The following is a 63,882-nucleotide window of genomic DNA, read 5'->3' on the forward strand; positions in this document are numbered from 1 at the left end:
AGCCCCGCATCGGGCTCTCTGCTCAGCGGGGAGCCTGCTTCCTCCTCTCTCTCTCTCTCTGCCTGCTTCTCTGCCTACTTGTGATCTCTGTCTGTCAAATAAATAAATAAAATCTTAAAAAACAAAACAAAACAAAACAAAAAAAACAACCCTGCCAGACTCTGTGCCCTTGGGTTCCTACAGGTTCTAGGATCTTGACAAGCAGAAAATGTCCGTCTCCCCACCCAACCCAAAAAGTCTGCCCAGACTCCAAGCAAACACAATTAATTAAATTGTGTAAAACTTTATAAACGTTTAAAAATCAGCCTCTTGGGCATCGTTGATGATCCCCTGTCTAGCAGGTCTTTAACCTGGTTCAGTCAGAATCAGCTGGGAAGCCCCTGCTGGGGTCACAATTAGAGAGAAGTGGCTCCTGCTGCGGCTAGAATTACTCAAAGTCACATATTAAAAGCACAACTCCCAGGATGATGGTGCTATACCCCAGCTCACCCCAGGGCATTGGGAGGATGGGGGGCCCGGCCTGGCTGCACCTGGCAACACAGGCAAAATGAAAAAGTGGCTTTCTCGGGGCCCCTGGATGGCTCAGTGGGTTAAGCCTCTGCCTTCGGCTCAGGGTCTGCCTTCTGCTCATGATCTCAGGGTCCTGGGATCGAGCCCCACATCAGGCGCTCTGCTCAGCGGGGAGTCTGCTTCCCCCTCTCTCTCTGCCTACTTGTGATCTCTCTCTCTCTGTCAAATAAATAAATAAAATCTTACCAAAAAAAGAAAAAGAAAGAAAGGAAGAAAGAAAAAGTGGCTTTCTCAACCAGGGGTACCCATGAACTTGGAAATATGGGAGTTGATTTGGAGCTCCTCGGCGTCTCTGGGTCATCCTCCTCGGGAGAGGGTCACACCAGTGCTGTGGAAGTGATATACTGCGGGGGGACAGTGGAGGGGGTCCACTGGTGGCGTCTGCCAGAGAACTTGCTGGCAGGGAGCTGGGGTCTCATGGCCTCAGCTATGTGGATCTGCCCCAGAGTGTTGTTACGGATCTGGCTGTGTTCCTTGGCTAGCACCTGGCCTCGGCCCCTTTGACCTTTACCTTACCCTTGTGTTTGAAGTCATCAGTGGAGCTCTAATTCTGCCTGGTCACACCATGGTTAACCAACCACTGGCCCCAGGCAAGGCAAAGCCAACCCTACTGTGTCTAGAGCGACAGTCCAAGCCATCCCTGTCTCCCTGTAGGACTCCATTTCTCTGGCTGCCGCATCCATGCACAACACCTTCCCTCGGTTTGCTCGTGTTCTGGCACATCCTGAGTCCAGCACACACCTCCAGCTTTGTGATCCAGCCCAAGGGGAGGGGGCCCCTGTGCAATCCCAGAGCTCCCATGTGACCTCTGCAGGTCCTGTAGCTTCCCGTTCCAGCAAGTGCTTTCACATCTGGGATTTCAAGAGTAAAGCTTCATCTAGTCCTCTGCGGAAATGACCAGAATGCTGGCTTCCAGAGAAGGCTTTCAGTAATGCAATTGTCAAACTCTCCCTGGGAAGGTTTTGTTAAGGCAGAAGAAGGATGACCCTGGAGAGGGTTGTTCTGCTCACCTTGAATCAGCCTCATTAACAACTAGACTGGATTTGAACGGCCAATTTACGGTCTCCGGGTGGTAGGGGGCTGGCCCAGCCTCTTTGGATGGGGGCCGTCCCCACACACGGTCTGCAACCTCAGGTCAGTGCTACACTCTTCATCCCTAACTCACCTTCCCATGCCACCCACCACTGGTTCTGCTGTTGTCTCCTTTCCTTTGTGACAAACCTAGTTACTAAAATATTCTCTGAGGTTAAAAAAGTGCAAGATAATAAAACCTTAGAAAAATAAGTACTTTCTTTATTTCTACTTCAAAATATACTATGTACATCTGGAACTCTAAGAGAAAGTAGACCGGGAGATGATACTATCATAAAAATAAAATAAGGTAAAAAAAAATAACAACTGCCCCCTTTCAGATCTGTCTTTAACCCAGCTGAAAGGGGCGTGAGCTGCCCGTTGTCGTGCTCTCCGATGCCATCCCTCTGTCGGTGACGTTGGTTGGGGCTGCCTCACAGGGATGCTGTGTCTAAGAGTCCCTGGAGCGTTTCGAGGACCGGCTGTGGCTGGCCAGCGGCCAGGTCCTGCAGCCGGGAGCCCATCTGCTCCTGGAGGCTCCGGGACAGCCGGTGCGCCACCGTGCGGACGTTCCCACCGTGCCCGGGGAGGACACTGTTCCTGGTCATGTTGCTCAGGAAACACCAGAGGACTGGAAGGACATGGCGCTCCACAGCCTGGGGCTTCAGGGGGTACACGGAGGCCACTAGCACTGTTGGACAGAAAACGGGTAGACTTATTTGAGGCAGGCACTCTCTCCCTCTCCTGCTGCCCTCTCTTGGGACAACAACTCTATCCCCAAAAAGGTCAGGCAGCCCCGAAGAGCCAACTGGTCCATTAGACACACCAGCAAGGGCTCGGGACACATTTTGGGGCCCATGAAAATGGTTGTATTTCTTTTAAAATCAAAAGAAAAAATTAGGAAGATATCCAACCTTGTTGATATTCATGTTTATACCAACCAGTTATAAAATACAATTTTTAACTTGTTTTTGTTTTTTAACAGAGGAACAAGTATGCAAAGGCCAAAGTGCTCAGGGCCCATGACAGCCGTCATTGGTCCCTGCAGCCCAAGGGAGAGGACAGAGGCGGACACACTTGGACTGGACTGCAATCTAGCATTCCCTTAACCCACGTTCCCACCTACATGAGTTCATACGAACAGAGAAAACCCGAACCAGGGAGAAAAGTCAACATTCTCTCATACGAAGCATTCTGAAAAATAAAGCAGCCAGCAGGAGACAAGAGCAGTGTGGCCTCCCCAGGGTCTGGATGCCAAGCCCCACAAGGAGACCAGCAGCAATGCGGGAAGCATGAGTGTGCTTCGTCAACTACCAAGCTCTGCACAGACCCTCGATTCAGTGATGAACCCCCCACCTCCGGTTCTCCCAGGCCCTCTACCTTCTTTAACCCCCAGAAAACCCACACGCAGGCTACCCCAGCAAGCAAGCCTTCCATTGCAGAGTAAATGCCGGGGTCAAAGTCAAAGAATGACCCCAAGTCATTTCCCAGGGCCACTCCAGCCTTCAGCCATGCCAACAATGCTCGCTCTGGACGCTGAGTGCCATCTGCCTATCCTCCTGCCAAAGAAGTGCTGGTGAGAGCAAACGACCTTTACTTGTTGATGAGGTAAAGAGACTGGAAGTTTCCCTGGGCTGAGAGACATACCCAGGAAGCTAACACTGCCAGAGTCCCAAGGCTGGGGCTCAGAGCTTTGCAGCGTGACTCCACTGTCCTCACAGCGCCTCGACAGGCAGGATACCAGTCCATCTTGCAGAGGGGCAGCCAGTGCTCAGGAGTCAAGGAGCTTGCCCCATACAACACAGCTAACGAGGGCTGAGGCTAAGCCTGCCTCGATTCGAAGACTCACGCTCTGGCCCCCTTGCTGCCCCCAGGGGTTCCACGTGTCAGACGGTGGTGTGGAGTTTTACTTTTAGCAATACCTCCAATGTGTCCTTCCTTCACCAGCATAACATCCTCCAACACCCCCAGGATGCTTCCCCAGGGCCCCTCGAACTCCCGGCCCAGGCTGGGACCACAGGGGGCCGGAGAAGATCCGCAGCCTTCAGCGAAGCCTGCACTGGAGCAGTGTCCTTGCCCGCCGAGCGCGCACACTGGCTTTCAAGCCACACCCTCAGGGTTCCTGCACCCCACACCGTGGGGCCTCTCGGGGGCTCCCCCATGTCACCAATCCCTCGGAAGTAAAGGTGGCCCTTGTTCCCGCGGAAGACAGGTTGGCACCCGGGAGTCAGCCCAGCCATGATGGCTGCTGAGCCCCTTCATAGCAAGGGGCAGAGCTGGGAGCTGCGGGAAACGGGAAAGCAGAAGCTGGAGGAGGGCTAGGGAGCGGGAAAGCCAGCAGGACGCCCCAAGGGCTGGGGTAGGAGGTGAGGAGGAGCCAGGGATGTGGGGGGCGGGGGGAGGCGGTGCCGGCCAGAGGGAACAAAAGAAAGCCAGCAATCCTGATAAGCCGCCTTCAGTGAACAGCTATCCCTCAAAGCCTTCCTAAACCTCCATGGGATCTCAGCTGCGAACCAAGGGGAGAACTATCCCTAGAACCAGGCCCAGGCGGGGCTCCCCTGTGCCCACCAAAGGGTGAGGGGTTCACCTGCCCCAACCCGCCCCACCTCACCGCCCCGTGCCCGGCATGCTGCCCTCCCACCTGAACGCCCCCCTCCCCCAGCCAGGCGACCGCACGCAGTAAGGCCTGAGGTTCCCCGGGTCCAGCAGCCGAGGTCACCTGGCTGACAGCGGTGGGCTTCTCAAATTAGCAGAGGCAGATGATGGCCCTTCTGGGAGTCCTCATGAGGAGGAAAACCCCATTAAATTGGCGCTTACAAGGCAGCTGAGGTAATTAGCAAAAGATTTACTCCCGTTAAGCTGCGCTATTATTAGTGCACACCTTGTGTCAATGGAAAGGCTCTTCTCAACTCCTGGCTGACACCGACTCACTGGGAGTGCTACAGAGAAACTCTGGCTTTTGAGGTCTCTTGGAAACAGGTGGAAAATTCTTACATTTACATGGATAATCTAAAGTGAGGTACCCATCCACCTTTGAGGCCCACACACAACCTGTACAAGGGCAGGTAAAGGTTTCACCCAGAGAATGCGGATTTTGAGCAACAGTAAAGGGTTCCTTGTCTGGTGCCCCGGGGTCTCAGTTACGCGGCCTCTGCCCCTCCCCGCTGCTCATGCTCTTCTCGCTCTTTCTCTCTCTCTCAATAAATAAAATCTTTTTTTAAGGGGATAATCAGAGAACCCACACCCTCCTTATGATGTTGTTGTGAGGATGAAATGACCCAGTGCCTACAATTGAGGCAGGGGGTAAAGGGGCAGAGCCTGGAAAGCCAGGCAGCCACAGGCCTCATGGGCCACTCCAAGGAGCCTGGACACGAGCCTGAAGATGACGCATGCAAGGATTTATGTGTGGGGGTGACACCACCTGTCTGCCTGTTGGGGGAGGGGCACTCAGAAGTCTAGAGAACAGAGTCCTTCTGCCTCCTTCCTGGATGGGACCTTCCTAAGCATGGGAGGCAGGAAAGACGAGAAAGCCAGGTTAAGTAACCTGCCCAAGACCAGAGTTCATGGGCGGCAAATGGGTCTGTCCGCCGCAAAGCCTGTGTCCATCGCATCCCACTCCCTCAAGGGCCACAGGAGGTTTCAGGCCTGGCATGAAATCACTCCAGACTGCAAACTCAGAGCAGACATCAGCTCAAGCTTTCCTCAGCCAAAGCCTGAACAAAGCAGAGAAGACTCGGGCCAGAGCCCCAGCCCTGCACCAGAGCCCCAGCCCTGCACCGCACGGTTCCGGGCACCTGGCGAAGGGCCGGGTAGGGCTGGCGTCCAGGCTGTGCCCTGCTTTGCGGGCTGTGCACGCCCAAGAAAGGGCAGCGCTCGTGCTCACCGTGGGGCTGCCGCTGACCAAGCCCCGCACCAGTAAGCCACGGTCCACCCAGAGGAGCTGAGGTTTTTTCTGATTCACACAAAGGTACTCTATGGGCTAGCCGAAGTCCTGTTTGCAAAGAAGTGCATCCTTGTTTCTTAAAAACTGTTTTGTATATGTACTAACCGGCCCCATTTTGGTCCAAACCAAAGATTATCTTCTGGTAATGTGGGAATTATTTTTTAAAAAGCAGCTCAGAGAAAATTTTTAAAAGGCCTGTGAGGATTATTGGATTATTTGGAGCATCTAAGAGACTGGGTGGTTCAGCTCCGTGCCAGGAGGCTGACTAGAAGGCTGGGGCGAGGGGCTTTGGGGACACTCACCGGACAGACGCTCTGTGACATCAAGAACCGCGCGGCCACTCAGGAAGCGCACCCGCCCAGCAAACGTTTGTAGGAGGCAGAGGTTGTCTGGAAGAGAAGGAGGGTGTCAGCGGCCATGAGGCTGTGGCCCCAAGCGACGGTCCCTACCCACACAGGGAAGGAGGCCCGTCATGGAGCTGCGTTAAATCCTCTGGGTCACAGTGGGGCGTCTGGGGACCCGTGAGTGGCCCGGGACAGTTGCACTGGCTCCCAAACAGGTTTCACTTACTCCCACAGGTCTGGTTCCTGCTTTCTGTCCTTCCTCAAAATTGCTGAGTTTGGGGGCAAAACAGGGCTTGCCCACAGTCTTGGGCAAACCAGGATGGCTGGTCACCCTTCCAGCAGCAGAAGCTTCTGGCAGGCTCCGTTTGGGTGGGAGGAGGACGTTCGCATTGGGCACGTGTTAGCTCTCAACAGCTTATACGTAACCTCCCTGCGTGAGACTTGGGTCCAGACCGCATCCTTGTAGGACAGGAAAGTTTACCCTCCACATGCCTCAACCTCACGCTTCAGGAGGGTTGGGGGAAAGATGAATTTTTACCCCCCCCTTTTTTTTTTAATTGTCACCACACCCCGACCCCCAGCAGGCACTCAGACACACCCAGTCCCAGGAGCCAGCTGCCCAGCCTAAGGCCTGGGGAGGTCCCCATTCGGATGTTGAAGAAGTGCTTACTAGAATGAACCACCAATGGTGAAACCACAGGCAACTAGGGTGGGGAAAGTTTGGGGGATGATGAAGCCCCTGACATTCTTGGATTGTATTTCTAAAGCCAACCCCAGCAGGATCCCACAGGTGCTGAACTTAGGAACGACCCCTTCTTCCCCGTTCTGGCTGACGTCTCCTGGTTTCTCAAACGATTGTACTTGAAATCCCACGTTCCTCACAGAGACATACAAGGTGAGGAAAGCAGCCCTCTACCCGGCGAAGGCAGGATCACCTAGAGGATACACACCCAGCTCCTGACGCTGCCACAGCCGTCCCCGCACAACTCCGTGGGAGCGAGTTCAAGTAATAAAACCACTTTTCAGGGATGTGGCCGTGGGGCCTGCCCACACCTGTCATGGAGGTCTGTGGGGGCGTTACCACAGGTGCCCCCCCGGAAAGTGTGTCCTAGGGCCCCAGGGGCTGACCCACTCAAGGCCAGGTGTCTCTCAGCAGGATACAGAGATTAGAGACCCACCTGAGGAAGCCTTTCCAGGCAAATTCCCCCTTCTCCAGATTCCTCGAATATCTCAGCACCCCCCTGGATATGCAATTAAGCTTCCCTTTTCCTGCCAGGCAACAATTCTAGCTAAGAGCTCATCCCTGCTTCCCGTGTTCTCCTCCTGAGAGCTGTAAGGGGCACAGAGGAGAAAAATGTCCCCGTGGGCACCAGATACATCCCTGCTGCTTGCAAAAGGGCCATCCACAGGGAGCCACGGGGTGGCTCAGTCAGTTAAGTGTCTGCCTTCAGCTCAGGTCATGATCTCAAGGTCCTGGGATTGAGCCCTGCATTGGGCTTTCTGCTCACCAATGAGTCTGTTTCTTCCTCTCCCTCTGCCCCTCTGCCTGCTTACTCTCTCTCTCTCTCAAAAAAAAAAAAAAAAAAAAAAAAAAAAAAAGAAAAGAAAAAAAAAAAAAAAGCATCATCCATAAGTTAGGCAGCAGACTTTAAAATAATTTGTTCTGGGAAAGAAAAGGGAGGCCAGACTCTAGAATATTGCAGTCAGCAGGAAGCAGTCTCAGGGTGTCTTGGAAAATCTGTAAATATGTAAGAATAGGTTTTTACATCAACATCACCTGCATTATTTTTTCTAGGTGCTTCTATTTGTCCCACGCCCATCATTAGCCACAAGCTCACCCCTAAGGACAAGGACTTCTGCCTCCTTGCTTTCCCCAACAACACTCAGTCCAGGACATTTTCTGGACACAGCTGGATCTCCCGCCTCCTGGTAGCTGATGTGGCCTCGCAGAGCCAGAGAGAAGTGGACAACCTGGGGACTACTTGAAAATGCACATCCAGCAGACATCTGTGTCAGACCGTGCTCCCATGTGCCTGGCACACAACAAGTGCTCAATAAATGCTTCAGGACTATAGGGAGTGTTAAAGCAGAGACATTAAGCGTGCCCAAGCTGGTTTATAAACCCCAGAGCTCCACGCCCCAAGTTACTGGCCTCTCTCCCTCTGCCTGCTTCTGCAGTGATGGCTTGCTTCCAGGTCACACCCAGGTTTAATGGGCTGCGGGAAAGCATACAGTGAGGGGTGTGGGCTCTGGGTCCAGGTCACCTGGACTGAATCCTTGGCTCTTCCATATTTCTCTGTGCTGACATTGGACAAAACCTCTACCTCCGTTTACCCATCTAAAAAAGATGCTAATACTCGTATCTTCCTCATAGAGCTGTTCTCATGTTATGATGCTTAGGATAGTGCCCTGAGTATAATTACTATGTAAGTATCAGTTACTGTTGCCGCTGTTTACTATTATTTCCCCCAAATTCTCCAAAGGCCCAGCAACCTGAATGGTGGAAAGACCATTAAGAGGCACATACTGCATGGAGCACTGGAAGTGGCACATAAACAATGAATCTTGGAACACCAAAAACATAAAATAAAATTTTTTTTAAAAGGGGGCTGGAATCTAACTTCAGAAACCTTAAAAATCCATGCTATGTTAGCCCAGCTTTTTCATGGGCTCCTCTTCTTTGCCCCAAGGAAACCAGAGCTGGCCTTGGTGCTGCCCACACACAAGGGCAAGCAAAGCCATGAGACTTAGGGAAAACAGCCATGGCTGGCAGGCCACACAACCTGTCTTCCCTGAGCCTTGCCTTCCCTCTCTGCAAGGGTGGAGCAGTCTACAGGGCCTCCCACCTGCCCCATGCAGCCAAGCCCTACAGCCACCAGGCCACATCATTCTCAGGCTTGTGGGAAGCCAGAGAAGAACTTTTTAAAAGTATAAAACTTATGATAGCGTGGATAGTGACAGCAAAGAAACTGGGGTCCAAGTGGACCCCTGGTAATAAGCACAGGACTCTGAATCTGTCACACAGCCTCCAAAAGTAGGTCCACTCACTGAAGGAGAAGTGGAAACGATCTATTTAAACAGAAAAATGCAAACTAAGGCCTAGGCATGGGCCAGAGCTGTTCAAAGTGACTCAAGTGTGTAATCATATGTAAATACTTGCGCTCTGCTTTTTTTTTAAGCAGGATGCAAATTTAAACGTGTGATATCATCACAACTTGACACAAATAGGCACAGAAAAAAATATCCGAAATGAAAAGTGCCAAACGTTAATAATGGTCTCTTCCAGAAGTTGAGACTGAAAATGAGGGCCTTTCAAATTTTTCCTTCCCAGTGCTTTGTATGTTCCATTTTCTCAATAATGAACAAGTATGACTTTTACGTGGTGGAAAGCAAACTTTATATTTTTAAGCTAAGTAGGAAGTCTGCATGGTAGCATGAAAAACTGGTTAGTTAAATGAAAGAAGCAACGTCTAAATTGTATTTACATTCCAATCTTTAACCAGGGAAATGTGTACACATGTAGACAAGAAAGAAAAGAGAGATTTTTAAGCAGCTGGTACACTAGAGGGGCATCATGGATGAATGTTGAAATTCCCCAAACAATACCATGCTGGTCATAAGATTTGTATAAGATAATGAATTCAGAGACAGCAGAGCAAATTAGCAAAAGCTGATCTGAAGCTGCTCATTTCCAAGCCTATCTGCTCTCTCCAGCACTGGTGCGGGGCTGCACTAAATTAAGAGAACTCCTTTTGATGCTCAGTCTGACCAGGAGGGTGTGGGCTGTCAGCAGCCTGATGTTTTAATTAGTGACGTTTCTTCTGTAGCTAACCTGGTAACAGGGCCCAAAGACAGAACCAGCCAGTCTGCTCAGGAAATACCTTGATCCCCAGAATAACTCCCCTGAAATCAGAAGATCTTGGTGCTGAGTAGAAAGGATACCCCTCCCGGTCCCTTTCTGGAGAGGGTCCCAGGCAGGCAGTAATGAAAGGCAGAGGTCAGGGAGCAAGGTATCCACATATCTCCTTCCTTACTTTGTCCCAAAAATGGGACGTGGGCAGAAATTCCCACCTGCTCTGTGGACCACGACACCACCTGCTCCATAAACCTCGGGAAGACCAAGGAACTGGAAGAGATGGGGTGGCTGATTAGTCATCTTATCCAGAATCAAGAGGGACCATAAGAGGTTGCCTAGAAAGCCAAATTCATGATTTGGCTGTGCCATCTGGACTTTGTGCCAGAAGTTGGACTACCCTGGCTGTGCTCGTGATCCCCATGGCCCGCGTTGAGTGGGGAACAAACCATAGCGTGCTGAGCCATTCCTTTGTGACTCTCCACATTGAAGATTTCACAGCTTTCCATGGTTCCTCTCCAGTCTGGAGCTGGAATCCCTTGAGGTGGATGACACTAGGCTTGAGAGAAACTCCCTCTGCTCAAAGGGCTCCAAGCCACTTCCAGGAGGGGCCTCAGGAGGCTGAGGGTAGACTGGAGCCACTAGGCTTCTTTTGGGTGAAATGGGAAGAAAGATTTACACCCCTTCTCTTCTGCCACTGCTGCCCCAGTCTCTGCTTCTACCACCTGATCCCCTGTGCCAATGTGAGACACCAGATTCTGCAGCCCAAAGCCCCAGAGCTTCAGCGTGCTCTAGGAGGGTGGCCCAGTGGCAGAAAGTGGGAACCCTCACACCGGAGAAGGAAGGGTTAAAAGTGCCTCGCCCCAACAAGGGTGCTTAGCCTCTTCAAACAGCTAAAGCCTGTTTTGCTTGGTGCAGGTTTTCCCAATAAATCCAGGGCCTGCAATGATTTACCAAGAGCCTTGGTTATTGGCAACAGCAATCTCACTTACCCAGAGCAGCACTGAGAACAAGCCGTAATTTAAAGCTGGATTTATATTGTTTGTTCTACAGCAACAAACTCAGCAAATCATAAATTCCCTTTGAGATGAAGAGAGGAAATTGACAGTATTTATGAACTCGAAAGGCAGAGAAGGGCCTGACCAGGCCTTTGATTTGTAACTGAAACTGCTTCTGGAAGCTTCAGCCAAGGACACAGCTGCCATCCAGCCTCCGGGAGCTGGGTTCCCGCAGGGCGTGGGCGCTGGGAGGGGAGGGGTGCCTGGCAAGGTTCACACCCCCACCACGGGGATGTTCTGTGGGTCCTACAGGCAGGACGTGGCTCTGTGCTCCTCGGGACATACGGCAACAAGGCCAACATGGGCGGTCCTCAGATCGCGAGAACATTACATCATGGCAAGGGGAGTTTGTGAAGACTCAGGGTCACTCTGGTCTGGACACGACTGCTCGTGTGCGATGTCCCACACGCACCTGCACTTCGGCCTGTGTCCTAGACATACCAAGTACCACCTTCTGAGCAGCTAAGAAAGAAATGAAGAGCAAAAGTAGATGCTCCCAAATCCCACCTAATAAGGTCAGAGAACCAAGATGTGTTAGTGTGAAGCACACAGGATCTGAGAAGCTCTCGCCGTTCCTCACGTGCCCCCTCCCCCAGCTCACTCCTTTTTCCCTTTCATTCCACCCCCAACCCTCACCCCCTATTCCTCACCCAGATTCCTCCCACCCTCAGCCCTGGCCCCAAACAGTCTTCCTCAAAGACAACTCTCATCTGTTCCACGCTCAAAAGCCAATGGGATCCCAGCCCGATCCCTACACCAGACATTCAAGGTGGCCCACCCGCCCGTCCACTCTGTCCTCTCCAGCAGGCTTGCTCTGCTGTCTCACCGCCATCCTGCCTCGTCCTCACAGAAGCTGCCCCCACGGCTATCATCCCTACGTCTAAAAACACCACTGGCGACACCTCCAGCTTTTTCCCCACAATCTGCACTTATTTTTCCTTCAGTGTTCGGTTGGCTCCATCACTGCGAGACTGGGTGACCCTGGGGAAGTCATTTCTGTCACATATACCATGAGGAGGGAAGACGAGATCATCTACGCGTCTCCTCTACACTGCCATCTAGGACACTTGGGTGGATGTGACATGGGAAAGCCTGCCAGCCAGGTCCTGGGCTGCCCACCCCTGTCCTACGAAGACTTCAGGGAAACATTTGGCCTGAGAGCCCCCGAGTGCCCATCTGCACTCTGCTGATTCCCAGTGGGGCTGAGGCGGGAGGCTCACCCAGATTCTCAATCATGGCGTCCAACGCGGTCACCGCGGCGGAATAAATCCCTGAGTTCTTGGAGTTGAGGTTGTCTGCAACAGCAACAATGATGGAGAGCAGCATGGGGTGTAAGCTTTCTTTGAGGAGGGGGATCATCTTGGCAAGGGACTCCAAGGCCCACTGGTTCACTTTCTTGTTGGAATCCTGAAGCCTTGGGGTGAAAGCATCAAAGACCTATTGAGGGAACAGAAACCAAGAGCCCGTGGGAACCCAGACTGGGCAGAAAGCCCACGACCCCACCAGCCACCCTCAGCAGGGATTCCTCCTGCCTCCCCGACAGGGTCATCCAGCCTGTGCCAGAATATTCTCAGCGATGAGGAGCTCACCTCCTCAAAAGGGGAGGAAGGCAAGAGGGGAAGAGCCACCACGTACTGAGCACTCATTGCGTCGAAGCCTCTAGAACATCTCGTTAGGGGTTCCCTGCACTCTCGTGGAATGATCTTAACCGGTGAGGCAGGTGTTCCCAACCCCAGTTTACCACTTAAAACAAAGCAAAAGCTGAGGCAGAAAGAGGGAAAGTGATTTGCTCCGCATTACAGAGCTTAGTAGGGAACGCGGAAGGACGCCCTGGTCTGCTGACTTCAGGCCCGTGTTGGCTTAACAATCTGCAGCCTAGATCCTAGAGGAAGCAAGCATCTGGCCAGGCTCCCAGCCCACCTGCCCAACCATGCTGGCCCCATCGCCTGGCAACCACATACTCCACCACCCAGCACGTCACGCGCCTGGCTGGATCAGGAGCAGCCGTCAGCCGTGGCATCCTCTACCTCTACCCTCCTTGCCACAGCTGTGCTGAAGGGATGAGAAAGGCCCAAGACATCTCTGGGTGATCCCAGGTGCCTGGCAGGAGTCAGGGCCTTTGCCCCCTCGGCTGCTTCCAGACAATCTCAAAGGGTTACCAAGGCGACTGGATAGCAGGTGCACCTGGAGGCATCTGCCACCATGTCCTGCTGTGTCCTGAGTATTCCATATTGAAGCTGCACCCCCAGGAGAGAGACGGGCCAGCGCTCACCTGGACCAGGTTGGCGGTGATGAGCTCCGGCGTGGCCTTGCAGATCTCAAGAAGCCGTCCCACGCCTTCCATCCGAGACTGGTACTCTTTGGCCTCCAGCAGCCGCGTCAGCTCCCGAAGCTTCTCCGCCACCTGGAGGCCACCACGCACGGAGGAGCGTAGCCCCGCCAGCCGCGGGCCGTTGGAGCTGAGCCTGTGGGGAAGAGACTTCTGACCCAGGCAGACCCAGAGGATGTCTGTCTGTGCCTCTTGTCCCATGCTCCTCCCACAGACAGGTGAGACCGAGACGAGAGTGTCACCTGCAGCTTGGCCCACCCCCAGCTTCTCCACCTGCCGCTTGAGGACTCCAGCCCTGGAACTCTGGATATCCCCTTTCCTCCGGGGACAACAACAAGGTTGTCCCGAGCCCTGTCCTTTTGCCAGGGGACAGGGTTCTCTCTTCTTGCCTTTTTACTCTTTTCAGGAAACACATAAGGGGGGGGGGGCGGCTGGTGTGGGAGAGGTGGGAGTCCACCCAAGGGTGACCAAACATTCAAGCTAAGAGTGAGGGAGGATCTCACCACATGCCTTTATCCTGATCCCCAGTTACCTCAGCCTGTTCATACTTCTCCAGGGACCAGGGAAAGGTTACGCCCTGTTCTCTCCCGCTGAGAGCACACGTCTACCGCAGCCTCTGGCCCAGTCCAGCCAGCAAGAGAGCAGTTCCATAAAGGACGCCTACCCCCCACACCCAGCTCAGAACCTGGTTCTTCGAGCACGTGGCCTACATGGCAAGTCCCCTCTGACAGAGCCCAGCATCAACCATGCTGTCATGCATGCCTCCAGTCCACGTGGTGTGCCCACTGAGTGCCAAGGGCTGTGGTGGGCACTGAGGACAGTGAGATGAGAGACATGTTCTTTGCCTTAAGGTGCTCTCAGACCAACAGAGGCAGGTAAGCCCAGGGGGCTGATGGAGGACTGGAGAACAGAGCACAGAGTGTCAGAGATGGCCTCTGGGGGAAGGTGACAGTGATGTGAGTCTTGGGGAATCCTGTAGAATAAATAGGCATGTTCTGGGTGCAGGCAGTGTAGCATAAGCAAAGGGAGACCGTGTGTGGGGGTGAGAGCAGGAAGCTAACCTCGAGCAGGTGGTGGGGGCTTCCCTGGGCGCCTGCTAAGGTGTTCAGAGGGGTCCTCCCCAAGCACCAGAGAAGAATTTTGAGTTTCAGGCACATCAGTGACCAGGGAGGTTCTGCTTGGTTTCTGCTCCTCCCAGCACCCACCCTCCAGCCTCTCTGCCCGTTCCCTGCATCCGCCTTGTCCCAACTCTGCCTCTAAATTCACACCAGGCCACACTGATGGCCACAGGATGTGTGTGCAGCTCCAAGTGGGCGGAGAAGCGCTGAGCTCAAGTAGAGAGTCTGGCCAGCAGCGCGCCCACACCGACTAATGGCATGGCTCCCACTCTGCGGGACTGCAGAAACCAGCCTCTGCTGGCAAGTGCTTCCCAATCCAGGATTTGGTCTCCCTGAGACCAAATTCACTGATGAGTGCTGCAGACCCAACTAGATCTCCGCCATAGCCCAGATCCACAGAGACTCCCAGAGCCACCCCTGGCCTAGGGCCAGCGGGCCATCTCTGTCAGCAGCCTTGGATGTGGAGCCCCAGAGAGACGAGAGCAGCCATACCCGTCCTCGCCGGGCAGCCCGTTCTCACTCAGCACCAGACTCCTCGATACCTTGCGGCCCTTGGCAGATGGAAGCCCGTCACTATCTTCCAGTCCCTGGAGAAAGGCACACGGAACATGAGCCACAGGGGTGGCCCTCTAGGGAACTGCAGGCCACCCCGGGCTAGACCACAGCAAGAGCTTCTGAGGGCACAACTGAACATTCCAGACCACTGGTAGTCATGGCAGGGGTCAAGATCCCCATTCAATGGGAGACAGTGTGGATACCCAGGATGGCTCAAGGCACAATGGCAGAGAGGGGCAGAGCCAGGTCCAAGCACAGGGGAAGGAAATCACCCTTATCCCACCAGGCAGGGGTCGAGGGTGAAATGAAATCTCTGAAATGCACAACCCACTCCCCTGACCGGCTCAGCTCTGACCTCCCCGGCACCCTCCACCCCCACCCCTACCTGCTTAAGCCACCAACTCACCCGCTGCTTAATAGCCGCCATGACCTTCCGTAGGTCGTGAGACGGGAGGCTCTGCTTCAGAAAGGCATCAAACTTGGTATTTGACATCAAGATATTCACCATCTTGCGGCCATAAAACCTGCCACAGAAGAAAGAGAGGGATGAAGAAACAGCCATAGAAATGCATCATAAATCCGCTTTCCAGATTTACAGAGGTTTTGTAATTGTAGTAAAAGAGTTTTTCAATACTTTTTCTAATTAAGACAATAATTGCTAATTAAGACAGTTAAAAACTAGATTCATAAAGGAATAAACATCATCCATAACCCCATTACCAAGAGAAAACCACTATTAATTTTTACACATTTTCTTGTAGCCTTTTTGATGCATAAATATTTTTGTTGATACCAGATATACATATAACTTGCCTCTGGCTTTTTTTCACTTCATCATTCATCATCTTCCCGTGTCATCCTTTTTAGTGGATTTATTCCATTGGATGACTATACCAAGATGTACTTAACTTCTTCTAGTATGGGGCATCTAGAAGTCTGAGGAAAGGGGCAAGGGGGCAGTATGGGAGAGAGTGGTCAGCTCCACATAGCAAACAGCAGTGGTTGGGGGAGGAAATCAAAGAGGGCTTCATAGAAGAGGTGACCCTGACATTAGTTCCCAAGTGGGATGGAATCAGGGAGTAAGGGGGTGGAGGTGGGGGGTCATTCCAGAGTCGGCAAGACAATCCGTCACGTTGGCAGGTGTGTAGTTGGAAAACAGCAGGCAGGGCCTGGATACGACAGAGGAAAGGGAGAAGGTATGACCCAGCTTCTGGAAATGTGAAGGAGCTGGGCTTTAACGTGCAGATAGTAGGAAGCTGCGGAATGACCAGACTCACACTTAATGGAAAATGTCTCTGACAGCAGGTGGGGGGCCAGGAGACCTGCTAAGAGGCCACCAGGATAGTCCAGGCAAGAGACGATAAAGTCCGGAAATCAGACTATAGAGTGGGAGGAAGAACGGGAGGTCAGACTCAGGACCTACTAAGAAAGTGGAAACTGCAGGGCTTGGTAGCTGACTGGAGTGAAGCAGGAAGCATCTATCTATGTCATATTTCCCTCAACCCAAGACTCCATTGATTATAAAATGCACCATTGATTTATTTTCCCCTGAGGAAAAACAAAAATAGAAAGCACTGGCAATTTCCATTGCATTCAACGACACTGCCCCATTGGGAAAGCAACACTTTCGTGTATCATCTCAGAAACAGAGATAATGTTACTCATGGGCAGTGCCCCTCCTTCCTTAGGCTGGCTAAACTACTTGGTGGTTGCCCGGTAAGGAAGTGTGGAGTTTTGGTTGTTCCTTCTGTGACTGTTTGCATTAATATCTAATTTACATCCCATCACTCTAGTTCTGTGCCTTTTCTCATATACTATAGCTTTTCATTTCAATGCTGAGGAATAGCATAATATTTCTGAGGCATTTTAGGGAGCAATTAAACTCAGCAAGTCCCCACAGAGCATCCATGGTGACTTCTTAAAATAAATATAAAAGGCTAACGAGCAAAGAAAGGCTCCTAGTTTAGTTTCTACGATGCAAACTGCAATTTGAAGGTTTACGCTATGAGCAATAATGACTGAGTTTGAGAATGTGCAGAGAGTAAAACCCAAATCAAAATTGCTGCATGGCCAGCAGCCACTGTGAGACGCCTCTGATTGTAAGATATTAAAACGTGGGGAGAATTGTGTGTCTTAGAATCAATGCAGTATGAAGGTCCCTGCTCTGCATCTTAGATGACTCAGTAAATAACAGCGACTTTTAACAGTGGAAGGAACACAGCCAGAGAAACAGGCTTGGGGAGAAGGCAGTGGGTTCATTTAGGGCAACTCTGTACCGAAGATGACAGCGGGACATCTGACAGCAGGAACGGGTCCTCCAGAGGCCTTAGAGGAGAAGCACTGATGCTCAGAGAAGGGGTAGGCTGGAGGGAGACCCTACGGAAGCATCAGAGTTGCCGTGGCTGGGACAGGGAAGTGGTAACAGTACTCAGGGAAAGTTGTAAGAGGAGGACAAGAATGAAGACAGTCCTGTGGCCATCTACATCCGGAGGGCAAGCAGGCAGAGAGGCGGCCACAGAGAAAGAGAGGAACTAGGGACTGTAGGGCCACAGATACTGGGAGCACAGGTGCCAAGAAGGAAAGTAGAATGTCGTCAACGCCAGCAACGTGACAGGTCAGACTGGAGGGGGACACTCCAGCTGGAGAGACAGTAGGTCTCGATGTCCATCCCCCTCCCAACAACTACAAAGGAATCAAGCAGGACCTTCTCGTTCCCCACCAATGTTCCTCATTTCAGTAAATGACACTGTCATTTACCCAATTGTTCAGTTTAAAAGCCCAAGCATCATCTTTGATTTCTCTTTGAAAGCCTCCCCACGCACATCCTGTTGGCTCTGCCTTCAGAAGACACCCCAGTCCAGCTCTCCCTTCCCTTCTGCTAGCCTCCAGCACCCCTGGCAGGGACGGGGGAGTCACCATCTGTCTGGTGTCCCTCCTCCCTCCTGGTCCCCTCCCCAACGATCAATCCTCTAATGAACCACCAGAAAGATTTTTTTTTTTTTTTTTTTTTTTTTTTAAATCAAGAAGGCAGCAAACATTCAAAGACACATAAACTCTAGGGGCACCTGGGTGGCTCAGCCATTAAACGTCTGCCTTCAGCTCAGGTCATGATCCTGGGGTCCTGGGATCGAGCCCCACACTGGGCTCCCTGCTCTGCAGGAAACCACTGCTCCCTCTCCCACTCCCACTCCTGCTGCTTGGATTTCCTCCCTAGCTGTCTCTCTCTCTCTCTCTGCCAAATAAATAAATAAATAAAAATCTTTTAAAAAGAAAAGAAAAGAAAAAAAAAGACACATAAACTCTAGTAACCAGGGGGAAGAAACACTCAGAAATCATAATGAGCTGGTACTTTTACCCATTGGATCAATAAAAATCAGAACTCCCGACACTGTAAGTTCGCTTGGGTTCGGGCCCTGGCCTGGCAGGAGGGGTGCGGTGAGCTCAAGAGCTCCCCATGATGCTCAGGCCACTTAGTAGGACACAGGCCCCTGACCTTAGTCCTGCCCCAAGGAATACACCCAGACATTCTTCCTGGGCTCCGCCAGGGAGCACATATGTGAGCACAGCTGCTGTGGGGAGAGCGCCCCTCGGCCAGTGTGGAAGCCCGGCAGGCAGGGGGGACATGCCCCTGAGGCACATTACCAGATGCCCTGTGGCCAGAGTGTCCCAGGAACTGATGGGTGTAATTGACTGGACCTTAACCCTAGCTTTCCAAGACTGTTGACCAGGTTCCAGCGCTCTCCTGCTTCACACTGTTGAATGTCTCCTCGCACTCCTATTGAATGAAGATCCTCTGGTGGCTTCTGGTCACACCCCAGCCAAATCCTCCCTCCTGACCGCAGCCTAAGGGGCCCTGCCTGGCTGAGTCCTGCCCTGTCCCACTCGTAGCCTATCTGCTCTGCTGCACTCACCAGGCGCCATGCAGCCCCACCTTCCTCCTCCCAGAGCCCCGAGCATACTCCCATCCAGGGGGGCCTTTGTACATCTCCTTTGCTGGGACCCTCACACCCCAGACCCCCAGTGAGTTGGCTCCTGCTCGCCCATCTGTTCTCAACTCCAGTGTCACTCTTCCGGAGGGTCTCCCCCGACTCTCAATCATAGTCGCTGTCACCCCTTCTCCACCGTGGTGCTTTTCTCTCTAAGAGACCCCTTACCTGTCTCTGAAATGATCCTAATAATTTATTTGTTTATTATCTGTCCACCCCACCTAGGGTAGCAGAGGCCTAATCCTTCTTAATCCCTGCGCTGTCCGTAACAAGGAAGCGTGATGAGCTCACTACCCTTGAGAAGAATGAATGGCCTTTCAGAGGATGGAGCTGAGGCGGGTCAGGAACCGAGTGAGAGCAGCGGCGACAGAGGGAGAACCAGAGGCGGGCAGTGTTGGCCATTCCTCTATGCCGGCAGAGGGAGATGGATGGCGGCCATAAGGGAAGGACCCAGCTGCGGTCTGTCTGATTGTCCCTCCCATGGCCACACCAAGCTGGGCAGGCCAGGGCCCTTGGGGCTGGCTGGTTGCCTTACATGACCTGGGCTGGCAGGTAGGAGCCCCCGGACCCCTGAGCCCGCATCACCTGGTGTCCTGGTTGGAGTCCTGGGCCAGCCTCACCAGGTTGTGCACCAGCATCTCAGTGCTGTCCCTGGTGCCGGAGAGAAGCTTCTCGGCGCCTATCTGCTCCAGGACGGTTGAGAGGTGTTCGGCAGTGCATTTCCGGACTAAGGGGTTTCGGTGGCTTGAAAAAAAAAAAAAAAATACAATCCCAGTCAAAGGACTGGCTCAGAGCAGGAATCGTGGACCTACAGTTGTGCCTCCATGCTCCACGCCATGATGGGCTCCAAAATCTCTCATGGGGCCACAGGGGATCTTCTAAGAAAGAGCAGTCATGTCCTGATCACAGAACCCAGGATGACAATGTAAGGATGCGAGAAGGAAGAAGGAGCGCCTACAGCCTCGTGGTGCTCGGCACACACACAGGTGCTCACCACCTCTGGGTCTCCTGAGCCCGTGTTTGCCTTCCCCAACTTTTCTCCACCCAGAAAGATCCTACACAACCCCCATCTCCTTCTCTGCCCTCCCCAGCCTCCTCGGCAGAATGTTACCTGGGGCTAGCGCTGTCCTGGTCCCCTGAGAAGTACAGGTGCACCCTTGGGGCTCCCCGGCAGGCAAGGAGCTCCTGGGAAGCTGGCACCAAGCTTCCTTCCCTACCCCGTGGAATCCTGTGCCCCGCGGGTGCCAGGCACAAGCCCACACTTAGTGAGAGCTAACTGTGCGTTTGTTGAAGTAAACTGAGACAGGAAAGAGACAGGGATCCATGGGTGATCTGGTAACCCTAACAGGAAGAACCTGAAATCTTACAAGAGAAACCCATCAGAATGTCACTTGTTTCTTTGTCACCCTTTTCAAATGGCCTGTGTGGCCACAGTTCATTAGACACCTGACCCTGCTTCTTGCAACAATGATCAGTTGCCTCAGCTTGTAATGAGCTTAGCCTGGAGCCAGGCGCCCGGCCAAACACCTCCATCTGCCAGCTGTTCGACCCCACATGCCACTGTTAGTGTCATTTTTGCAGGTGAGGAAGCTGAGTAAAGGGAGGAATCCAGGAAAAAAGTATAGTTAATTTCTCCCCAGTTAGTGGCAGCCACAGTGCACGGTCCATAAATGTTACAGTAAAGGCAGGCACAGCTCTGAGTGCCCTTTCATGAAGCAATTCATTTACCCCTCACACTTGGAGGAGGTATGCACCCTTATCATTCCCATTTTACAGATGATGAAACTGAGTCCAGAGTTCAGTAACAATCCAGGATGTGAACCCAGGCCACATGACTCCAGAGCCCCTCCCACTTCCCACCGGGCTGCAGGGCAGCTAGCGAAGGCTGGCCAGCTGCTGCCACATGCCCTCGGGTCTTTCCCAGAAGCCTCCTGCATCTGTATCACGACTGCCTCTGGGGTGTGGTGGTGTGGCCCCGTGGGATAAAGGCTTTGGGAAATGGTTTTGGTTTTCCTTTAGTTTGGGTTTTTCAATAAGGTAAAAGCAAACCTGGCTGCAGAAAGGTTCCCTCAGTAGGCCAGCACCTTCCTCCTTCCCAGAAAAAGAGGTGTGAGCTAGAACGAGACTGTGGGCCTTGCTCTGCTCACAACCTTGATTTCATCAGAAAGAACGCCCGTCGCCTGGGAGAGGCACGAAGGCCGCAGGCGGGCTCTCAGTCCCGTCTCGAGGGATGTCACCACGGACGCTCTGAACTCCCCAGCCTTGAACAGAACACAGCAGCTCTCCCCTTGCGGCTGAGGCTTAGGTGCCCCGAGCTCACCTCCTTATCCCCAGCCCGGCTCAAGAAAGGTAGGAGAGAAGCGCACCAGGAAGCAGGGGTTTTCCTCCCCGCCAGCCACATGTGTGAGGACCCGCCCCAATTGCCTGTTCCTCGCCCAGCCCCAGATCTTTCCTCATGTTTTACCTTCCCAACCCACCGCTCTGACAACAAGCCACCACATACTAGATGCCTGCAGAGGTAAGGGCCACCAGGGAGCGGGCGGGGGTCACGTTCTCCACCATGGCCCCCAGGGAGCGGTTGGCAGCTCTCTGAATGAACTCGCTGGTGTTCCCCATCTTCTGAAGCAGGCAGCGAGCGATCTCCTCAGCCTCCTGGTCCATGTTCTTCTTCAAGGCCCGGAAGAGGGCCCCCAGGGTGCTGATGGCCAGGCGGGACACTTTGGAGCGGAGGTTGGTGACCTAGGAAAGAGATGGGACAGGGAGCATCCAGGACTGCCGGACCTTGCCAAGGGCTCCAGAACATCCAAGAAAGGACCACATCCCCAAGGTCTCCTGCCACCGCCACCTCCCTGCAGGCCAAGGCCTCGCCAGGCTGGAAACGAAAGTCATGCAGTAGCTCTGGACAAAACAGTCCCGATTTTTTAAAAATGCTATTGTTATCATCACAGTTTTTTATTCTACCTGAAATTTAAAATTTGAACATCTGAAATCTGTGCAACATTTTGTCTTCAAAGTATTTTTACAAATAATGTTGGATTTAGTCTTCACAAGCCGTCCCCCACTCAACCTCATCCCCACCCCTGGAACAGTCTATTCCCAAGAAGGGGCTTGGCCTCCACGCATGGCAAAATGCATCTCAATGCCTCTCTGGCTGGTCTGTGTCCCCCGTCTCAGCCCCAGGGGAGAAAGTCCTTGGGAAATGTTACAACTTCCTTGAAGCTAGAGATCTAGCCCCAAACATTCCAGCCCCTCTCGTCAGGCATCTGAGTGCAGAGGACAGCACAGGGCTGGGACAAACAGGCTTACAGGACTCTGCCTGTTTCAATGCCCAGAGATTAGAAACAAGGAAACCCCAAGCCCCAGTTTTCCAGTCTGAGACATGGGCGGCTACCTCCCACGTCTGTGGCTAAGGGCTAAGATATAAGCAGGGGATACCACGCTCCAGGAAGCCATGGCCCCTCCGTGACTGCCTTGTGAACCACACTGAGCTGTGGCACCTGGGAAGGGGGGACTGCCTGCCCTGCAAGGTGGGGACAGCACACAGACACAGGCTGTCTAGGTGGCCTCACCTCTCCAGTCACAGCCAAGGACACGTCGTGTAGCCTCCCAGCAAGGACATCTGAATGACAGACAGCCAGGCGCTGGACACTTAGCAGGCCCTTCTCCTTCGTCTGCCTGAGAAGCGAGTTCCAGGCCCGTCAGTGGCAGCTGCGGAGGGAGGAGCCCCGCTCCCTGTGCAGACCAGGGGTGCCCCTGCCACCCCTCCCCTGCCACAGGGGAGGCAGGCAGCTGGGGGGTCAGGAGAAGGGGTCCCCTCACCAGTCGCTGCTCTCCAAGCACTGGAGAGCATCCATCAGCCCCAGCTCAGGGTTCGAGAAAGGCCTCAACTCCTTAAAGGTTCTGGGATCCAACTCTTCCTCCTCTTCTTCCCACTCGGGAGACCCCAAGGTAAGCACCGCAGGTAATGAGTTGGCTGCCCTCGCAGAAAAGAAAAGGAACACAGCATGTTTCAACAGGAAGACTCAGGCCTGGCCTGACACGAGGTGAGCTCAGCGAAGGGACTGGCCAGGGCTGAGAGGGCAGGGCTGTGCATCCCCTGCTGCGGAGATGCAGACACCTCCGAAAGTTCTAGCTCTTTTTGGCCTTTTCCACCCCAGCCCTGCCATCCTGATGGTTCTAAACAAGCCCGCCTGTGATACGCTGCTTGATGCCGCATGACAAAGCCCACCGTGCCCTATCTGTGGTTGGGTGATGCTTGTCAGTCTGCAAGGAGGGAACCCCTCTTCACATGGGTGGTGTCCTAACCTCATCCCCACCCAGGAGCCTGTGTTACCGGCTTCTCCTCCCTCCCCACTCTCTATCCTTTGTGAAGTCACCCACGGTCAAGGCAGGGACGTGGCCCAAAGGAAGAAGAGGGGACAGTGAAAGCTCGAAAGAGACAATGCAGCTAAGGGGGGTGCAGTGTGGTCGAGATGTGGCAGGGACTGCCAACAAGCAGGGATGCTGTTTAAAACTCAGGTCATGCTTTCTAGGCTCCCCTTCTATGGGGACAGGTGCTAGAATCATAAAATCCTAGTGGAACAGGAAGGGAGTTTAGCCATCTATCTGCTCCAGTGCTCAAAACACATCATCGAGGCTTCAGAGGCACATTGGGGCGGGGGTCCCCACCCACAGCCCCTCAGCATCTCCATCACCAGAGCCATGACAAAGGGGTCTCCTCTGAACCCAGAGCTATCACTGCCACACCTCGCTTCCTGGCTACTTCTCTTCTCCACCAGCATGAAGGTCCAGGCAGCCCACACAGCAGGTCCTAGGCAGGGCAATTCTTTACTTAAAGCCAAGACCAAAAGACCTCATTCCCGGATTTTCTTTTCAGCTTTGCCATTGGACAAGAGCCATTAGCCAAAATCTTAGCCCCCGTGGGCAAACATCACCTTAAGTAAATTCAGGTGACTTTGGGTCTCTGGGTCTCAGTTCTGTTGACTCTAAAATGAGTGGGGTAGATTATACAGACCATTATCTCTTGAGTACCCACCATTCAATCACCACTTTCATGACCTCTTGCCATGTCTCTTAATTACCTGTAATTTTATTTAATGGCATTTTTCGTCAAGCCAATCCACTTTTCAAAGTCTTAAATAAGTTTATCGTAAAGGGATATCTATGTCACTACCATGATTGGCAAACAAATATTATTTGTCACAGGACAGGATATTTGCAATAAAAATAAAAGGACATTATAAACTCCAGTGATCAAATTGTAACCAGCTTCAGATGACTCAAGCTGGAAGGAAGATCTCTTTGTTTAAAAAGCAGATTTCCAAGCCTGAAAGGGCTGCTCACGACTGACACTGAATTCAGACTTTCTACTTGACAGAATCAAAGGGACAGAAAGAGAACGGAAAAGAAGGATGAGTCAGTATTATTTCTGGCACTAAAATGATGTTCTGTTCTCTCACTATAGTCCCACCACAGCCCACGCTTAAAGAAACTCAAGAGCCAGACTGGTTGTTTTCAAATGTTCTTTAGTAGCAAAATCTTTGACAACTGAAAGGTCAGGTGGGTGCCCAATATATTAAAAAATGAGGCAAAATCAAAGCTTCTCTGGTAGAATGGGGTCAGAGCCTCTGTGTGCCTTGGCACCATCCCACAGAACTTTTGGATCCTGGGATCCCCGGCGGGAATCAGCCCTATCCAACCCTGGCATTTCACGAGGCAAGCTACAGGAATTCAAGGTCTTCCCAGACCCCTCTCTTCCTCTTCCCGATGTTTCCAGCCACTTTCGGGAATGCTTCTCCCCATCATCTCTGGTCCTGGTGCACTGGTGAGGCCTCTAGGACATGTCCTGGGCTGGGCACACCTGCCCTTCTACCAGTAACTCCATTTGCAATTCCCCAGACCCCTAGTCTGGCCCATTGATACTTTTGACTCCCACACTATCCCTCGTTCTCTGGCAGGGTGATCACACCTCAGGCCGCCCTCTACTCTAACACAGGTAATGGGAAAAAGTAGAGTGGCCCAGGTCACCTTTCCATACCCCAAAGCATCCCAAGGCTGCACAGCGAGACGGACACATGTCCCCCAGCCACTTGGCCGGGCCCTACCTGAAGCATGGCGGGCAAAGCTGGGCTCCCGCTTGCTGACAGGGATGCTGGGCAGCGAGGCCCGGTTGGCCCGCTTCCTCAGGATACCACCGATGTTTCTGCGGGGGCTGCTCAGTCCTGTGGGCACAGACATGGTCCCACTGCCCCGGAGGGGAAGGAGGCCTGTGGAGACAGAGGAAGTCCTAGAATGGCGCTGGTCCTGCCTGTCCTTGGCCCCAGTCCTCCTCTGGATGTGGGCCCATTAGTGGCTCCCAGTCCAGTGTCCAGATGGGGAGCATCAGGAGCTGTGGCTAAACCCTCTCTCATCTAGGGGTTGGCCAAGACATCTCCCCAGCCTGAGGGGATCCTGCCCCCAGGCGCCCAGGTACCTTCCTTCATCAGGACTCTGCGGGAGGCCAGGCTCTGGGAAGCAAGCTCCCTCTCCCTCTCCAGCTCCTTTGTCCTCTGGAGCACCTCCATCTCCTTCATCTGCCTCAGCCGCATCTTCTCCTGGGCAGACTTGGAGATGGTCACCTGGATCTGGCAGAAGGTCAAGGCAAACTCTGTTACCTTGAGGACCCACCAGTGTCTTCTGTACCTGCATTTATTCTGTTAGGAGTGTGAGTGGCTCCTACGTGCCATCGCTCTTCTGGGAGGGAACAAAACGACCAAGAACTTGCTCCCGGAAGGCCGCCATGGAGCAGGGAGACAGCAAACAGAGCAATTTCTAATGTCAGGCCATATGTACCAGAAGGAGGGACAGAGGGTGGCCAGGGCTTCCATTTTAGGTAGGAAGGCCCAGAGGGACTCCCAGAGTGGGGGAATTGAAGCAGAGACATGGATGGAATAAGGGAGCAGAAGCCATGCAGATTTCTAGGGGAGATGGGTGCTGAGCAGAGGAAAGAGAATGCAAAGGTCCTGAGGCTGGAGGGTGCTGGGCACGGTTGGGGGCGGTGAGGACACTGGCTGGAGCACCCCAAGTCAGAGGATGAGAGGACACGGGGTCAGAGGTGGCAGGGGTGGGCAGAGCCATAGTGCACGGGGCCCCGCGGCCCATGGGGAGGGGTCAGACATGTCCTCTAAAGGACACAGAAAACCACTGAGGTTCTGAACACAGGAGTGACCTGATTGGACTTCACTGGGAGACAAGGGTCCCTCCAAGTGTTGTTGTTTAATAACTTTATATTTGGGAATAATTTAAGACTCACAAAAAGTTGCAGAACAGAGCCAAGAGTCTCCATGTGGTGGGGCTTGCACTAGCATCGCGAGAATGAGGATGACAGAAAGGCCTGGCTGTGGACAGGTCCCAGAAGCAGAGCCCACCGCTTCTGCTCATATATGAGGAAGAGGAGGCAGGGGCGGGCCCAAGATTTTTGGCCAGAGTAGCTGGAAGGCTGGAGTGGCCTTTTCTTGCTATTTACTGGGGAAAGAGCTTTGGGGGGTAAAGTTTCAACAGCTGAGTTTTAGATGAGCTAAGTTGGAAATATAATTAGATACCTAAATGGAAATGCAGAGTATCAGTTAATACCTACTTATTTACAAAATTTGACTGCTCCCAGAGGTCAGGGGAGGGTCAGGGCCAGAGAGGGACATTTGGGAGTCCTCAGAATACAGATGGTACTCAATGCCATGGACCAGAACAGGTCAGAGGGGGTCAGATAAATAGGTCAGAGACCAGAGATCCAAGCTCTGGGGCCTCTAGCATGTAGAGGGGAAGAAGATGAGGAGTCAGCTAAGAGGACTGGGAAGGAACGAAATCCGATGGGGTGAAAAACTAGGAAGGAAGCCATCCCCTCGCCTCCCTCCCAAAGGGGGGACTTCAAGAAGAACGAAACAGCAAAGCTGCTGACAGGGGTGGCGATTAGAAGAGGACTGAGCTGTGCTGCTCGTGGGAAGCTGGAGGTCATCGGTGGCCTTGACATGGGCAGTTTCCACGAGGGCAGTGGGACCCAAACCCGACTGCAGTGGACTCCGGACAGAATGTGTGGAGACAAAGCAGTCGTTTTATTTTTTTAGACAAAAGAACTCACAGAGAGCTAAGTCGCTGATGGGAATGGTCTGATTCCGGGGAGGATATTGTTGATGCAAGAACAGTTAGAAATGCTGGGGCCGGGGTGTGGCTGGACGAAACTAGGCGAACAGGACATGGGTGGCGAGCGAAGGGGGTGCTTCAAAGCGAGATGCCAGTTGGGGAGAAGTTGTCACAAGGTCCTCGGTCTGGCCATGGGGTGAGCGGCCAAGGGGGGCTGGGAAGTGGGGTCGTCTCCCAGCCCTGAACTGTTCTTCCTTCATGCCAGGCTCTGACGCCCTGGCTGGAGAGGGAGGGCTGCCATGCCCGGACCTCATCGTCACCGTCCCTGGACCCTAACACAGCGCAGGTGCCCAGCGGCCCTTCCAGGCATGTTTCCTGTACGCTTCCATCTCCGCTTCAGAGACTGAGCCCGGAGCTCCCACGGCAGTGACTCTTCAAGTGTTAGTAAACACATCCAGACCAGGGAAGAGAATCATCTGGATCAAGGTCACCTTAGAAGCGCAAGGTGTCTGCCAGCCTGTCAAGCAGAGCCTTTGGCTGATCTGCCCGAGTCAGCTGCCTCTCCGTTTCTATCTTGGGTGCTGGTTCAAATTACTGGGCTTGGTTCCCCTAAGCTCCTCTCCACTCTCTACATCCTGCTTCCTTCCGAACCTCAGGTGACCTTGTGCCCTCCCTTCCTCCCTCAGCCCCCCGCTATACTCCCCTTCCCCTCGCCCCCACCCCATCCTTCTTTTCCTCTCTCTTGTTTCTCTTCCTTTCCTCGCTCCTCACCCCCAAACCATCTTCAGGTTCCAGTCTTAAGCGCCCAGGGAGCTGACTCAGGGCTCTTTCTTGCCTTCCTCAAACTGGCCCCACATTTATAAATTTCCTCAAACAGGCTTGTGCTCGGCCAGTGGTCCACTCTGACCCCCACTTTCTCCTCCCCTCACTTTCCAGGTACCTTGGTACTGTTCTCCTTCTGGTCCTCGTCTTGGAGCGAGGGGCGGGTTTCTTTGGCCTGGCCGAAGGAGAAGGCTGTCAGTGTAGGAGCGGACTGAGATGAAGGCAGGGGATGCTTCACGGGGGCAGCAGACCTGTCTCTGACAGGCAGGGCTGAAGGTCTTGGCTCTGAGGAGTCAAGAACAAGAATGGAGCTGAGGACACCCAGCACTCTGAAGCCGCCTCACCCTTCCGGGCTGCCCCTGGGGCTCTGTGACCCTGCGGCTGGTGAAACATTTTACTACTAAGCCTGCCACCCTCTGCTGTTCTGCCCAGTGCTTGCTTGGTGGCAGAAGTCTACAGAGCAGCGCTGGTGCACACAGAGCGGGCTGCCCAAGGACCAGCATTCTCCTCTCATGCGTGCGTCCGTCCACCCACCCATCCACCCAGATACCCAGATACCCACTCATTCAATGATTACTGCACACCTTAGTGTAAGATCGGGAAGGGAAGAGCCTGGGCAAGAAACAGGAGGTGGTCTGTTACCTAGAAGTTTAAGATAGCTCCTGAGGATGCCAGTCTGTCTTACCTGAGAGGCGTGCACCTCAGGAAGAGAGAAAATAAACCAAGCCCCATCATCACACAGTGTGGAAGGACCAGAGAACTAATCAATGTCGGTCGCATCCCCTCGTTTTACGGATAGAGAAGACTCAGCAACATTCACACGCTCTTGTGACTGTACAGTATTCATGTCCAAGTGACATCAAATCAATAGTGTCTCTTAGTCACTCTAGATTTTCCTAATCAATAGACTTCAAAAGCAACTTGTCTTATTATGGAGGCAGGAAAGGGGTAGATCAGCTTTCTTTCAATGAAAAAAACGTTATCTGGGTTCTCCTGTTCATAGTGTTTGGAGTACACTGCTCTTGGGTGAACCTGCAAATAAGGGGTCTGCTGGAATGGGGGTCACCCTCTGGGGCTGCCTGAGGTTGGAAGGGACACCTTGAATCTGGGACCTCCAGGAGGGCTCCCAGGTTACCCTGACCTCTGCCCAGCCCCTGCCCTCTGCCAAGGATCCCTCTGCTTCGATCGCTGGAGAAGGATGGAGGGCCAAGATAGAGGAGGGGTAAAGGCTTCGTTTGCTCAAAAATAAAGGGGCAGGGCAGAGGACACAGGTGCTCAGGTGCCAGCTAATGAGGACAAAGACTGCAGGAATGCCACGAGACTGAGGAAGCCCCCAGCTTCAGACAATGCCACGTGAGCTCCTTCTGTGTGGTAGGCGTGTTACACGTACGGGGCCATGCTATCCCCAGCTAATGGCTGGAAGATCAGAGAGCCCTTTAAGGACTTCACTATTGTGCATCCCCTCTCCTCACCCCCAACTCCATGAGACAGCCTGGAAAGCCTTGTCTGAGCAGCCTGACCCCTGCCCCTAGCCCCCAGGGACCCGGTTCTCGAGCAGCATGATGAGATGCAAACAAGGTGATGCAAACCAGGGGACAGTTACAAACTGGGGTCTCCTGGCACACTCAGGGGTAGCCGTTAGGGACACTGTGGTTGTCAGCATGGGTCACACCAGACGGCCCGAGGTCACCCCACTGCAGCCCAGCCAGACAGCAGCAGGGAAGCGGCCGCCCCCGAGGTTTCTATGCCAGGCCTGACTCTCAAGCTCAGCTCAAGTGCTGAGCCTGGGGCTTCCTGGGCCACCGCCTACCCCTCGCCAACTGGCGCACTTGCTAAGCCAGAGGGACCTGCTGGAAAGCTGGACTGGGCGTGGGCCCCCTCCTGCCGGTCTGCCCGGCCACTGAGGTATCCTCCTCCCCAGCCTCGGGGTGCTCCATCCAGATCCCCTCACCTGACCCAGGGCTCAGCTTCCCTCCTCCCCGCAGTTAGGTCATCAGGCTAGAGAGCCTCCTGCCTCCTGTTCTGAAGCTTCTCTGTGCCTCGGCCTCCAATGCCCTCTCGCCTCCCTAATATCCCAGTTGGCCCCGTTCTCATGACACAGAAGCCTTCCAGCACCCGCTGCCTAAGGGGTTCGTGGGATGTGGTTCAATGTCACACTCGGCCTAGTGAGGAACATTCTCCTCTACCTGCTTAAAACAGCACAGGGCAGCTGCACAAAGTGACAGAAGCATGGTCTCCGTGGCCATGTGGACCCACGTGCGCATATGATGGGCTGCCCTCCGGACTCCAGAACCAGGGACAAGACCCAGCCTGCTGTCCCCATGCAGCCGTTCACAGGTCACACAGGCCCCTCTCGCAGCTGGGTTACCGGGAGGCTCTGTGTGCCGGGACACCTCCGCACACCTGGCCCAGGACACCTCCACACACCTGGCCCAGAGCACACCTGGCCCAGCAGCTCTCTGAGATGGCAGGGCCCATGGCCTCAGCTTCCCCATCCGTGAAATGAGGAGCTCAGGTCCGAGGGTGCTCACGCCTACTCCAACCCTAGTTCTGATCCCCTACCCAGTCCAGGAAGCAGGGAGTTGGAGAAAGCAAGTGGGGGTGCTTGTGGGGAGTACGTACCCAGAGATTCAGGGGTCTTCTCCCGAGGCCCACTCTCCCGAGCCAATCTTAAAAGAATGGAGGAGAGAAAAGAACCATGAGAGATGGCAAGTAGAAGCCACCTCAGTGAGGAGCAGGGGGGTTCCTGGATGGGACAACAGGCAAGATGGGGGGAATCAGAGAGGGGTTGTGGGCAGCTCTGTAAGGAGGCTCTCGGCTTGGAGCTTGGAGCTCAAAGCTGCAGGAGATGCAGCTCCATCCGCAAAGTCAAGGGCAGGCTGACAGGAGACCAGACCAGACCAGTCTGAGTCCAGACACACGCCGCACATCACTGTCTCTGCCACCTTCAGGGGTCCATGGCTTCTCCCCACCATTCCTGCAGGAGTCTCTGCCCTGGCGTGCACAGCCCTCTCTGGCCACCGAAGTGGCCTTTCTAATGCAGATCTGATGGCACTTCCACGCCAAAGGCCTTCAGTGGCACCTGGCTACTCCAGGATAAAGCTCACGGTTCTCGGTTTGGCCCACGGGGCCATGCAGTCCTAGTAACCTCGCCCACCTGTCTCGCACCAACACCAGTGCACACCCCTTATAGCTCCAGGAATGCCTCCTATCTCTCCCTCCTCATTTCCCAGACTCTCCCTCAGCCTTCAAAACTTGGTTCCGGTCTCACCTCCTCCACGAAGGCTTCCCAGCCTGATTGAGATCATTTCCCAGCAGGCTCCCCAGAATGATTGGCAGCCTCCTATCTTAGCGCTTACCTCACTGGACTTCAGTCCAATGGTTTACTAATAAATCTCTCTCATGAGCTCCTAGGACACAGAGACTGTCTTGTTTGGCTTTGTTTCTAAGGAAACTGGCACGTAGCAGGTGCTTGAGAGCTCTTAAGTAAGTAAATGGACGCGTGGACGGACGGGTGAATAGTAAAGGGACGAAAGAAATGCTGACGGAGGCTCCTCCCCACCTCTGTGCTAGCCTCCCCAAGTTAATGGAGAGGAATCATGTCACAACAAGGCAACAAACGGGGAGGTATTTATTGTGTGACTAAACCACACCAGGTACAAGCTTGGCACGGTGGGAGCCGCAGAGATTTCGAGGCATGGGCTCTGCCCCGCAGGGCTCCCAGTCGAAGAACAGATGGGGCTTTAAATAAAAGTGTGGTCAGATGGTCCGTGGGCTACATGCTGTGTAGACAGTGCAAAGGAGGCTCTTCCGGAATCACCTCCCCAGGGAGGGCAGGGAAGACCTGACGGCAGGGACTGGTGTACAACTGGGGCTTGAGAAACAGTAGGAGCCGAATGGGGGGCCCCGGGTGAAGGCTGGTGTTGGAGCTGCGCAGATGGGGCAGGGAGGTTCTGGAGGTGGGACGGATCCCCAGGGCAGCACAGGAGGTGTGCGGGGTGGCGGGCCAGGGATGGGCCCTGAATGTCAGACCAGCGAGACTCGTCTTTAAGCTGCTGGCACAGGGTGTCAGAAAATGTGGATCACGTGGAGGAAAGGTACCCAGGGCGGTGCAGGAGAAGGGAAAATGAGAACGCAGAGCCCACACGACAAGGTGCCGGGCTAGGAGCTGTCGGGGTGCTCAAGAGGAGCCCGTGAGTGGAAATGGAGAAGGTAGGGGCAAGAGAGGGGTGGCAGCCCTCGTATTTTCTCTTGCTTACAGAAAACCTGACGGGGTGTGGCAGTCTGCTGGGCCATGGGGCCACGGGAGCAAGAGTCGAAGATGATGCTGAGACTGGAAGATGGAAGAGAATGCCCACACCCTGGGGGACGTCGGGAGACTGTGGGAGGGAGGCGGTTTGGGGAAACGTGCAGTGGCCCACAGGTGTGGCCGTGATGGTGGCACAGAGTCGCTGCCTCCTTCTGACCCCCGGATCCGTGTTGGCCATGAGGACACTGAAGAGGTCCACCAGTGGGATGGACATGGAGCCTGACCCTAGGGAGACCTCCGGCCAGAGCAGGGGATGAGGGCATGAGGAAGATACCCATCGTCATAAGCTGCCCGCACAGACAGGACTCCCCCGGGGAGAACACAGAGCGGGCACAAAAGGCTAGGACCGAGCCACAGGAATGGCCACATCTAAGACATGGACGAAGGAGGGTGCAGGGGGCACTGTCTAGAAGGTTCTGCCACCGAAGGTCAAGTAGCAGGCTTCAAGTCAGGAGGGAAGGAAGGAGGAGGTGACAAGGAGGTCAACACCTCACAGGATGTTAAGTCAGGAGCAACGAGGGTGGAGTGAAGGTTGCTGGTCTGGGGCCGGAGGATCCCCCCAGCCACCAGGACCACCTCTGAGGGGAGGAAGGGCCCAACGTGAGGAAGCAGAGGTCAGTGGAGCGGCCGCTCAGATCCAGGCCCAGGCCCACACCCTGCAGGGCGGGAAGGAGGTAGACGTGTGTATGCATAGGAGGGAAGGCAGCATGGGAGATGGAGAGGTGAGGAAGCATGAGAGAGAAGGGAGCACTCGGTCCAGCAGGCCCCCAAGGGATTGGAGAAGGGAGGCTTCTCTCATCCTCCCTCTGTCTGTCTGTCTCTGTCTCTGTCTGTCTCTCTCTCTTACACACACACACACACACACACAATTACTCCAGCATCAGTTTGGACTGACCGTGGGGGTGTTCTGGGCCATCTGAAGAGACCTGTCCTCCTTATATGCCATAAATCAAGATTCATTACAGCACAGCAACCCTCTACCCACCCCAGTCCCAAACATCTTTGAGTATGAAGACCCTTTATTATGCCCAGACCTTCTGTGGACCACTCCCTCCCACTTCCATACCTGTACCTGGTAATGCTCGTACTTTTAGTATCTATTAATTAAGAAAATACTTAATAACAAAGAGCTAGCCTCAACAGAGCTCCTATTTTATTCACCACTGCGACAACCACAGACATCCGCAAACTGGTGGACTCCGGAGGCCGAGACACTGTCTTCTGAGCCCAGACACCCAGCCCACTGGGCTCAAGGATCAGCCCCGTGCGGTCCCCAGGCCTGTGGCCCATGGGTGAGCCAGGCTCTTCGTGTGCCCGGCCCCCCAGAGCTCCGCCCTGGCGCAGAGGCTCAGTGGATCCCAGAGGGCTAGACGGAGAGGGGGCTGCTTACCGTGCGCGGGGGGCCCTCAGACCCGTGAGGAGACCCTGGCCTGGAGGCAAGCGGCTGGGCAGGGAACCAGGAGTACAGGAGGAGGCCCCAGCGGACACCGCGGCCTTCGGGATGGGCGGGATCACAACGCCCCCCAGAGACTTGTGCATCTTCTCATCATTGCAATGCAGGTATTGTCTGGAGATCTGCACCTGGGAGCAGAGGTTGGGGGGAAAGTTCTGGAAGCTCACGTCCCTGGCTCCTTACATAGGGTGGTCCCTTTTACCAGGAGCCACTGGGGTGGCAGGCAGTGCTGGGAAGTGTCTTCTGGTTTTTCTTCTCAGCCATACCACTCTGGGACCCCACCCCCACCCCACCCCCACCCCCTGCCCACTCCAAGAGGAAGACCTGAGGTGGGCGGGGCAGGGGAGGGGGGAGGTTCATCCCTATTCATTTTTGTTATTATTATTTGTTTTTCTGTTCTTCTCATTTCAGAAACTTCTACAAATCAGAGCTGAAACAGATCTTCAAAAACATCTGGTCTAATACCTTCTTTTTATAGATGTGCAAACTAGGCCCGGAGAGGAGGGGGACTGGCCCAAGGTCACACACCAGTGAGGAGCAGAGTGCAAACTCAGACCTCCTGAGTTTTAGCCCAGCCAGCTTTCCCCTCTGTCACTCTCCCTTGCCTATAACGGCGAGGGTCAGAAACAAATGAGGAGTTCCGGAACATTTAAACCAGAGAAGGCCTAGAGAACCCCCAAGTGTGGGACTGGTGGTCACACAACTGTGCTCAGCCCCGCTGGGGCAACCTGCCGGAGCTCCCAGGCCATCTGCCAAGGTTTTGGGTGCTGTGGGAAAGATGCTCCCCACCCCCGTGGCCCCCTTATCCCTGAGGGCAGCCACTCACAAACCTTGGGAGAAGCTCCAGGCTCAGGAACCAGGGTAGGAAGGAATGGAAACAAAGAGGGACCCCTGGGTGGCTCCATTGGTTAAGCACCCACCTTCAGCTCAGGTCATGCTCCCCGGGTCCTGGGTTTGAGCCCTGGGTAGGGTTCCCTGCTCAGCAGGGAGTCTGCTTCTCCCTCTCTCTCTGCCCCTCCCCCAGCTCATGCACTCACTTGTGCTCTCTCTCTCTCTAATAAATAAATAAAATCTTTACCCCCCGCCCAAAAAAAAGAGTAGAAACAAAGACAGGACAGAGAGGCACAACGCAGAACAAACCACCTTACCTCCTGGGCACCAGGTCTCAGCTCCTGGGGACCCCGACTGCTTCCAGGTGGGTCCAGGCCCTTTTCCTTGGCTCCGCCAGCCTCAGGGGTGGTGGGGATGCTCTGGATGGGAGGCATCGGCCTGGGCGCCCTCAGCAGCCTCTGAGAGGTGGCCCGGGGGATGGTGCTCCTCAGAGGAACCCCTCTGGGGCCTCCCAGAGGATCCAGGGAGGCTGTGCAGGGGGGTGAGGTGAGGAATAAGTTAGTCCCAGGAGCACGGGGAGGGGGGCAATTCGACACTGGCAATAGGGCCACGGGTTCCAGGGGAGGCCGGGACTGTGAGAGCAGAAAGAGATCCACCACCAGCCCCCCACCGGCCCCAACCCCACCACTAGGCTCAGCAGCAGACAGAACCAAGGACCCGTTCCCATTCCTATAAAATTTAGCAAAAAGGGCCAATCAAAGTCATCTATTTAAAAGTCAGAGGCAGGATGGGCAGGAAGGACACCAGTCCTGGAGTAGGAGTCAGGACCGTGGGTCCTGGCTACAAGCTGTGGGACCTTGAGCAAGTCTTTGAATCCCACTTGCTCTTCTGTAAAATGAATGTATTTATGTCATGGGGTTTTCCAAAGATTAGTGACTTACATAAAATGCCAAGAAAGTACTGGGCACATGGCAGGTGCCCATAAATTATTTCTGTTCCCCCTTCCTTTCCAGCTAATGATACGGGGGTACTGCTCTTTCGGCACAGGGGACATCCTGACCTAGTCTAAAAGCAGACCACAACACTTTGAGCTCTTTTATGAGTAACGTCTGTGCCCAACAGGCATTCGGTGCCCCCTGCCCACGCCCTCTGGAATAGCGCCATGCACCCTGCCATCCCCACAGTAACGAGCTCAGGATTATCTTTGCAATGATTGGTGGCAGTGAAAAAAACTTAGACTTTAATTCTCGAAGGCCTTTCTGTTCCAGCTACACCTAAGTGGTCGCATCAAAACCACCAAGTCCCAAATAGCTTCTCTGCTCCCCTGGCGAGCCTGGCTCCCCTTTGCCCTCTGGTCAGTCCTGCCGGGATGTTGAGGGGAGGGAGGCAAGGAGGGGTCACAAGCCAGGTGGAGACAGTACCCACCTGGGGCCCCATCTGGGTAGTGGCACCAAGAAGCCAACACAGCCTCCATTCAGGGTGCAAAGGGCAGCCACAGCCCTGCCCTGGGGACCAGAGATCCCCGTCTTGCCACACTTGCTGAGGGACTTCCATCCGCACCTTGCATAGAACAACTCCTATTCTTTTTCTCCTGCTCTAGAACTTTGTACAAAGAGATGACGTGTCTAGAGAAAGACTTCGGACCTCTCAGGGAGGGAGTCTGTGAACTCCCTTTGGTCTAGCAACTCCAGAAGTTGTACCACTTAGAAATTCTAAGCAAGCTTCTCCAGCACTCTGATACCCTACCTGCTGTCTCCATACTGTCCAGCCACAGGGGACTCCTTCCAGGGGCTCCCCGTGTCATCCTGGGCATGGTCACAGCCCCAGGGAGACGTTAGCAGGGGGAGTATCTTACTCAATGGAGAGCATGTCCCCAGTGTCCCCCCCTTCCGAAGACCTAGAGCCTTCTTATTCCTCGTGTTACTCAAACATTCACTGAGCTACAGAAAGGACCCAGTTACATGATTGTTCCAGGAGAAGAGGAGAGAGAAAAGGAAATGAAAATTTATTAAGTTCTACCCACAATGCCAGGTGCTGAGAATTCTGTGCACAATATTTTCATCACACTCAGGTACACAGAAATATAAGTATCCCCATTACACTAAGGGGAAACTGAGGTTGAGGGGGTAACTGACTTGCCCAAAGTCCCAGAGCTGGCCAGTATCAGAGCTAAGATTGGAACATGGCCTGTTTTCCTGGTTTATCCACTACTCAGATGAGAAAGAAATATAAAGTGCCCGCTGTTAGGGGCGCCTGGGTGGCTCAGTCCTCAAGCATCTGCCTTCGGCTCTGTCCTGGGATCAAGCCCCGCCTCCGGCTCTCTGCTTAGCAGGAAGCCTGTTTCTCCCTCTCCTACTCCCCCTGCTTGCTTGTGTTCCCTCTCTTGCTGTCTCTCTCTGTCAAATAAATAAATAAACTCTTTTTTAAAAAATGCCCACTGTTCAATTCTTGGCTCATCTGTTTAACAAGGATTTCTGGAGAATCTCCTTTGCCGGGCAACTCTGCCTCACACTGAAGCCTCCGCAGCCGCCCTCATGGAGGTTCCACCAAGTGCAAAATCCCCATGAAAGACAAATAATCACACAAGCAAACACACCAAGGCAAACCGTGAGAAGAGCTAAGAGAGAAAACTAGAGGGTTCCATTAGAGAGTGTCACTGGGGTGGATGCCGACTGGGGAGTCAAGAGGCCTCTCTGAGGAGGGCTCCTTAGCCAAGCAGGAAGGATGAGTGGTAGCCCCGTGAGGAAAGGAGGGGGGTGGGGGGAACAGCCTGTCAGAGCCTGAGGCCAGACAGAGCCCACCTGCTCCAGGACTAGAGGGTCAGTGTGTCTGACCACAGAGAGCAGGGGAGAGAGTGAGCAGAGTGCAGGGGAGAGAGTGAGCAGAGCTGGAGGGAGAGGAGCAGAAAGCAGGGGAGAGGGTGTGGCTCAGGCACATGGTGAAGGCAGCCGGCCTCACACACTGGGGACTCTGTTCAGGCGCTTACTCCAAGCACATCCCAAAACCTCGGGGTGGTTCTAAGCATTGTGAGTGGGAGCAGGAAGGAGGCTATGATCCGACTGGCAATTTAGAAGGATCCCCCTGGAGAGAAGACTAGAAGGAGGAGAAGGAGGCCAGGGTGGGAATGGGGGGGTGAGCTGGAAGGCCACTGCAGAGCCCAGCTTGGAGGGGCATTCCCAGGAGGGCGGCTGACAGCGCCCTGGATGGGGGCATCCTGAGCAGCCCCTGACCCTCAGAGCCGGGTAGTGGGGGTCCCTGGCCTCAGGGTGTGTGGGAGGTGGGTGGGCAGGGCCCAGGGCTCACCTCGGGAGGATGCTGCCAAGCCCTCCGAGAGCCTTCTTTTCTTGAGCTTGTCCTTGATCTGGGTGGTGTCCCGAGCCACACTGTTGGCCTCAGACTCCAGAGAGGAGAAGGGCGCCAGGGGGTTGGACCCCAGAGACAGGGCCGCAAGGCCCCGGGGGTGGCCATTCCTGGCCTGCCAGCCCTTCAGGGGGGCATCCAGCTTGGGGCTGTAGGGGTCCCCTTGTCCAGGCAACAGCTGCAATGGCTTCTCCAGCAGGACACTTGGAGTTGGCCGGAGGGAGGCTGAGGGAGACAGAGGTAAGAGTGGCTAGGCACCCAGCACCCTCGGTGGCACCAGGCCCCAGCGAACTCTCCAGTGCTGCTTCCTTAGAACAGTCAGGCCTTGCCCCACGAATCCCGATCATTTAATGTTACCATCGATCTTGGGTCAATCCATTCATTCAACAGTCTCTGGGAAGCCTGACCTTAACAAGGTGTGTCCTGAGCTACTCAAGGGAAGAAAATGGGAGTTGATATGCAGCCCTATGACAGCACAGACATGAGCCGTAAATCCTCGGGGAAGGTCTTCCGCCCAGGGACCACCATCCAGCCACCTCCAGGGTCCCAACCAACCCATTCAATATACCTGACAAGACCAAATGCAGATTGTAAAGAGAAGTTGAGGTGACTCAATCATGCTTCCATGCAGACACCAGCTTATCCAATCGCCCATTCAATAAACATTCAGAGTGTCCCCTCTGTGCCCAGCACTGTCCAGGCAGTGGAGACCCAGAGATGGGTGAGACACAATATTTACCGAGAAAGGACTTTCAGTCTACTACAGGAAAAGATTCATCTTTCAATGGATTCATTACAAGGTCAACTGGGAGATATGCCCTGAGAGAGATGCCAACAAAATGTTTTGTGCACAGAGAGGAGGAAGAGAAGGATCTGGAAGGCCTTCATGAAGTGGTGGTGTTTGAACTGGTCCTTGAAGGAGCCTAGACTGTGGGAGGGCCAGGGAAAACAAATACAGAGACCAGCTTTTAGAATCTCTGCCACACACACAGCATTTTTGGAGGGCCTTGACCTAAGCCATGAGACCCGCAAAGGAGGCCACAGATCCTAGGTGGCACCACGCCTGGCAAAAGCTGACCTGGGTGCTGGCCACAGGCCTGTAAGGGAAGTAGCTAGAAGAGGGCAAGGAGCTAGAGCAATCATGTTCTCCCTCGCGAACACGGGAACAGGGGTTCTGCAGAGAAGAGGGTCTGTAGCTGGAAGTCAGAGCAGAAAGTAGAAGTTGAATGGCTGGCCTGCAATATTCACCACGCCAGCAGCTGTCCCACTACAGGTGTCCCTGTCCCCACCACCGCCCTGGCTGCTGAAGGCCCGCCCAGACCCCAAGCAAGGGACAACAGACTGCATCTTCATGTGGGCTTTCCCTGGGATCTGATGAGAGCAAGGGGTGTGCTGGGATCCCCAATTCCTTGTTCCTGGGGCTCTCCCTCTGTGCACCTCCAACCCCTGAGGCACAGAACTGAAAGGAACCACCTAAAACCAAAAGGGATTTCAGCAGCAGACTGCAGTAAAAATAGCGTGTGCCCTAGCGGGACCACACAGCCAGGCTTCTAGAACAACTCACATTCTCTCTCCAGGAGGGAGCCCCAGCTTTGCTCTCTGGTCCCGGGCCCTGATTGGACAGCTGCCAGCAGAACCCCAATTCTCTGCCCCCAGTCCCCAGGGAGGCCACCGAGGGCACTGGAAGGCCATTTGGTGTGACCAAGTCAGCAGGCCAAGTCCCACCCACCTTACCTTCCCCATAAGTCTGCAGCCTGGAGTCACTTCTTCCTCCTGGGACTGCGCGGGGCCCCGTACTGGTCCGAGGGACACTCCCACAGTACACAGCCACTGGGGCCAGAACCTTGGCTGGGGACAGAAGCACCGGAAGCCCACTGAGACCAGGACTGGGGAAGAGGCTGCCCCAGCACTCTTCCCCTTGGGGTCTCTGTAGCCCACCCCCAAACCAGAGCCTGGCTTATGGATGGGGGGCCCACCACCCCACCGCCCAGTCAGCCAGGGCACCACGATCCCCACCAAGGCCCACCACCCCACTCTTCTCAGCCCTCTTGGCCTGGCTCCCCACTTCCCACACTCACCTGCCTTCTCCATCCGCCTTTTCTCCAGGCGCCCCCACCCCCACTCGGCCACCTCTTCTTAGCCTCCATCATGGGTTCCCCTCCTCCACACACCCCCCACCCTGCCTCTGTCCTCTGCTCATCTCACGGGCCGCTTCTCACTGCCATGCCTTTCATTGTCACCCTCATGCTGTAACCCCCTGACCTGTGGCTTTGGCCCTGACCTCACCCCGCGGACGCAGAGCAGAACATCCAATTACTGGCCCAAAACCCTCTCCTGGGAGTCCTCCAGCCCCTCATCAGCGTGTCCCACACTGAACCTTCACCTTGTCCTAAACCTCCCTGGCTCAGCACATCAATTTGATTGATCCCTACCTTAGATATTTACCAAAGGCTGCCTGTCAGGGACTCGGCCTCCCAGCCCCTGATGAGACCCGAAGGTTAGTGCGGGAGACAATGAATAACAAGCAGTGACATTGTGGGGAGCTCAGGAGGAAGGTGGCTCAGGGGGAGGGGCCCTGAGCCGGGGGAAGTGGGAGGGGGAGCCTCAGCGAAGCATCTGCTGCTTTGAGAAGCCTTGCCTCTCCTCGGTGCCCCCACAGCAGCCCAAGCATACCCCATCTTACCCTCCCCTCTCCTGGCCTCTTCCCCCCTTGCCCTGAACCATCCTGGCACAGGGACCTCATGCCATCCATCTTTGCAGGACCTGCACTCAGGGGGCACTTTAGTATTAGTATTACCCCATCCAAAGCACAGCTCAGGACTATGCACAGGGCCCCGACCCACCACCTGGAGAAGCCTCCGCCAAGGTGCTACCCAGCATGCCCACTCCCAGGGTAGAAGGTCCCCAGACAGGAGGCAAACAGGAGTCTGTTCCCTTCCTGCTTGTGTCAGCCATGTGACCCTGAGGAAGTAATTTAGCCTCTCTGAGTCTCGGTTCCCAGGTCAGTAAAACAAAGGAGTTGGACAGGATTAGGGGTCCATACGGTCATACCTGCATCCTATTTCTAGACTTTTAGGTTTTTCTTAAGCTTTCAGTACTTCCCACTTCCCTGTAAGAATCTAATGCCCGGCAGGAACCTGATGTGGCATTAAATTACGCAACTGTCCTCACATTAATATGGCAAAGCCCCAGGTGCTCTGTCCCTAGGTGATGACCTGTGTCTGGATCTACTCTGGTCCCAGGGCCCCGGCTCCAGCCCCGCCAGGGAAAAGCAGCTCTCCACCTCACCAGCACCCCCTCCATCTGTGGCGGGGCCTGTGGATCCCCTCACTTGCCAGAGGAAATTGAGGTTCACACAGTTGGTCCCAGAGCAGAGCATCAGGCCTGGAACTCCATCTCCTAACCCTGAGCTAGCCACACTGTTCCCTTTCTCCTGCCCGATCCGCTGAGGAGACGGAGACACCCAGCTGTCCCTGAGGGCCCAGCCCTATGTCCTCTGACTACAAAACAGGCCAGCTCCTCAGCCGGCCCACCAGCACAGAGAGTGGAGGCAATCCTCCACCGAGTTTCTAGAACACTCTGAGCCTTTCCCTGGGCCCGGGAGCCCCCAGACAAGAAGCTGAGCATAGAGCGCCAGCGTCAGCCAGCAGAGATCTGGGTCAGGGCAGAAAGGCCTTGTCACCTGCCTGGCTCCATCTCCCAGGATGAGGGCAGCCCCTTACCTGGGGGGACAGCATCACGGGTGCTCATGCCCTGGGTGGGGAAGGAGCCTGAGAGGTTGTCCAGAGGCAGCAGCTACTTCCTGGGCGGTAAGCACAGTCCTTGGGGATCCAGAAGGCGGCAGCCCGTATCATCCGCGGTCCTATGGTGGGGAGCGGCAGAGGGATGTCAGTACAAGTAAATGACTTTGCAGGAAGCCCATTAGGAGCCCAGGTATTCTTGGAGTGAGGAAATCTGCTGCTGGACCAAAGAACATCTCTTTTCTGACATTCTGCCTCTCTGAGATGCTTGAAGCCTTCCAGGTGCCAAGCCAGGTGCCAAACTGCGGCAGAGCAGTTTGTGAAGACCGTCACCGAACCCACGAAGCTGGCTTCACTTGTGGCTTTGACAAGGACACCTTAGTGTCTCTGGGGAAGGTGGAATTTATCAAGGCGGGGTCTGACACCTTCTTTCCCCATGAGTTTCTATTTTCTTCAAAACCCCATTTTCTCTGCCCACTGGCCCAGAAGCTCTTGAAGAATGTCAAGCTTTGTGACTCCGCTTCTCACTCGGGTAGGTGGCAGGGTCTCCGCAGAAACCAGCTCTCCAGTTTCCTCTCAGGATGTGCCAGGCTCTATCCACACACAGTGCTTGGCCTGCAGTCCCCCCGTCAGAGAGTCATTTCATTGTCCTGTGGCGACCTGCAGGACGTCAGGCCTCCTCCTGGTCTCCCTTAAACCTCTAGGCTGTCATCAGCCCTTGCTCAGGACCTAACTTCTCTTTCCATGTGACAAGGGTCTCACCCAGACTCTGCGACCTCACACAGTTTTAGAGTCTTTGCCAGGACAAAGGTGACCCATTTTCACCCTGACAGTGAAGTGGATGGCCAGAGCCCGTCGGTGACAAAATCAGGGATAAAGGCCACATCTCCCAACCTCTACTCTGGCATAGCTCCCTCAAGATATCACCTGGGGACAGGGCAAGACAAAGTGCCAACTTCCTTGTGCTGAGCACCAAATCCCAACTCAGAAACTGAGAAAACCTGCCTCCTGTCTGGAAGGCAGCCTGCCACCGTCCCCACCCTGGCCCCAGAAGGCAGAGCGGCTCCTAGCAACAATCCTGGCCCCAACAGAGGTTCCCGCCCAGCCTCCACCTGGTCTCTCTGCTTACATCCTCAAGCACTCGGGTTCTCTATCCAAAGAGAATTCTCCTCACAACTCCCTGTGTGCTGACTACTAGGATAAGTATTTGGCCACAGGAGAATGTCAGTGAGACACAGCGCTTCTCCTGAGCAAGGTGGCAGAAGATGACTCCACAGGTCTTAACACCCCATCCCGAGTCCCAGTGAGCCGGCAAAGAGACTCAAGAGATTGGCAAGGCTGCTGCTTCCAGCAAAGCCCAGCATGAATGTTCCAGGTGGGGACAGGCCACCCACAGCTGAATTAAGGCAAACAAACTGGAGTCCAGGCTTTGTAGACAGTGAGAGCTGTAGGCTCCGTGACTCCTGCTACCACAGCTAACCAGAGCATCGATTTTCTATGCGAATTATAGGCAGAGAAGGGATGGTTAGCCACAGCCCTTCTTGAGAACCCTTTTTGAGAATCGTTCTCGATTGTGGCTGCGGATCAGAACCACCAGGGAACTGATAAAAATGATAGAATGCAAGGTCCCACCTCTGGCCCCTACTGAATTAGAGTCTTCTAGGAAGCAGGCCATGGGGATCTTTTTGGTTTCTTTTTCTTAACTCCTGTGTGACTTCAGTGTTCAAAAAGGACTGAGAACCAATGGGTTACAGTTCAGGTTCACTTTCTAATGAGATCTCAGCCTTGCTTCTCACCTTTCACTGTCAAAGTAGTTATTGCTGCCTCAGTTTCCCCAAAGTGCCTGCTCTTTAGGAGGCTAAAGAGAAGATTTGGAGCTGCCTGAGAGTACAGATGACATAAGTCTCAGTGGCCAGCTCTACTGGAAAGGGCCTTCTGAATAAGACAGCCCCCTCCCCATTTGCCACAAGCACTTCAGCAGGTCAGATTGCAGAATGGCCACTGGTCAAGACAGCCGATGTGACTCCACGCCCTGGGGACACCCACTGTACAGAAGAGAGACCCTCATCCATGTCACAGCTTGCCAGGGCAACCCAGCAGGCAGACCCCCTCCTGGGCCTGCTCCTGACTGTGTCAACACTGCTGACCCCTTAGGCCCTCAGGGTCTTCGTGCAGGAGTTCCTAGGCACCTGCCCCAGGGGAGGCAGCCACAGCTGCATACGGACCAACAACCACGTCTTATATTGTATGTGAGAACCATGGGCAGCACTTCCCCAGGGAGATCACGGGGGCCCATGACCTAGTAGGAACTTTAAAAATCTATGTACAAACTCTAAAAATCAAGATCAGAAATTCCAGCCCCAATGCAGATAGAACTTTGAGGTTTAGCATCAATCAGACTTAGCACCCGACGTCTAAGACACAATCCAATGAGCCCCCATTTGCACCTGGCCCTGTTCTGTTCTGGGCATGGAGGTGTGACTGTCCCCTATTGGAACAGCCCACCCCTGACCGAAAGAGCTAATATCTAGTAGGTTCTGGGGACCAGGATTGTGTCCTCTTTCCCTGAGGCACTGCCCAAGGTAGCTGGCTCCCCCACCCTTGGCCTTGGTATTCCAGCTTTGGGAGTGGAGTGGCCCAAGCTAACTGACCGCTGTCCACCCACCCCTTTCACTAAAGCTATGGCTACTGAGGCTCCATGGTGACCGGCACCACAGGAATGGGAAAGGTGACGGAAGGGACTCAGGTTTCAAGTGGAAAGGACACAAAGCTAGATCTGGCCCCATAAAGGACGTCAGCCCCAGGGACAAGATCCCAGTCACCCTGTGCCTGAAGAGAGGCCTTGGAGGGGACCCAAGATGCAGTCTCACCTGCCCCCTCCCAGGGGGCTGCCACACATGCATCTCCCCTCGTGTGACCGTGACACTACCCATTCCTCCTTTTAGAGGCCTCTGAGGACATGGGTTCCAAGAAATCAGAGTTCGCGCCTCCTCAGACCTGCTGAGTGGGGACAGAGGTGCGATGCGATGTCAAGGTGGGTAGAGAAGGGGACTAGGGCAAAGATGGTAGAGTGGAGAAACCTAGGTTTTGAACCCCAAAATGTCCCCGACTGAAACATTCTCTGAAGAGAGGTTTCAGATAGGCACCACTCCCACTTGCCCCTCTCATATTAACTTTAATTCCTCTGAGCTTTGGTTTCTTCATCTGAAATTTAAAATTAAAAAAAAAAAAAAAGTCCTACCAAAGGGTTTGGTCAAGATGAAGTGAAGTCATGTGCAAAAATTTCAGCACCTTTGGCGGTAGACAGTCAATAAATCAGGTAAGAACTCTTCCTCTCCCTGTCCCCACCCAAGCGCCATCTTTAAAGGTCGGATGGGCCAGAGCCCCCCCCCATCTGTCCCTAGGAGACAGACCCAGGTGACACGGGTGCCCCTCACGTGGGAGAGACAGATGTGTCTGCAGAATGAGAGGCCCAAACGGGCGCGGCGGGCCCTCCTGCAGTTCTCACCTGGGATGCTGTGCTGTGACGCGAACACCAGGCTGAGCGCAGAGGGCCCCGGGGCGGAGGTGGACACACGCGGGACCCGCAATGCTGTCTGACTAGGCGCCTGGAGACGCTCCGCAGGAGAGCGGCATCCTCGCTGGGCCCGGAGGAAGCGGGGTCTAGACGGGGAAGGAAACAAGAAGGGCCTCGCAGGCTGAGGAAACTGTGCGTAGAGACGCGGAGGAACAAACAGGCTGTGAGGTTGGGGTCTAGCCGAGGCTGAGACTGCGGAGAACCCATGTGGGGAGGGAAGGGAACTCTAAAGACTTTTGGGGGAAAGAAATAACATTATCTGACCCCTGGAGCTGGTAGCCCTAGGAGTTGTCTCTACCCAAACCAGGAGACTGAGCCCCACACCCACCAGATGCCCCCAGAAGAGGCCCCCAAGGCCCCCCACTCAGGCTCCTGGCTGCGTAGGTGACTGACACGCCGGCCCGTTGGCCTGACGACTGCTAGAGGAAGACTTGCCCCGCCCACCATAAGTGCCCCTTTGGGGGGCGGGGCCTTTACCCCCTCTGGAGCCACACCCACTGCTGCACAAGCCACCTCCCTGCCATAATGGGATCAGGTGGGGTCAATGTCCCTGGAACCGTCTGGGCTCCAGACAGCAGGACGTGCACCTGCTGGCAGGCCCCTGGAACTGTAAAGAAACCCACAGTACCAAACATGGGGCCCAGCACCTAGTAGGAGCCCCACAGCAGCGTGCATGAATGTAAAAAACAAAATTGTAGCCCATCTTACAGCCTTGTTGAGAAGAAACAAGGCAATGAGACTAACATTTCTTAGTTTCATGCCATTTAGCTTTTGAAATAGAGCAACAAGGCACATGTTATTGTCCTCATGTTGTGCCTAAGAAGACTGAGGCTCAGAGAGGCTAGGTACCTGGACGGAGGCCACAGAGCAGGCCAGCGGAGGCTTCCGGTCTAGCGTTCCCTGCTGCTGCTGGAAGCAGAAGAATGCGGTACTACATAGCCAGCAACAGCCCCGTGTTCAAGTCCATTGCCTACCAGCTGGGAGACTTCGGACGCGGTGCGGTACTAAACCTCTCTGAGCTTCCGTTTAACTGCAAAAGGGAAAGAAGAATGTCTTTCTCACAAGGTTACTGAGCATATTCAATAAAATATGAAAAGCGTCTCAAATCGTCTGGCCCCTAAGGAAGGATTCAACAAACGGGAGCTATTAACATTATTCTTTAATAATGATCTTAGTGTGTGTGTTAAGATGGGCAAGAAGAAGGAAAGTGTCCTTTTTGAAAGCTTTTGGGGCAAGAAGCTCTAGAGGCCTGACCAAGGCTGGGTGGCAAAAGGAGGTGGCCCCTGGCCGATGACCTTCAATGCGGAAGTTTCTGGGGTGAGCAGGAGGCAGCAGACAGGCTGGGGCAGGACCCTTAGAAGAGCAGCTCAAGTATCACCTTGCTGGGAAATGCTCCAAGTGATCCCTTCTTACCAGAACTGGCAGAGTATGTTAAGAAGGCAGTTACTGCCTGCATCTTAATGACTTTCTGGGACAGGGTGGATCTCATGGTCAAGAGCCAAAGCAGAACCTCTCAACCCTTTTCATTTCCAATGCAACTGAGAAAGGTTTCCTTTTTGCAATAGTTCAGTGTGGGTGTTGGTTGAGTGGAGCAGGTATAGAGAGAGGAAGGAGAGAGCTGCCTATATGTCTAGGGCTGACATTCAAAACAGCCCCCCTACCTCCCAGGAATTCTGATATAAGACATGGGAAGGCCTATGGTTGAGAAAAAAAGTCTTATTTAAGCTCTGTTTGGAAAATAATGACCGTAAGTGACCAGCACAGCCGCCCTGTGTGATTGCTCAGGTTGGACACTGCACAAGGCATCGTAATTAAGGAGACATCATTCACACTGCAGACACTACAGATTTGCACTTTCATTGCCCTTCTATGATAAACAGAAGTAAAGTGCCTTAATAAAGAGGTGTCTTTTTCTAACTCACACAGAGGTACTGGATGAGCAGTGGTGGCCCTAGTGAAAAGGGTATGTGACATATCCATAAATTTCCAAAATTCAAAATCTTCTGAGCCTGCCCTACTTTTGTGTATCATCTTGGTGCAAATATAAATTAGAAGTCAGAACATGCACTAGTAATTCAACAAAGTTTCACATGGTGGGGACAAGAGACATCTTCATCTCTCCCTCTGTCACTGAATTTTCAGCTGTAAGAGATCCTGAAGATCAGCTGACCTCCTGGCTAGTAACTGAGGGGTTAATGTGGGGCCTGGAGAGGCTACAGGACATACCCAGGGCCTTCAAGAGCCAAAAAGTACTATACGGACAAGGTCCTCAGCTCCCTCCTCCCCCCTTCCATCAAGGTCTCCCCCAAATGGTCACCTCAGCACTGGGTGGGGCAGTGACTCAGACTGCCAGGCCTGGGCAGAGCCATGACAATGCATTTCTGAGGATGTCATTTCCTGGTGGGGTTGGGCACCATTCTGTCAATCCTGCCTGAAATCACACAGCACTGGCTGGCACTTGGAAGCCTTCTGCCCATCCCCCCTGACATTTTCACCATCAAGGGCTGACTTGTCTAAGACCTTGAGCCTAGTCCCGGAGTCTGATACAGAGAGACCTGGTCCACTGCCCCACGAAGGCTTTCTGCATGGTTTTCCCACTCGGGGACCCCCACCCAAGGAGCTGGAGCTCCGGTCATCAAACTGCACTCTGGAAGCAATTTACAGGTGCGACAAGATGAGAGGGGCTGAGAAGAAAGAAACAGCCCTTCCAATCAACATCTCAGGAAACTTGTGGTGGCCGTCTCTGGCATCTAAATGCCTGTCCCGTTCCAGGAAATGGCTCTTGACAAAGGTCTCCCTGTAAGAAGCTCAGCCGACTTCAGACCACTAGCTCTGTCCTTTTCCAATGGCCCCAAGAGAAAACTGACTCTGCTTGACCAAAAGCTAGAACCTTCCATGGGCCTCTCCAGGAAATATGCCAGGTTTTGCTTGGAAAATGGAAAGGGCTTCTGTGGAGGGTCATTTCTTCTGTCCTTATTTTATTGAAGGGAAAGCCAAGACCCAGGAGGGGATGCAAGGAGAGCCCAAATCCAGAGGTTTGGGACGCATAGACACAGTGGAAAGCTCAGACCTCCGGAGAGCTGCTCTGGAGCCCAAGACTGCTACTCCAAGATTGATGACAGAGGAATCACGTGGATGAGTGACTGTCCCCTAAGAAAGAGAATGGGGCCTAGGGACAGAGGAGCCTGGAGGGCAGAGAGGAACATGGTGGTTGGGAAACAGCATGAGGAGGGAGCTGAGCCAGGAGACCAGGGGAAAGGGGCCTCCCCAAGGAGGAAGAAAGCCAGAAGGAAGAAAGGCAACGCAGGCCCTGACCCCCTGCTGATCAGGGAAATGCAAATCAGACCACTGTCACCAGCCTGCAAAGATTGCCAAAAATGAAGACTCTGGACAATACTAAGTGCCAGAGAGATGCGACGCAGGGCTGGTGAGGTGAACGTGGGCACAGCCACAGGGGAGAGTGGTCTGGCTCATCTACTAAAGTTAAAGATATGCAAGCCCTATGCCCAGCAAGACCACCTCTAGGGGTCTTCCTTCAAGAAAACTTTGCATGTTGTGAACCAAGACAGAAGTACGAGAACGTTCATAGCAGCCCTGTTGGCAATGGCCCAAATCTGGAAATAACCCGAACACCCAACAGGAAACTGGAGAAAAAGTTACGGTATTCGTGTCACAGAATATTCCATGGCAATGAAAATGAGCAAAGCTACTCAACAGCACTCTGCTCAGCACCATGCACAATGTTTACTGACAGACACTAGGCACGGAAGGGCCCAGAGGCTGCCATTCTATTTGTGTGCATTTCAAACATGAAATTCAACAGCTTAGACAAACACACAAAGATGGTACGACTTTATGGAAAAGCCAGGGGAAATGAGGAATGTGGTCAACCCTGGGGGGCAAGGAGGCGGCTGTGATAGGAAGGGGCCTGCGGGGGAGGCATTGGGGGCTGCCCTAGAGAGCATCTCTTTCCTGCCCTGGACAGTGGTGGCTACACATTAATTCTACTTTAAACTGTTGGTGAGTCTTATACATTTTTTTGTCGGCGAGAGGTTGAATATAAAACTAGCGATAAACTTCTCATCATGCCCGTGAGCAGAGTCAGGTGCCTGTGAGGTGGCATTGGGGCAACAGGTGACCTTGGGTGACCTTGACGCTCCTGAGCTCAGCCTGATACCTCCCCGTCAGTTGCTCCCATGACCTTCCCCCTCCTTCTTATCGGCCAGGCCAAGGCTTCAGGGGCTGAACTGGCCCCCCTGGGTTTGGAAAGGACCTGTCCGCTTATACCCCTGCATGGCCCGCCTCGGTGGGGCTGGGCACCACTGTGCTCCATGACCCTCTGCAGCCATGGACAAACCCCCACCCCCCACCCCCAGCACAGGCCCTACAGTCCCTTCGAGGGCTCTGGAAGGAACACCAGCCCTTCAAGGTCCCCAGCCAATGTAAGCCCTTGTCCTGGAGAAGTGGTTCACCAAACCCCTTGTTTTGGGAGCCCCAGATCTGCTCTGGAAAGGAACACGATCATCTCTGCTGTAATAATAATGGCACCACGAAAAGTAACTTCCGTTGAGCACAGGGCCCAACACACTCCTCTCTCTCCTTACCATCTCCACCTTTCACGAGCAGCCCCAAGGGAAATGTCACTTAACCCCCGCTTTACAGACAAGGAAACTGAGGCTCAGAATGAAAAGGGCCTAAGTCCGCACACCCAGGGAGAAGTGGAGTCTGAATTCAAACCCAGAGACCCAGGAGAGCCAGTAGTGGGAGCAGCTAGGCCTTGCAGCAGGCAGAGCTGGCTTTGAATCCTGCTTCTTCCAGCCTGTCCAAGGCCTGTGCCCCAGTGCCCCTAACACGGAGCCTTCCTTATCCCTCTGGCACCATCACCCTCAGCACCCCAGGGAGTGGAGCTGACCCCCAAACAGGGAGGCCGTGGCCAGGAGGAGAGGGAAGCTCCCTTCCATAACTCATAGGCTCAGAGAGCAACAGGCTGCGGAGAGAGGAAGGGACAGCTCCACGGTCCCCCGGCCTCCCCCCCCCGCGGAACCCTGTGTCCTTGCTCCAGATCAGCTCTTCCACACCCCTCCAAGGGCTCCAGGCAGCCTGACCCTCCTCCCGCTCCCTCCCCCCCCTGCACATCCATCTTACCGCTCCGTCTAGAGGCCAACCCTGTCACTGGAGGAAGCCAGGCGCTGGTGTCTCTCTGCAGAGAATGCAGCCCATGGGCCCGGAGGGGCAAGAACGAGGTGGCCCCAGGCCTGGCCGGCCCCAGGCTGCTGAACAGGCCCCTGGCCCAGCTTTGAGTGTGCTACTGGCCTCTGCCAGGCTCTCTCTGAATAAACAAGGCTGCATAGCAACCGCTGCTCCAAAGGAGCCCGTAGCTCCTGCATGAGGGAGAGAGGGAGCCAGGAGACATTTCCCCTTGGCCTTGTTTCCTTTGGGGCCCTGCCGGGCATGGGGCGCTCCCAAGTGGCCAACCTGTCCTGTGGGGCTGCTGGTGAGAGACAGCTGGGCTGCGCTGCGCAATGACCACAGAGCAAGGGAGTGCATGGCAGGCTCAGGGCAGGGATGTCGTTGGCAGTAAACCCCTGGTTTTGCGGCAGGAGACTGTGGGCCCAATTCTGGTTCAGCTCCCAAGCTGTTTCTAGATGCAGATGGGGCAGGGAGGGTGAGCATCCGGGCCTTGGCAACAGGCAGAACTGACTTTGAATCCTGACCCAGTTTCTTCCAGCTGTGACCTCTGGCCGGTCCTTAACCTTTCTCAACTTCTGTTTCCTCATCTATAAAATGGGGATAACAATACCGACTTGAGAGGGTAGCTCTAGGGATTAAATAGGGCACGTAATAGGCTTGTGATTATGTCCAGCCTGTCATCAGGCCGCGCATCTCTGTTAGCGCTGTCTCCAGCAGAAACACAGGCATAGCAAGAAGCCTGTGGCCTCCTTCTCAGCCAGATTTCACTATCCCAGCTTTTAGAAAATGTGAATACTAATAGCCCATATGTGCTTCCTCACGGAGCCCGAGCCCCTGGCAGAAGCGCCAGGCTGACATTGTGACAACTGCTCCCTCACACCAAACCGTTCTAACTCTCACTATCCAAGGGCCACAAGGTGAGGGCAATGGGAGCCAGGGGCCTCGCTGATTTTACGCAGCCTTGCAAAGAACTGCTCGCCCAAAGACGCTATGAAGTTTTCTAGGCAGATCCCCAAGCTGGTTACAAGGGAACAGGCAGACAGACATAACACAGGGTGGGGAAAGCCAGCAGGAGGCTGGTCGCACATCCAGGAGGCCTGGCCAACTGAATCATACGTGCCCAGGGCTTACTGACTGAACCTTCTCCTGGCCCTGCCAGCAAGTTCCTGGGTTCTCGCCTCTTCTCTGAGACACTAAGAGCAGGCCTGTGGAGCCTCCCCAGAGGCCGTGGAAGGAACAGCAACCACGCTCCATGAGGGGGCCAGGAGGGTTAGCCCATTAGCACTGACAAGATCCCACAAGGCAGGCACTGGCCCCAGGGCCAGAATGCCACAGGCCTGCTGGGCCCACAGGGAGGCTGCTGCCCTCCATCGCTCCTCAGTGGGCAAGATGGCAAGGTGAGCTGAGCTCCTGCACTCCCTTTAGCAGAGGCCCCAGGAAGGAGGCATTTCCTCCAAACCAGGACCAGCTAAGAGCAGGAAGAAGCTTCCATGTGTCTTGCGCTGGACTGCCCCCCTCGAAGTGGACACGAGGAAACCTGAGGTTACAGACGGGATAATGGAGGCCCAGCAAGGCGAGCCCCTGCCCAAGTTTCATAGCTTATCAGTGAGAAGGATCAGAGGCAATGACAGACAGCGCGGGGACAAGATGAGGCCAGCCTTCATGTCCCTGAGCTCTGCTAAGAGGGGACACGTGTGCACCGCCCCCCAACCCCATCCTTACATCACAGCCCGAGTCAGAGCTTCGAAAATACAGATCCAATGATCACTCCCCAGTCGGACACCCCAGATGGCTCCCAGTGTCCTTGGGTAAAGGCTACACTTGACACCACATCTGACAAGTCCTCCTTCAGCCCCGTCTCTCCCTGTGCCTCCTGCTCTCTGCCTGACCCTGCTGGCCTGCTCTCCAGGGGACTTCGTGCGTCACATTCTCTGCCAGATGCTGGAAACTTGGAAAGGTGGCGGTTTGCCCTTAGGAGCTGAGTAATGGAGAGAGACCCCCCACAAACTCCCTGTGCATTACTGTGTTACCTACAATAAGGCAGGGACCCTTCTCACAACCCCGGAGAAGCACGGCTCAGGGGCAGACAGGATCTGATCCCAGCCACAGCCTGACCTCCGGCAAGACACAAGCTGTTGGAGCCCCGGTTCCCCCGCGTGCCAAGCAGGGAACAACATGCAGCCCTCCCCACCCCACCCCACCCCCGGGTGTGTGACCCTCAGAAGGCACTCTGCCAGGCAGGTGCGGACTCAGTGAGTCACCTGCTCCCCAGGTCGGGGACCACGTGACCAGAGGGAGCCTGGGGCCAGGAGGTGTGGCGTGAGCCCGAAGCCTGAAAGCTAAGGAGCCGGCCAGGTGCAGGCAGGGGTGGAGGCCTCCGAAGCTGGAACTGCTGAGCCCCAGCCCAGGGCCCCGGGAGCTGGGGAGTTTCCTGTATGGGAGAGTGGGGGGCCTGAAGGGGCAGGCTGCCGTCCGGAAGCTTTCTGGTCCCTCACCTGAAGAGATCCCAGGAGGGAGGGACCTGAATCTCCTGCCTCACCAATTCTCTGTGATTTCTGTTGTCATCCTAAATACCTCCAGATCACATTTTGTCTTCTTTCTTAGAGAAGCCCCCACATTGTTTAAGCTTCAGAATCAAGCCCTGAGGGAAGGGTGCCCAGGGCACAGGCAGAGGAACTCCAGGGGATGGGACCCTGTGGGGCACAGGCGAAGGAGGAGAGACCTGGTCTCAAGGTCATCAAAGCCACCGGGAAGACCCCAAACACAGGACTCTCAGCCCCCCCCCCCCCCCCCCCCCCCCCCGGGTATCTGCCTAATAGCTCTCCCTGCAGAGCACCACACACAAGCGTGCACCCACATGCCCACACCTGCACACACACGCATTCACACATGTGTGCGTGTATACATGTATGAGCCCACACACGCATACACATGTACATGCACACATACACTCACACACATGCTCTACACGTGTGCGACCACAGCCATACATGTACACGCATGCGCAGATGCATATACACGCATGCGCACATGCATATACACACATGCAAACCCACAAACACACACCCATGCTTGTGTGCCTGGTAAATCCCTACACATCATTCAAGACACAATTCCGTTATGGGTTCAACTGCGTTTCCTAAAAATTCATACGCTGAAGTTTCAGGCGCCCAGAACCCAGAACGGGACCTTGTTTGGAAATAAGGTCTTGCAGCTGTAGCTGGCTCCGTCAAGAGGAGGTCCTACTGGAGTCGGGGGGACCCTAAACAACATGCCTGGGGCCTTTACCAAAAGCGGAAATTTTTTTAAATTTAAATTCAATTAATTAACATAAAGTATATTCGTTTCAGAGGTAGAGGTCAGTGATGCGTCAGTCTTGTGTAACACCCAGCGCTCATTATACCACATGCCTTCCTCAATGCCCGTCACCCAGCTACCCCATCCGTCCACCTCCCTCCCCTCCAGCAACCCTCAGTGTGTTTCCTATGATTGAGAGTCTCCTATGGTTTGTCTCTCTCTCTCTCTGGTTTCATCTAAAAAGGGGAAATCTGAACATGCATGTGCACACACACACGGAGAATGCTGCGGGAAGACTGGAGTTACGCTGCCACAGACAAGCAACTACCAGAGGCTGGGAGCGAGGCCGGGAGCATCCTTCCCTGGCACCTTCAGAGGGAGCACGGCCCGGCCTGCAGGGCTGACTTTGGCCTTGTGGGCTTCAGCACTATAAGCCCACACATTTCTGCCATGCTAACCCACCCAGTGTGTGGTAGGTTTTACAGCGGGCCCAGGAAACTGGTACAGAGCTCAAGCATCCTCTCCTGGAGAAGCTCCCTGCTCCTTCCAGAAAGAGTCTGAGTGCGGGCTCTCTCCCACTCCCTCCACAACCGGTCCTCTCTCCTTCCCCTTCACTCTGCTCTGTGCCCACATTTCAGGCCCTCTGCCTTCTGGCTCCCTTGGGCTTGGCCAGTGGAAGACAGAGGAGAGAGGCCAGGGTTCCACTCCCCCACCTTCCCCCGTGCCGTCCTGCTGGGCTGGCTGTGCCCCTCACCTGAAGGTCACGGCTCTTCACACAAAGGTCAGGGCTCCTGACAGGCAGCCCTCTGTGTTTCTGAGGTCCTATAACTACTCCCTTCAAGCCTAAAGAGGGTGAGGGTGCCCAGCATGACCAGCCGGCCTCAGGAGGTGATTTGTCCACATCCTGCCCATAATCTGTATAAACCCCTCCCACAAAACTTGCCTCCAATCACCCAATTTGAGTATAAGGCTCTTTCTGCCAGTCCCTAAGCTCCCTGTCTCACTATTTTCAGGCAAGCTTGATGACTCCATGTCTGTGTCCCCCTGAGCACAAGGACCACCAGTGAGGATTTCTATACAACCAACACGGCCCAAGGCTCAGCACGCCCCAGAGTAAATACTTGAAACAATGACGTCAGCAGACTGACCGTGCAGAATCACAGGCCGGGAGAAGAGCTCTTGTGCGCACCAGGGAAGTAGTCCTCATCACATCCACGGACGACAGCCCTTGTCCACCCAGCAAGCAGCTCAAGATCTCAAAAACTGTTATCCGGAAACTTGCAATACGTGATTCAGTAAATGGACAATGATTACATTTCGACCCTATTCTTTCAATGGAAATATCCCCGAGGGTCTTCCTGGCCCTTAGTGACCTGTAAAATGAACCAAACTGCTCTATTTCTAGTAATGTAAAGGACTGGGTATCCTGAACACACTTCTCATTGCAAAATATCCAGATGTCTGATTAAAATATGCAAATAAACATCTAAGTACATAACTGAGAAAAAAAGCCTTTCTCAAATCTCTTCCTCCCCCTGTACGTACATATTGCCCCGGCCCACCCCCTGGCCCAGCCAGTCGCACACACACACTAGGCCGTGAGCTCCCGAGATCCTAGGACCAGAGTGCACAGTAGACAGTCCGTGTGGTGGGAGTACCACGAGCCCTGATGACATGAGGACAGGGGACTATTAGTGGTAAAGAGCTCCCTTTCCCTGCAACATTCACTGCTTTTCCCGGGGGGGACATTGGAAATAGTATCTCCAGGCCACAGACCAGAGTCTGAGCACCACACATTGTATGGAAGATGGGAAGGGGGTTCCGGGGTGACCTCTTGACCAGCATTGCCCCATTGGAAACCAGCACTGTCTTAGCCACAAAGAGAAGTTAGCTTACATGCAGCACGTGGGGCAAGGCCCTTCTGATGGAAATGCCAGGGAGGCGAATGTTCAGGCTGGGCCTTGGATTCCCACCTCTCAGGATAAAGCAAGTCCAGGCTACTGATGATTAGCATATGACCAGACCAAGGGTTCAACCAACAAGGAAACAGGTGGGTTGGTCCCAGTGCTGACCCTGTCATCAACTTTACTATGTGGCTTCTGGTGAGTCCCCATCCTTCTGGGGCTTCCAAGTCCCTTCAGGTCCCTTCACACTAAGATTTTTTTGTGTATCTTGGGTCCTTCCCCAGGCTGAGGAGAAGAACTGGAAGTCCCTGCCTTGCACACGACACACACACCCACACAAGGAAGTAGAACAATGGAGGCAAACTGGTGCTGTCTCTAGACTGACACTTGGGCTGACTCATCCTCCCAAAATATCAGTCCTGTTCCTTCTTACCCCAGTCCACCCCTCAGAGCCCAGCCCCTGAGCACCTGGGAGGTACTGACAGCAGTGCAGGCTGGGCGCAGCTGCTCAGATACTACCAAGGGCTCAGAATGGGCCCCCCTCAATCCATATCCTCCTTGGGCTGGCTCATCCCCTGGGAAACTCCAGCATCATATAGGTGACCTGAGTCACAGGGTCCAAGAGAGGACCAAGCCAAGCCCTTCATGTTACAGATGAGGGAAACTGAGGCCCAGAGGTTCTCAAAGGAAATCAGTGGTAGTGACAAGGCAAGACCGAAGCTTTCTAATTATGCTGCTTCTGGCCCAGCTGCTCCTCAGGGACTTCTCCCAAGAAAAGCCAGCCCCTTACCCCACATGAGATGTATGCCTCCTTCCTTACCCCCACAGAAGACTGTTAGAGAAGAAGAGCTCGCTGCCTCACAGCCACAGAAAGTACATGAGGGAGGAAAGCTGTTCCCTCAATAATGGTTGGGTGGATGGATGGGAAGGAGGAGGGAAGGGAGGGAAGAAAACCAATATGTGAATACATTAATAAATAAATGAAATGAAAGAAGGAATGTAAGAAAAAGAGATAAGGGATAGAAGGAATCAGTAAGTGAATGAATAATTCTGGGCATTATTTGAATTCATGTTTCCCAAACTTCCTTTACTGGGAGCTAATAGAGAAAAATGATTTGATACATTTTTAGAAATCAGAAAATTCTTAAAATTCCCCCATGTTTCCAGTTTGTAAACTCTTCACATGATATGTGTACATTTCTATATGTTTGTTTGGTTTTTTAAGGCTCTACCCAGCAGGGGCCAGTGGGGAATGGAACTTCCAGGACAATGAGGCAAGGCATGGCAGTGTGGGGCAGGGCCCTATTTTTGCTTGGATGGTGCCAGTGGGGTTCAGTGGGAAAAATCCATTCCCACCTAGATCTGTGGGCTACACCTAGACAGCATGATGGCCTGAAAAAAAGGAGACTAGGTAGGATCTAGAGTCTCACCTCTAACACCCAAATGTCTAAGATACAACTGAAGATTACTGATCATACCAAGAACAAGGAAAATATCAACTTAAAGGAGAGAAGACAATCAGGGATGCAACACCAAAATGATACAGATGTTAGGATTATCTAATAAGGATTTGAGAGCAACCATCATAAAATGCTTTGATGAACATGCTTGAAACACATAAAAAAGTAGAAAGTCTCAGCAACAGAATAGATGATATAAAGAAGAACCAACTGGAAATTTTAGAACTAAAAAATTCAACTGAAATCACTCAGTGTGAATATGACTATGACGGAGGGCAGAATCAGTAAACTTGAAGAGAGAACAATAGAAACTACCCAATGCATATGACAGAGAGAAAACAGACTGAAAAGAAAGGAACAGAAGCTTGGAGATGTGCGGCCCTATAACCAGAGCTCTAACACTTGTACTATTGGAGTGGAGAGGAGAAAGAGGGTGGGGCTAGAAACGTATTCAAAGAAATAATGCCTGAAAGCTTTCCAAATATAGTGAAAGACTTTAATCTACAGATTCAGGAACTGAGCAAATTCCAAATGCAATAAACCTGAAGAAATCCACTCCAGGACATATCACAAGCAAAGCTCAAAACACTAAAGGCAAAGAAAAAAAAAAAATCTTGAAAGAAAAAAAGCTTTGAGCCCAGAATTCTATACCCAGCAAAAATATCCTTCAGGAATGAAACTGAAATCAAGATATCCTCAGACAAAAGAAACTAAGAGAATTTGTCACCATCAAGCCTACCCTAAAAGAATGGCTAAGGGAAGTTCTTCAAAAAGAATGGAAATGGCAGAAGAAGGAAACTGGAGACATTAGGAATAAGGAAAGAAGAAGGAAAATATGGGTAAATGCTTATTCTCCCTGGGGCAGGGCAAATACATGGGGTGCAACAGAGTGTCCCAAAGCCTTGAAAATCCTCACACATGCTCACACAATTGGACACCATTAAGGGACGAAGTGAAAGGGTATGTTTGAGGCACTTTAAGCTACTGGGTCAAGCAGCCACAAGCCTTCCTACCAAATGCCAACTAGTATGTGTGTGAAGTTCTTTTGTTAAGACATTTTGAGGAGGGTTTTCTCTTACTTGAAGCTGACAGTTTCCTAAATGACAAGGCAACTTGCTTGCTGAGACTTTCTATCCAAAAACTCTTGTTGCTAAGAACATAATGACTAAAATGGACAGTCTTGATAAGTCCTCCTCACCAGGGTGACACCTAATTTAACCCATAGGACCATATATCTCATCTGTGGTGTAGACCATGTGGCATGGACAGTCTAATCAAAGATCCGACACCAAAAAGTTGCTGCCCTAGGAGAAAGGCAAGCAGATGAGAACTTGACCTCTTCCAGACCAGAGACTAGGGGCAAGTGCAGCTCCAGACTCTGAAGGGAATTGTTCAGTCTGCATTCAAATCTGCTTCTCCTTACACACTATGGGAAGGATATCAGCAAACCACACTCCATCCACATGATATGTGAGTGAACATGAACATGACAGTGAAGCTATGACATCATATAAGGAACTGTGAAGACATAGGAAAAATGTACTCGAGGGAATATGAGGGCTCCGTTGAGCCACTGAAGTGATAACAGGTCATAGTAAACTGGGCTTGGCTGCATAGTCCCAGAGACCAGGATGCTACTTACTGGACCCTCTACCAAATGGCTTCCCAGGAAGCAGTGAACTCTCTATCCTTAGAGATGTGTGAGGAGAAGTCAGCCCTCATCCTTTCAGGATGCTCAGTAGGGATCTAGCCTCCCCACGACCTGGCCTCCCATACCCCAAACCCACTAAGAACACTTACAGTTCCATCACTCTGGAATGTGGGGAAAATGGGAGACACAGCCCCCCTGCATTTCTGGTGAATTCTGTGTTTCATTCTAGCTACATTCTGGAATATAGAATGAGCCTGAAATGTATAAGGAGTTCCAGCCCAACCATCCCTCAGTTGTATTTTGTGGAACAAATGTGAATACAAAAAAAAAAAAAATGTAAATCCCAGTAAAGGAAGTTTGGGAAACATGAATTCAAATAATGCCAAACTCGCTTCTTAACTAGACTATGTCTCAGGACTTGTCACGTGTTCTATGTATTGTAATGTTCCAATAAGAGGTAGAGTATGAGGTAATTTTTAAATACATATGACCATAGACTTGTATGAAGCAATTTCTAGATCTATGTGAACTTATATCTATTTACTTATTAAATATTTCTTAGGACCAGTGTTTTGAAGAACACATGTTACAAACAAGGTTCTAATCTCTCTCAAAGTTTCCAGGGCAACTAGCCCAGAACTTGAGCCCAGCGGAATAACAAATTTGTAATTCAATACGAATCATATTTTACCCCTCGGGACCATCGAGACACATCAGAGCTGCAGAAAGTTGTTCAGATCAGTCAAGGCATGTATCTCCCTTGCCAGCTGGTACCAGAACACTAATACTCCCCTCCAGAAAAGTCACCAGAAGCCGAAGAGGAGGAAAAACCTTCAGAGAAAAAGATACCTCAGAGCAGATATGAAAGAGCTAGGATGTGCCTTCCTACCATCATAAAGTCGATCAAGGATCTCCCCCACAATCACCACCAACCTCCTCTCTAAAGACTCTAAAGTACCACAAATGCAAGCTTTGTTTGGGTAATCTCGGCCCGCCGCAGACCACGACTGACAAACACTTCCCCAAGCCTCCCACCCATTACCTGGAGTGCCAACCTTCAGGGGTGTTTTCAAAGGCAGGAAGTCCCAGGCCCTGTCCTGCAGTGTCCAGGCCTGATCCCCAGCAGCCTCGAGCAGTCAGCTAGGGCGCCCTGGGAGGGAGAGAGGAGGAGGAGACACCCACATCCTCTTCCAAGAGTGGCGCCAGCGCCGGCTGGAGGGAGAACCAGGCCTGCTGGTCTCTGGGCACCGGCTCCGTCTGATGAGGATGGAAAGAAAAGCCTCTTGTTTCTCACTGTTCCCCTGGGTGACGGTTACCATGGATATGAATTAATTTGGGGGCGCCTGTCAGTTGCCCGTTGACTCTAAAGAACGAATTCACCCTGAACCATAGTCATGCAGGGACACATCCGCCGGACAGCGTGACGCGAGCTCAGGTCCACGGATGGAGGGGGCGCCCGCGGGTGGCTGCTCGGGGAGCGCAGCCCAGGACCCGACACGGTGCCCATCCGTGCACCCGGGCCCTCGTGGAGAAGCACTGTGACTTGCATGGGTACTGACTAATTCCTTTTACCCCTCCTTAAAAGGCAGGACACCCAGAATTGTAAAGGACACCCTCCCAGAATGCCCAAAGAAAATACCCGAAACCAAGCCCCTGGGAGTAGGCCCTGTAATGGTGCATTTAAAAACCACAGCCAGCCCTCAGTCGCCAGCACAAGGGCTTTATAGACTCTAGCTCCTTTATCCCCACAACAGTCCTTGGGGGTAAGTACTCTATGCACCTCCACTTTACAGACAAGGAAACTAAGGCCCAGAGGCATCACCAGCAAGCAGCAGAAGGGCCAGGATCAAAAACAGCTTTTTGAGGGTGCCTGGGTGGCTCAGTGGGTTAAAGCCTCTGCTTTCGGCTTGGGTCATGATCCCAGGGTCCTGGGATCGAGCCCCACATCTGGCTCTCTGCTCAGCAGGGAGGCTGCTTCCCCCCCCCTCTCTGCCTGCTTGTGATCTCTGTCTGTCAAATAAATAAAATCTTTTAAAAAACAAACAAACAAACAAACAGCTTTTCCAGTTTCCTCACAGGTCTCTTGTACTGTCCAGGACTTCGGGGACCCAGACCCAGCTTGCCCTGTGGCCTCGTGCAGATCAGTGCATGTCTCTGTTCCCCATTTTCTCATCTCTAACATGGGAATAAAGATATTTTCCCTGCTTAAGTCAAAGCTAATCCAAATTTAGGGAAGAGAAAAAGAAAGGAAATTAGCATCCACTAATCACCTACTTTGTGTCAAAGCAGTCACACTGGTTCTCACATAATGGCTTCTAATTCTGCAAGAAAGATAAGGAACCTAAGCAGAAAGTCACTTGTCAAAGATCTCAGAGCCACAAGAGTCTGGATTCAAAAGAGGTCTACCTGGTTTCAAAACTTCCTGTTTTTATGTTTTCTGCTCATTTGGTTTTATTTACCAAAATGTTATGGGTACAAGAACCAATTAGGGGCACGTGGGTGGCTCAGTCGTTAAGCGTCTGCCTTCAGCTCAGGTCATGATCCCGGGGTCCTGGGATCGAGCCCCACATCGGGCTCCCTGCTCAGCAGAGAGTCTCCTTCTTCCTCTCTCACTCCTCCTGCTTGTGTTCCCTCTCACTGTGTCTCTGTCAAATAAATAAACAAAATCTTTAAAAAAAAAAAAAAAAAGAAGAAGAAGAAGAAGAACCCATTAACATTAATAATCCAAGTCTCCTTGGGACTCTACTCTTCTAGAATCCTCATCTGCCCCATGTCCTGCCTTGCCAGCCACAGAAAGGCTGCAGCTTCCAACTTCTGCAGTTGGGACAGGTGCCCACCCTAGCCCAAGATCTCCCGCCTCTGAGTCCTCTGTAGCACCCCCTGCTCTATCCCATATCCGGTCAGGCAATCAGACCCAACCTATTCAGCTTTCAAGGGGCTAAAACCAGAACTGGAGGGTGCCTGGCAAATCTTAAGGCCTGAACGTAGAGTTCCGTGCATTGCAAACCTTACAAAACTCCTCAAGCCCAGTTAGACTCTTCTGAGTCCTCTCTGTGCACAGAGTATCCTGATGCTTCCTGAAACCCAGGTAGACACTTGTCATTCTTGCTGCATACAGGAATGGCACATTCTTTTGCTGAGATCAAAGAGCAAATAGCCTGTGTGCTGGTCTTGTTGGAGCTTCCCCAACCACTGGAAGTTGGCCTCATCCACCCCAAAGGCAGGGTGAGCCTGTTGGGGGCACCCTCTGAAACGCTGCCCAGGACCACTGCTGAAGCAATAACTCTCCAAGGACTCTGCGGGTCACTGGGGGGTGGGGGAGGCAGGGGGGTGGGGAGGCTCCTAGGAAACACATCCAGTGGACACACTTTCCTTGGGACGTGTACCACTTAGAGGAGGAGGGCAAAGGTAAAAAGGACAAAGATGGCCTCATCTCCACCAGATAGACCCACTGAGAAAAAGGGAGACTCGGGGGGCGGGGGGGAGCGGGCTATGGGGGAAGACAGAGTCAGCAAAGTGATGGAGAGAACCAGAAAGAGAACATCTATGACAGCCCAGTGCGTCTCAGAGAATGGACGCCAAGTGACCACATAGGGCATTTGCAGTGTTATGGGCAAAAATAACTATTCAACTCTTTGAAAAGAGAGTCTCTAATTGGACCACAGATGAAGATGGGGGAACAAATGTACTCCGGGTCAGAAGTGATATGGTACTTGACGCCCTGCTGCTCTGTGGTCTGAAGAGTTTTATAACCTCTCTGAGGGTTTACTGAACACCGGGCCACAGGACACACTAGCAACTTTATTTAACTGCATCTTCTCTGCTGCCTTCAGAGCTGCATTCACCTTCCCTTTGTGGATGAGGGCACGATACTCAGGGAAGGTAAGGGCTTGCCAGGGGCCTGGGTCCCCCGCACTACTCCAGAGCTTTTGCAGGACTCGATTTCTCTAGAGGAAAAGGAACGCTGGGCCAGGCAATGGCTGCCTTGAGGAGGGCCCGCGTAGGTCACAGAGATTTTATGCATATAGTTCTTAAGCAGCAGGACCTGTTTTATTTCTAACTCTAAAAGATCCACATTGAGGAAGAAGTGGAGATGCCCTTCACTAGACCAATGGATAAAGAAGATGCGGTCCATAAATACAATAGAATATTATGCAGCCATCAGAAAGGAAGAACACCCACCATTTGCATCAACAGGGAGGGGACTGGAGGAGATGATGCTGAGTGAAGTATGTCAAACAGAGAAAGTCAATTATCATATGGTTTCACTTACTTGTGGACCATAAGGAAAAGTGTGGAGCACCACAGGGAAAGGGAGGGAAAACTGTAGGGGAAGAAATCAGGGAGGGAGAAAAACCAAGAGACTCTGGACTCCGGGAAACAAACTGAGGGTTACAGAAGGGAGGGTTTGAGGGGATGGGGAAACTGAGTCATGGGTACTAAGGAGGACGTGTGTGGTGATGAGCACTGGGTGTCGTACACAACTAATGAATCGTTGAACACTACATCACAAAATAATGACGTACTCTAAAAATAAATCAATAAATAAATAATCCAGATTGATAAACAGTCCAGACTTGGACAAATTTCTTGAAATCTGACAATCCCTAAAAAAAGTTCTCTGTCTTTGCCCACTCAAACCATACATTTGAGGACAAGCCCCGTGGGGGCCCAACAGTGCAACGTCAAACCTATGACTTCTCTCCCCCAGCTCCATTAAATTAGTCTTCCTCTTGTGAAATTTTACATTTGCAAATTTGCAGACTTTAAAAATAAAGATGGTTTTCTTCTACACGTGAAATTTCTCAAGTCCAGAGTCTTGCAAATGCCTCTGAGATGCAGTAGGGCTCTCCTGTGAAACTCATGAGCTGTCATAACGCAGACACCATTTCTCTGGCGCTCTTGGGGAGTAGCCAGCTGTTATAAACCATCGCTGTGGTGGGGATAGTATGGTCTTATTTTTATATTTATAGATACATATGCACATAGAAAAGTCTGGAAGGATATATGCTAAAACAATACCTCTGCTTCCTCCATGATGGAGGGATTATGGATGATTTTTACTTCAATTGGTATTTCAAGGTTTTCTACAAATGAACATAGATTATTTATATGCATTTTTAAATTACTATAATAAAGACTATGTAGCCACATAAAAAAGATCAATAATCAAAGGTTAAATGAGACTTCTCCTTCTAACATGATGGACTAACATAGACCAGATTTATCCTCCCACAGTAAACAATTAGAAAAACAGACAAAATATATGAAACAATTATTTTCCGACACTGGACAACAGGCAGCACTGTGAATCCTCTGGGAAAGGAAACGGAAGTAGGACGGCCT

General features: G+C 53.1%; 1 protein-coding gene across 2 annotated transcripts; it reads right to left on the reverse strand.

The window, feature by feature from the left end:
- Nucleotides 1–1,842: 1,842 nt before the first annotated feature.
- On the reverse strand, nt 1,843–50,373 carry TOGARAM2 (TOG array regulator of axonemal microtubules 2). Of its 2 annotated transcripts, none has more exons than XM_004777470.3 (22): nt 50,180–50,371; nt 45,884–46,064; nt 44,966–45,120; nt 41,440–41,579; nt 39,452–39,565; nt 37,661–37,942; nt 34,675–34,886; nt 33,464–33,654; nt 30,387–30,433; nt 27,883–28,049; nt 25,300–25,450; nt 24,932–25,093; nt 22,647–22,800; nt 22,397–22,502; nt 21,331–21,566; nt 19,413–19,571; nt 15,248–15,365; nt 14,779–14,873; nt 13,112–13,304; nt 12,060–12,276; nt 5,887–5,973; nt 1,843–2,332 (listed from the first exon to the last, which is right to left on the reverse strand). In XM_004777470.3, exons 4-22 carry the CDS (start codon nt 41,465–41,467, stop codon nt 2,076–2,078), a joined length of 2,976 nt encoding a protein of 991 aa, XP_004777527.2. In that variant the 5' UTR covers nt 41,468–41,579; nt 44,966–45,120; nt 45,884–46,064; nt 50,180–50,371; the 3' UTR covers nt 1,843–2,075. The 2 variants fall into 2 exon arrangements, 1 of the variants encoding a protein (XP_004777527.2); XR_006604885.1 differs by having other exon boundaries at nt 2,284–2,332; nt 12,060–12,253; nt 50,180–50,373.
- Nucleotides 50,374–63,882: the final 13,509 nt, after the last annotated feature.

The sequence above is a fragment of the Mustela putorius genome, unplaced genomic scaffold, assembly GCF_011764305.1.
Source record: "Mustela putorius furo isolate JIRA1106 unplaced genomic scaffold, ASM1176430v1.1 tig00537293_pilon_pilon_pilon, whole genome shotgun sequence".
In the NCBI taxonomy this organism is placed as follows: Eukaryota; Metazoa; Chordata; class Mammalia; order Carnivora; family Mustelidae; genus Mustela; species Mustela putorius.

Coding starts and splice junctions, on each gene's coding strand:
- TOGARAM2 (XM_004777470.3), bottom strand. CDS start 41,467: ATGAGCACCCGTGATGCTGTCCCCCCAG. Junction 28,050..30,386: donor GAAGACCCCTGAATCTCTGG/GTACGTACTCCC, acceptor TTGACTCCTCAG/AGCCAAGACCTTCAGCCCTG. Junction 22,503..22,646: donor TGCTTGGAGAGCAGCGACTG/GTGAGGGGACCC, acceptor CTCGCTTCTCAG/GCAGACGAAGGAGAAGGGCC.